The sequence below is a fragment of the Notamacropus eugenii genome, chromosome 5, assembly GCF_028372415.1.
Source record: "Notamacropus eugenii isolate mMacEug1 chromosome 5, mMacEug1.pri_v2, whole genome shotgun sequence".
Lineage (NCBI taxonomy): Eukaryota > Metazoa > Chordata > Mammalia > Diprotodontia > Macropodidae > Notamacropus > Notamacropus eugenii.
Genome location: NC_092876.1, coordinates 50,807,948 through 50,880,036, shown reverse-complemented (window position 1 = coordinate 50,880,036; position 72,089 = coordinate 50,807,948). Strand labels below are relative to the sequence as shown.

The 72,089-nt window shown below is 44.2% G+C and overlaps 1 protein-coding gene across 1 annotated transcript; it reads right to left on the bottom strand.

Annotated features, from left to right (window-relative positions):
- Positions 1-20,320: 20,320 nt before the first annotated feature.
- DISP3 (dispatched RND transporter family member 3) lies at positions 20,321-63,841 on the bottom strand. Its single transcript, XM_072608857.1, has 20 exons — positions 62,779-63,841; positions 61,093-61,312; positions 56,519-56,655; positions 49,150-49,284; positions 48,658-48,818; positions 47,621-47,760; positions 44,689-44,837; positions 44,143-44,304; positions 43,624-43,785; positions 41,918-42,031; positions 39,436-39,572; positions 37,919-38,100; positions 34,993-35,123; positions 34,673-34,845; positions 32,141-32,267; positions 30,674-30,819; positions 29,183-29,342; positions 27,916-28,029; positions 27,089-27,255; positions 20,321-22,026 (listed from the first exon to the last, which is right to left on the bottom strand). The coding sequence occupies exons 1-20, from the start codon at positions 63,839-63,841 to the stop codon at positions 21,664-21,666; spliced, it is 4,143 nt and encodes a 1,380-aa protein (XP_072464958.1). The 3' UTR covers positions 20,321-21,663.
- Between the last annotated feature and the right edge of the window lie 8,248 nt (positions 63,842-72,089).

The window sequence follows — 72,089 nt, the reverse complement described above, 5'->3', positions numbered from 1 at the left end:
GAGTCAACACACCTATTATATTACCTTGGGCCTCAATTTCCTGCTTTGTGAATTGAAAGGGTTGGACTATAAGTAATCCAAGGTCTCTTGCAGTCTCTTCTTTTTTTCTTTCAAGTCCCTTCCAGTCCTAAAGTAGATAACAAATTGAGTCTATGAATGACTGTTGAATGTTACTAGATGCTAGTGTAATGAGAGCATTGATCACTTTAGTGATAATGGGCATGAGGACCCCCGCTTTCCCTATCTAGCCTAACAGAGACCAACGCATATCCATCTTCAACCAACTGCCAGGCACAAGATGCTTTTCAGATCGAACCACAATTCAGTAATACCTAGTCCTACCACTGTCTCTAGTTGCCTGTAGTTCATTATTGTCTTTTCTACAAAAGGCATATCAATTTTGTCCTTCTTCAGGGGGAAGGAAGGAGGGAGACAGTAGGTGCCTAAGGAGTGACTGATAAGTAATGATTTGAGGCTCAGGGATTAGTGATGACTGGTTTTTGTCAAGTAGGACAGGAGGAGAGTCATGGAAATGTTTGTCATCAGTCACCCTGGGTAGGGCTACCTTTAATTGAGTGGGCTCTTGGGTTTTCTACATGATCTCTGAAAGCCACTAGGCTGATTGTTTCTGTTGCAAGATTATTTTACAGTGCCCATCAGCTGGCTGCCTTACCAGAGGTCACCCAGAAAGTGATTTCCAAATCTGCCCAGGCTGCAGATTCTCCCAGCTTCACAGTCATCAGCATTTTCTCACTCTCTGCAGATCAATAGGACCTTCAGATGTGACCTCCAGTTCAATTATGGCTTTAATCATGGAATAAAGAGGCTGTTAGAGCACACCTACCTCTCATTAAAATCCCTGCTCCAAGGGCCTATGGGGCTGCTGCCAGGGGGAAATCATTAGCCCACTAATTGGAAATCAATTTAAAGTGCATTTGCTTAATTATATGAGCATTGTAAATTATCTATAAATTGTTAATTTAGTTGAATGTCACACCAGATTTTAGTTTTATTAATTGAATTTCCCAGGTGTGTGTATTTGGATTGGGGAGGGATCTTTATTTTCTTTTCTCTGTCTTGAATTCTTTCTTTCTTACTCTCTGGCCTTCTCTCCCTTCCATTTCTCTTATCGGACTACCAGTATTCTTCTTGGAAATGATTATTTTTTTAGCCTATATCACATGGGGGGTTGAGAAGTACAATATATTTATTATCTCCTCTCCCATAACTTCACTCCCTGTGCTCCATCCCCACCTCTAGTCTCCTTTATAATTCCATTTTTATCTCCAACCCTGCTTTAAATCTACCTATGATTATATTCCTATGGGACTAACCTTATTTTCAGTCTCCTTCATCTCTGGATCATCCCCCCTCCACCCAGTAATCACCATCCCTGCCCCTAGTCTCTACAAAACTCCATCCTCAAAGAGCAGGCATGAGTCAGTTTTCCTGTATTACCAGCCTCATGGTTCAGCTCTGTCCACAACTTTTCCTTTCTTTATTCTTCTGTCTCTTTTTCTTTCACTAAGCTCAAGATATTGTCTCTTGGCCTGAGAGAATATTCCTCATCTAATAGTAACCTTCATTGCTCTGTTGTAATGTTATTGAACAATGTTATAGTGAGAAGGGAACCCAGCCATGTTTGGGTCTAACTAATGCATATATGGAGACAGCATATGGCTGTGAAGCTTCTAGAAGGGGTATGTCCTGGTTTCCCATGCTTCTAGCTCTGACTCTACCCTTTAATGATCAAACTATCTGCACTTCCACTCTCTGGGTCTCACTGCCCTGTCCACACCAGGCAATAATAACAGTGGTCATTGGCACTCCCTCTTCAGGATCAGTGAGCTCAGAGTGGCTAAGTGTGAGTGTTCTGAACATCTTCAAGGCAGGGATCCAGGTTAATGAGGGCATTTGGCTAGGACAACAGTGATATGACCCATGGGGAATATGGCATTTTTCTAGGTAATGTTGGTCAGTGTGGGGCACTGTCCCCCCATCACTGCCAGGTTTGATCCCTGGGAAACTAGCATCTGGAGGTTCAGGTCACAGTTGTTGCTTCTTGAATGAATGAGAGAATTTTAGGACTTACTATCTATCAAACACTGTTCTAAGCATTGAAGATACAAATTCAAGAGCAAAGAAAGTTCCTGCTCTCAAGAAGCTCACATTCTAATAGACAAGCCAACAAACAAAAGGAAGAGTGGTCAGGGAGGAGCACTTTGGCCTGGAAAATTGTAGGGATAAAGAGTAGAGCCAAAGTGAAGTAGGTTGACACCCATAATGAAAATGACCAGAGGGAAGGCTCTCCAGGGTCAACCTCAAAGCCCTCCAGGCATCAAAACCTGGTGAACTCTGATTCATGGGTCAGGATAGGAAGAGAGGGCTGGAGTAGAAAGGGCATAGCTCTGGAGGCAGAAGACATGGGTTTAAATCCCAACTCTGCCACTACCTGTGTGACTTGAGTCATGTCACAACTTTTCTGGGCTTAGTTTTCTCTAAATTAAATTAGGCAATTGAATTAGATGATCACTAAGGTTCCTTCTATCTCTTAATCCAATAAGTATGTAATTCTGGCCCAGGCATTTGTGATCAAAGACTGTTGGGAAAATAGCCCCAGTTGGGGAGCAGAGAGAAGAGAATGAATCCAAGAGATGTTGTGGAGATATAAATAGCAAGATTTGGTAAGTCACATAGCAGGTACATGGGGACAGGGGCTGCTCCTGAAAATTGAGCTGGAAGAATCTTGTCCCCAGGCAGCTGAGATGACAGAGAACACCTCCCTTTCCTCCCTATCTTTCCCTCACTTCTTTTATGTGGAAAAGTGAGGAGATGAGGGCAATCTTGAATATATACACCATCCATACTTGATCCAATCTAAAGTTCAACAGTGTGTGTTCATCTTTCGTTGTCGAAGAAGACCATGCCATCAGAGAAATAATGACATGACTTGCACTTGACTTTGTTTTGAGTGAGGGAGACCTGTGCAAGTCACCAGCCTCACTTCTCTCCGGAGCCATCTGAATCTAGTGACCAGATTCATCAGGATGACTGGAGATGACCCAGGATGGGGTTAAGTGACTTACCCAAGGTCAAACAGCTAGTGAGTGTCAAAGTGTCTGAGGTGAGATTTGAACTGGGGTCCTCTTGACTCCTTCACTGGTGCTCTATCCACTGCACCACCTAGCTGACCAATGGCAGGTACTCAACAAATATGGCTTACAAGGTGAGAGAATTTCCATTCTTTCCCGATTAATGCTTCTCTTTCCCCTTGGTGGGTGTAAGATCATTCCTCTCTCAGTGAAGTGAAATAAAAATTTGAAGAATTTAAGTGTTCAGTAGATTGGACTGTCCTAAGGTAGAAGGACCTAGGTTCAAATGTTGCCTGACACTCACTAGTGTGACCCTGGGCAAGACACTTAACCTCTTAGAGCCCACATTTCCTTACCTATAGCATTAGGGTTATAGTGGGGCTTACAGTTGGGTTGTGAGGAGCAAATGAGATATTGTATGTAAAGCACTTTATGCTTTTAAAAAATTACAATATTTTCTTTTCCTCCAATTGCATGTTAAAACCATTTAAAACATTTTTTAAAAAAAGTTTTGAGTTCCAAATTGCAAGCCTGCATGCTTAAATGATAGTTAACTATTATTATCTGCAACTGAAAGACACATTTTAGGAGTCTGCAGCCCAGGCTATTTATTTCCTAATTCCAACTGCTATTGCCCTCCCTCCCAAACTGCCTTATATTTAGCTACTTGTATCTATTGGCATTTATTCACTTTATATTTATGCCATGTATACTTATATCTGTCTTTATTATCCCTGACATTAGAATGTAAACTCTTTGTGCTTATATCAAGGGCCTTTACTGTGCCTGGCACTTAATAGGTGCTTAATAAATATTCGTTTGTTGATTGATTGAAAAATATTCCCAGTGAAGAGAGTAGTGATAGTAGAGGGTGGAGCTTACTCTGATGGTTTCTCATTCCCTGTCTTTTTGACTTATAGGTCCTCTTGCCACTGAAGGCCAAGATAAGCAATCAGATAGCTCTAGTTTAATGGCTACCATATATAAAAAGGTGTTGAGATGGGGTATGTGAGAGTACATGCTATACAGCTAGGGGAAGGAGACAACTAATCCAAGCATGCCTACTTTTCCCTGATTGGAGGTCTCCACGCTGTATCCAGGACTAGGGGTGTGTTTAGAGAAAGGGGGCATCTCCCAAGGCTTGGGAGTAGGAACAGCCAAGCTGTTGAAAAATGGTCGTTGATGATGAGCTAAGATTTTAAGGAAGTTTTAATTGGCTTCCCAAGGGTGGCATTTTCTTTTTTTTTTTTTTTTTTGGAGGTTCATAGCTTTATTGCATGGAGGAGTCCCCCGAGCAGTTCAGGGCGTTGTCTTATATAGGGAGGTTCTTCCTGGCTGCCATCCTAACCCGCCCCGAGGGCGAGGCCTACCACCCGATTGGATCCAGCCCACCCGACCAATCCCGTGGGCTCACAACTCCTCTATGGGAGCCTTGTCTCCCTCGGATTGGTGGGCTGCCACTCCCGGGGAGGCCCCTATCCGCCCAGGCGCCTAGGACGGACCCCCGTCAACTCCCCCTTTTTGTTTTATTATAAGGACATCCGCCTTTACCTGCTCTAGGACCCTCTTCCAAAGTTTTATCGTGCAAGAAATAAGGCAGGGAAGCAGCACACACAAGAGTATTACTATCACAACCATTCCAGCAGCAACCCCAATGGTATGCAGAAATGTGGTAAAATCTAATCTGGAAATCCAGTCAGGAAATGTCCCATGTTGTTTCTCCAAGTCCCTCTTATATATCTCAGTTACATTCCTAATCTGTCTTACAATGTCATCTAGGTGCTCTATATAGACCTCTAGATTTCTGTGGTCCTGCAATCGCCGGATCGCATCGTCCAGCTCCTGGCTGGCGTTCAGTCTGAGCGCCGTCATGCACAGGGGCCGTGCCAGCCCGACATGACATGGGAGTCCCTCCAATATGGCGTTTACTCGGAGGAGTGTCGAGATCGCCTGTACAGCATCAGTCAGCGCACTGAGCTCTAGGGCTACCCGCCTGTTAATTTGCTGTTGCAGTGCCCATGCCCGAGCGGACGTTGCCATGAAATCTGACAGGTCGGCAGCCATCATGTGGACCTGCCGCTGCATGGCAGAGATTTCCACCTGCTCTAAAAGGCTAGCCACTAACCCTACCATATCTATGGCGGATATTTCCAAGCCCCTCTTCTCCCTGACCATCACAGCCCTAAGGAAATCAGAGTCGGCAAATGCCTCATCGGACCCAACAGGGAGAAAGGTAACTGGGGGAATGGATAGAAGTATGACAAAGGTGGTATTGGAATGTACATCATTGGGCGTCAAGGTGTTAGAGAGGGTCCCATTGGAGCAGGATACATTGTATTTTTGCCCCCTGTCTGAGTAATGTTCCCTTCCCTACAGATTAGAAACATATCAGTCCTTTTCAGGGTCTGGACTGCAAGGGAGAAACGATTGCAGTGTCCAGAGACCTGACCCTCGTGGCAGGTAAATCCTTTCTTCATGATGAGGTCCCACCATTGGGAGCGGATGGTGTCATTGTCCGTCAGCGGCCCACTATTGTCTGTCATGTGGGTGATGTTTCCAAAGGCCGCTGCCATTTTCCAGAGATGGCTTTGGATGACTAAGCTCCCATTTCTCGCCAGGACGTGGGGCACTGGAGCTGCATAATACGGTCCTGGCGCTCCATCCATGAAGTAGATCTGCTGGGTGTCGTTCCACTGCTGTCCCATTACTGCATGCCCTGTGGAACAAACTTGCATACCAATGAACATATTGGGTGTAGGCACGCAGGGGGGTAGAGGGGAGTAGGGGATCTTTCCACTGGGTAGAAAGCTAGATTGAAGCTGTCAGCAGCAGTGTCTGCAGTTGTGATGAGGGCTGCTTCCTCTCTGGGCAGCAAGGTTAAAGCTGTCAGCAGCAGGCTCAGGTGGTGTATGATCCTTCTCCGGGGTCTCCGGGCTCTCCAACATCGGTTCCCACTTACGGATCCTTCTAATGGGAATCCACGCATGACCTTTTCCTATGGAGACACAAACATACCCTGGACCCCATATTAGTATCTTATACGGACCTTTCCATTTCCCTGAGGCCATATCCTTTACCATGGCCCATGTGTCTTTATATCCAGCCTGGGTATCACTTTCCTTGCGGGGTTGTCTTGGAAAAGTCACAAAATGTCTCATAGCTGGAGTAGTATGTGCGCTTTTTGAGACAGCTGTATCAAGCTCTGATTGTATTAGGCCTCTTGATCTTAGCTCTGATTGTATTAGGCCTCTTGATCTTAGCTCTGATTGTATTAGGCCTCTTGATCTTAGCTCTGATTGTATTAGGCGATCTCTATCTCCCCTTCTTTGTTTAGCGAGGATCGCCTTTAAGGTAAAATTGATAAGAATGCATAGTGGCTGGTTACTTTGGTATAGCAGCTGCCAGGAGCTTACAAATGCTTGATTAACATCTGTAAGGAACCTGAACTTTACTGATTTTTTCTTTATAACAAACACAGGAGCATTCCAGGGTGCTAATTGCTCCTTAACCAATAGTTGTAATGCCTGGAGTTTTTCTGAAGTCAGAGACCATTGCTCCACCCAAATCGGGGTGTCTGACTTCCAATTCAAGGGTGGGGCCTCCAGTACAACAGCAATGGCCCTTACTAAAAATTTGATAGCTTCATCCCGAGGCGGCTCATAATGTCCCCTTTTGGAGCTTGTGGACAATTGGAAGGCTTGGAAGGCGGAAGTTAGTGTTGCCACCAGTTTTGGGTCTGCTCCACCGCCCTCATCCAGACACTTATCAACTATTTCATCTACAGAGGGGTCTGCGGGCAGGGTGGAGAGTATTCCCCTCGACTTAGTGAGTCCCTCCTTGAACAGCTGAACTATGAGTTGCGATGAGGGACCTCCCTTCCCAAACCTTTTCCATACCGCTTCCTGCACCCTAGTCATAAATTCCAATGCTGATTCACTCTGTCTCTGCCTTAGGTGACTTATAAGGGTTTGAGTGCGCGCTGCAAGGGCATCTAGAGCCTTCATGGCTACTTCCTGGACAGCTCGAATTATAGGTTCAGGGAGGGCTAACTGCTGTTGGAGCTCGGCATAGTCTCCAAACCCTGTGAGCTGATTAATGGTGTTCTCTACATCATTGGGGTGATTGGCTTCTGCATAAATCTTCGCTTGTCTGTTCCAGTCATGATCCAAGCCTGTGTGAGCCAACCACGGGGAGACTGTTAGAATTTTCTGCACCCACTGTCTACAATCCTTTATGTGTATTTTTATTCCCACCTGCTTACATATCTTGTACACTTGGCAGGCGAGAACTCCTGCATCCTCCGGTTCCATTCCCTTGGAAATCTGAGAGCCCATGTTTCCTCTAGATAGCCCCAACTATCTAGGTTGCCTGACTCTTCTACCCTTAACTGGGTAGGGTTATACTCACCTCACTCGGCGGGGGCTGCAGTCCCTGTTCGGGCTCCAGCTGTCCCGGGTCTGTCCCCGGGACCTTCGAGTGAGAATCTCCCTTCGGTGGGCACCGCTTCGGATGTCTCCGGACCTACCCCGGGGGACACGGTGGCAGGCAATAATCAGGCAATGCGCAGGAGGTTCATAGCTTTATTGCATGGAGGAGTCCCCGGCATTTTCTTATGTTCTGTGCAGCTTGAGTGTCAAATGGAGTCTCTGGGGATTCTTAAAAGAAAGGGGGAGATGGATTCTTCTCTCTCTTTTACATCTTCAACTTCTGCCCATATCTAATAGTCTTGCTAGTCATGGTTGCTGGACGTTGAGAGAGTTTGGCTCAGGAGTAAAGTGTCATATGACCATAGGAGGTACCTCCGAGGCCATATAACCTCAGTTTACAGATGAAGAAAGGAGGGGAGAGAAGTGAAAAAGCTTGCTTGAGGTCACCCAAGTAGTAAGTAGACTGAGCCTGGGGGTTCCTTGAACTTCATCAATCAGTCAATTGCCAAGCATTTTTTAAGTGCTTATTATGTGCCAAAACTATGGGCCACACTGTGGGAATACTGAGATAAAAAGGAAGCAGTTCCTGTCCTTAAGGAGATCACATTCTATGGAAGGAGAAATATACATGTAAATACATACAAAATAAGTGTAACCTTTCCCTCTGCCCCCCACCCCCACCCCAGATCCAGAGGACAGTATAAAGTGGAGAGGAGGAAATCAGGAAAGACTTCCTGTAGGAGGCAGTGCTTGAACTGAGCTTTGAAAAAAGCTAAGCATTTTAAGAGGTGGAGATGAGGAGAGAGGGCATTCCAGGTTGTATAAAGAGGCAGAAAATGGAATGTTGTATGTAAGGAACATCAAAGAAGACCGTTCTTGCTGAACCAGAGGGTGAGGAAAGAGAAGGGAAAGGAATAAATATTTTCATAGTGATTATCATGTGCCAGGCACTGTGCTAAGTGCTTTACAACAATCCTGGGAAGTGAACACTGTTATTATCCACATTTTCCAGGTGAGGAAACTGAGCAAACAGAAGTCAAGTAACTTGCTAGGAAGCATCTGAGGCTGGATTTGAACTCATCTTCCTGACTTCAGGCCCAATGCTCTATCCACTTTGACACCCAGATGCTGAAGGGAAGTAATGGGGAATAAGTCTAGAGAGGTGGATTGGAGCTTTAGACGGAATAAAAAAGAATTTCTGCTTGATTCCCACAGAGAACAAGCCTGTCCTCTGAAGCCCTGAAGGGGGTAGGGAGAGAAAGGCAAAAGAAGAAGGAGAGCAGAGCCAGCCCTTATCAAAATCCTCTCCATTCGCTACAACCAACGTTTTGAGTGACCCTCAGCTTAGGTCTTCTCTTCCTAGCCAGACTTACTCATGCTGTCCCTCCATCACCCTCAAACTCCACCCCAGGTTTCCTGATTTCATACTGTTCACTATTTCTGTCTTCTCCCTGGCCTTCTAAATTTCCTGAAGTTAGCCAGTTAGTGTGGAAACCCCTTCAGACAGAGAATCAGGACACCTGAGAACTGGTTTTACTAGTTCTACTTGATGGTCTACACTCTAAGGGCTCTTCCAACTCTGACACTCTGTGTTCTAATACTCTCTGAGCCCTCCACCCCCAGCTCTGGTTTTCTATAACTTCTATTTCATATGCCTTAGAGAGCCAAACTCTTTGTGTGTTTCAAGGTGACAGTCAATGTTCATGACTGCTAATGAGAAAGTGATGGAAGAGACCATCCTGTCAATGTGTGCATTTTTATTGTGACTTTTTGCTTCTAATAACAGAGTTCTCTAGAAGTAGGAGGAACTTTCAGGAGTCCAGGAAGTCATTTTCAGTGTTAGCAAAAGAGATTGCAGACTTCATTTTGTGTCCTGGGCTGATTGTACAGTAGAGGAGTTTCCTTTCTTTGGGGGTGATTGCTACAAGTTTTAGCCTTGAGTGGACCAGAGAAAGAGATTTTAGTCAGAGTTTTAGTGATAGAAGGAAATTTACAGGCCATTTAGTCTAAACTGTCTCTCTTTGCAGAAGAGAAAACTGAGGCCCAGAAAGGTTAAGGGATTTCTTCCGAGGTAAGTGGCAGGATTCAGAATTAAACCCAAGTCTTCTGATTCCAAATCCATCCGTCCCATCATCTAACCATAGGTTCTAAGACCTGGAAGGGACTTTAGAGATCATTTCATTCAGCCCTCTTATTTTATTGATGGGAAATTAAAGACCAGAGACTTATCCAAGTTCATAAAGATAGGGAGGAGTGAAGCCATGACTAGAACCCATGTCTCCTGTCTCTTAATCCATTGCATACCTGTGCCCCTCTGTTATAAGATTAGGCCTGATGGTCTCAAGATCACCATGACAGTTTCCACTTATAGAATACATGCATGGAAACCATTGTTACAAGATTAGGTCTGATGGCTTTGAGGCCATCATGATAATCACCCATTAAGGGAGGCTGTAAACCTATAATACAGACTCATAGAAAAATATGGACAATAGCATTTTTTGAAGGTTGGAACAGTTCTCACCCCCAAATAACATTTTGTCTGTCACCACGTTGTTTTTCTCCCTGATATGAAAAGCCTCCAAAATGATATTTTGCCCTGACCCCTGATACACAATCTGGCCAGGGAGGCCTCCCAAAATCATGGTATAAGAACCCCATTCTCAGAAGAACAATTGGGAACGTATTCTCCCCTCCAGCAGGAGCACTGCTTCCCTCCAGAACACTTTCTTCCCTCCAGTGGGAGCACTGATTTCCGCTAGAGTACCTCCCCTCTATGCTGAATGAACCTATTTCTCTGTGCTTCCCAACAAAGAGCTGCCCTTACATGAATTGTACTCCAGGTAGTGTGTATGACTGAGTCCCCTTTTCCTATCTCCCTTTCCCCATCTTCCTGCTTGCTTGCAATAAATCTTTGCATTGAACTGACTCATTGTTTTCCATGTTATTCTCAGGGGTTGTTTTGTCTGACATATCTCTGGCTTTCCTGAAGACAAAAACTGGGCACCCAGACTAGGACTTAACCTTTTCACAGCTGCATCCTGCACTGGTTGGGTATGACACTGTGAACCCAGTTGTGGAAATCAAGGGTCCATAGGGAGACTCTGCATCCTCCCAGGAGAGGCTCCCTTATGCCAGAGAACTGTCTCAACCCCACCCACCCCCCTCCAAGAGGAAAGGAGAACCCAGGGACAGTTCTATTTCTCATTTCCCCCTTCCTCCTAACATGGGACAATCACTACCCTCCATTTTCTAGAGCTATGTCTCAGATGCTACAGATTGAGAGACAGATGGGGGTGATTAACAAGGACCAAGAACTTTTATTTTGGGGGTGAAATGTATTAATTAGGCCAGCTATTCATGTTTGTTCATTCACTTAGTCACTCCATCCATCCATTCATTCATTCTTATCATTTATTTATTTTGTGGGTTGGTTCTCTCCTTCTATCAGAAAGGATTTGAAGCTGTTTACAAGACATGACGCAGCATAAAATAAGACAACTTTAGAAAAAATGGACCCAAAACAAAAACAATTAAAAAGAGCAGGGGAATAGATGTTATCAGGCACTTGAGATGACTTACTTATTGTCACTAGGTACTGAATTTTTGTTTGGGTTTCCTGGCAGCTAAACCAGGGAAGAAAACAAGATGAGTTATATAGTTCTCACGGGCTGATAAAAGAAAGTGCACAAATTCATCTGCAGAGACAAGCTTTTTCCTGGCTCTGATTTCCAGGAGGAATTTATCTGTGGTTCATATATAAGGAACACTGGGGAACATAATGCAGGAGATATCTGCAGAAGACAAAGGAGCATTGCTCAAGAGGATGTGTCTGGTATCACCTCTGGAGGAAAGTGGAGGGTGTAACATTAAATCTTAAGCCTGTGAAGGCACTTCTACAGGGAGCTGAGATAACTTGGTCCAAGCTTTCTGGTACTCTAAGTTAATATGAGGCAAGAACTGAGAAACTGAGAGGGATGGACAATTAATGTGTTCATTAGGCTGACTTTTTCTGAGATCGGCTGTCTTAAGTGAGCTGTGGGTAAGAGTTGGATCCTTAGTCAATTCAGGGTTCAACAACAAGCATTTATGGCTGAATTCTCTGTCCAAGTCCTGAAGTGTCAATAGTCTGTGTTGATGATTAAAAAGCAATCCATATGTCTGCAATGTCAGATGCATGGATGTTTTGCTGGGAAAGTCCAAGAGACTGCATCCTGCCCTTTCGCAGATGGAAAGCCAGCCCCTTTTTGCATGGATGTGGGCCACTGGAGAGGGAGGGAATATTTTCCTCCAAAAGGAGATTTGAATCTACTCCAAGTGCTTGGCCAAATGCTTGGTGGAGATGACAGAATTTTGCTTTATATGACAAAGAAGACAGCATTTCAGGCCTGAGCATGTTGAAGAGTAGGTGTTACCAGTTGAGTTACAATGGCCCATTAGAGGGTTTCATCATGGCCCCTGTGGAATGACAATGATTAAGTAGGGCTCTCAATCTTTGGATGGGCCCACCAGGAGGTGGTATCAGTAAAATAAACCTCGCTTCCTCCTCCCCCAAGGTTGCCAAATGAATTGACCTGTTGGATGGGATCATTAAGACATGTCCAATGTAACTGCTGGAGGATGTCTGCCAAATGCAATGATCTGAGCTTCAGTCCAGTTGATTCTAAGCTGCTTTTCCTGACAATTAGCCAACAGGCTTGCAGACATCTGCTTGGAGGCAGAGATAATAGGATCATGTACCCAGCAGAAAGGAAGATGCTCGCTTTCCTGTTGGCTGTAGTGGGGTTGTGATATGTATCCATTTGACCTAATCACAACATGCTCCTGGAGAGGGAGAAGAGGGATGATGGAGGTTACAGAGGTCATGTCTCTCCCAGGTAGGTGCTTGTGAGGAGAAAATGGGATTTTGATTTATGGCTAACTGGTGGAAGGGATTCTGTGAAAAATCTGCCCCATCCTCTGGCTTGTCATATAGTCGAGGAATAGGAGGAACCTTAGAATATAGAATGTCAGCTGATCCTGAGAACACAGGATGTCAGAGTTGGAAGGACCAGTTGGAAGGGGCCTTAGAATACAGAATATGAATTGGGTATGGGAGAGAATTAGGAAAGGGGAAAGAAAGAGATTTACTTTTTTCTGTCTTTATGCCTCCAACACTTGGCATAGTGCCTATGTAATAGTTTTTTTTTTTAATTAAAGGGGACATCCTTTGACTCATTTTTTAGAGAGATCTATTCACCGAATGGGTATTACCTTACTCTAAGTGAGAACCTGAGAAGACCTTAGCCTGAAAGAGCCAGGGTCTCTCTTTGCATTCTGGGCCATCTCCAGTCATCCTGATAAATATCTGGCCACTGGACCCAGATGGCTCAGGAGGAGAGAGTGAGGCTGATGACCCTGCACAGCCTTTCTTCATTCAAATCAAAGTCAAGTATAAGTCAGGAAATCATCTCCCTAATGTCATGGTCCTGTTAGCAAATGAAAGACAAACACAACAATAACACAACAGTCACAGCAGAAACACAATAATAGGCATTTAATAGATGATTGTTGAATGAATGAGTGAATGAGTGAATGAATGAATTCAAAGTCAAAGCCTTCACAATCTTTCCCCAGCTCACCTTTCTATATTCTATAGAGTATATGTCACTCCCCCTCACACACTCTATTCCAGTCTCAGTTTTCCCTAACTCAGAATTGTATTTCCCATCTCTGCACCTTTGCATAGGCTGTTTCCCATTCCTAGAATGCCCCCCCTCCTTATCTCTGCCTCCCAGACCTCCTGGTCTCCTTCAAGGTTTAGTTCAGGTGCTGCCTCCTGCATGAGGTCTTTGCTGATCTCCTCCAAACACAACCTAAATTTGTACATTCATGTTTTGTATTTGCTTATCTGTGTACCTGCTGGGTTGCTGTAACCTCTCATTCTGGTAGAATATAAGCTCCTTGAAGGCAGGGGCTTTTTCCTTTTTGCCTTTGTATCTCTAATACCAAGTACAAATGTCTAACACATGGTGGTGGCTAATAATTGATACCAAAAATATGGTTGTTGAAATTGAATTTGAGAAAGAGATGGAGAGAAAGGAAGAAAATGAAGTGTGTGTGTGGGGGAAAGGAATGAATATTGTTTTATGGACTGAGGGATTATTGAAGAATGAAGCCAAAGGAAAGCTGAAGAAATGGTGTATGCATGTGTGAGAAGCAAGAAAAGGCCACTGACAACCACATACCCCATATGGCTGGCATCCTGGAATCTGACCACCCACTCTATCTTTTCACTCATTCACCTACATTTCTAGGAGGCTTCTTCCTTCTTTTTCTTCTTGTTCTTCCTCTCTCTCTCTCTCTCTCTCTCTCTCTCTCTCTCTCTCTGTTACACAGAGAGAAAGTCTAAATACAGACCTGACTTCAACGGTTCTCCCAACACAGTTGGGAGCTGGGGTGAGCACTGCTTATCCTTCTTGGAGATACCAGGTCCAAAGAGAGAACTTACCCCAGCATCACACAGTATATAAGTGATAATGGCCTGGAAGTCAACCCAGGAGAACTAACTCCCTTGAATTCAAGACAGCACAGGACAGTAGAAAAAAATTGGCTCTGGAGTAAGAGGAGATGAGTTCACGCTCCTGTTCCTGTCACTTATGGAAGCCTACTGGAACCCAAGGGGCAGGCAGCCTACTCACAGCGTGTGTGACCTTAAACAAATCTATTCACCTTCCTGCGCCTTGGTTTCCTCATCTGTAAAATGAGGGCATTGGACTAGATGGCCCCTAAGGTCCCTATGAGCTCTAGAACTATGAGCCTATAGAGTCTGATGCACCTCAGCTCTGAGGCATCGGGAGAGGAAAAGAAGGAGGAGGGGATAGAGGGTTCTGCTTGTCACTTGTCTGACTTCCTCTCTCTCCCTACTTAGCCCCTTGTCACTCCTTCCTGCTCTGTGGCATCCTGTCAGCCTGATCCCTCCCTCCCCATTGGCAGCCCTGCCTGCTGGTAATGAATGCCATTTCATTAAGGTCGGGTGAAGACTCATTAAGACTGCAAGCTGTGCATTGGTGGTAAATAAGCATTAAGATTTTTGCCCCAGGAGTTAATGTTTTCTCTCCAAAGGGCAGCCCTGCTCCCATTGGGGCACATCTCCTCAGAGTGGAGTTAGAGGATGAAGGAGGAGGCCCAGCCTGGAGCTTGACCCTAACCTCATCAGCTAGCATCAATTGAACAGTCAGCTTGCTTTCCCTGGGAGAGCAATGCAGCCTGTTTGACACAGGATCATACACAGATCCAGATCATAGGATCAGAGAGTCAGAGCTGGAAGGGACCTTGGAGATAATCAAATCCAACCCCCTCATTTTAGAGAAAGGAAAACCAAGGTCCCTGGTCACACAGGAAGGAAAGGACTAAGCTAGACTTTGAATCTTGGTCTTGGCTTTTTACATAGACCCTATAAAAAGCAATCCACATGATCAACTGATGCCTTTAGCCCCAAAACATTTTCCTCCTTCCTCTTCTGTCCCATGCCTAAAATTAGAGCTCTGCTTTTGGGTTCAGACCCAAAGAGGGTGAGTGATTTGTCCAAAGCAGCAGTGTGAGTCCTCAAACCTCTTTGGACCTCAGTTTTCTGATCTGTCAAAAGAGGAAACTGGGCTCTAGGAGCCGATGATCTCATCATTCCAGGTGCTGTAGGGTCTAGGAGGGGATAGGCAAGATAAGCTCTGTGTCTGCACCTGGCAACAGGTTAGGTTCACAGAAAAGGTTGGCATCATTCCTGCTAACTGCTTCACAGCTGAAGTTTTAGTCACTACTGGCTTTGCCTAGAGGGAGACCAGCTATTCTAGGGTAATCACTAAAACAACCCACCTCCTTCCCTACTCTCTGACAAATGAATGGAACCAGAGCAGGTTTCTGGGGGGAAATAAAGCCAAGGACTGGATGAGCTATAGGTTTCTCTTCAACTACATATTAATCAAATAGCATGCAAATGATATGCAGACACAAAGCAAATATACCCACTATTAATACCATGGTCTTGGGCATTTTTAAGACTGGGATTCAGGTATAGTTCCACTTTCCTAAATATCTAATTTGTCACTTCAATTTGATGGATTCCTTCATTCCTCTATACCCTCCATATTTCTGCCCCATCAATCTCCTTCCATCGTCCTAGGGATGATGGTGCAGGAGGTTGAGCTTCATAATTCCTTTGACAGTTGGGTCTCCCTAAGCATAAAGGCCCTTTCCCAGGCACTGAGTCCCAGAACCTGGAGGTTTTAGTAGCTGGTAGCTTAGCAGGCAGGGACTAGCCAGCACCTGACTCAATTTGCAGCCCTTCAGATAAGAGAGTATTAAAAGTAACTATGACACTTTCATTTAGCAGCAGTTTGGAGCCTTTTCCTTAAAGGGCTTATTCTCAGATGTCAACTAGTGTTGAAGAGTGAGAAGAAGGCTAGATTGGGAGTCAGAGGTCTTGGGTTCAGATCTTAGCTGTGGAATTTTGGGTAAATCACCTCAACCCTTTGGATCTTGGTTCCCTTATCAATTAAATGAGGCAGTGACATTCTATAACCCCTAAAATCTCTTCTAGCTCTAAATACTTAGTTCTATCTTCCTTTTACCTCCCCAGCCTCAGTTTCTTTACCTATAAAAATGAGAGGGTAACTCCAGCATGGCAGCACATACCTATAATCCCTGTTACTAGGACACTGAGGGTGGTGGATTGATTGAGTTTGGGAGTTCTGAAGCGTGGTATGGCTAAGTCAATCCTATGTGCACGCTATTTCTGCCACCAAAATGGGGAGGCCATGGGAATGGGAACTACCAGGCTGCCTACTAAGGAGAGAACTAGACCAGATCAAAAAAATGGAGCCAGTAAAGTCCTTGTGTCAATCAGTAAGGGGTGTGGACACTAAACTTTCAGCTTGGGTAAAATAGGAAGACCCAATCTCAAAATACAAAATAAAATAAAATGAGAGAGTTATGATCTCATCTTCTTTTACCTTTCCAGCCTGTTTCCTCATCCATAAAAACAGAATGTTATGATCTTTAAGCTTCCTTCTAGCTCTCTGCTAAGGTGTTTGCTGATATAAACAAACAAATAAGCAAATGAGCAAGCAAATGAAGAAATAAAACCCCAGCTGTCAGGCAGCACTGCTCAGTGCAGTGATGATAGCACTAGAGTTTGGGGTCCCAGTTCAAATCAATCCCTTAATTTGTATTCCCCCCCCCACTAACCACCCCCTGCCCCTAAGAGTTTTGTGCAGCTTTATCTTTCCTTAGTTCTCCCCATTCTTCCTGAGAAATGTATGGCTTGGAAAAGTTGGCCTTTAAGGTTCCTCAGAACTCATTCTAAAATTCAGTGATATTTCCACTCTCTGCTCCCTTTCCTTGGGATTAGGAGTTGGGTGTTTCTGACCCTTCCTTCTGACCCCTCTATCACTGGCTCCTTTCTCAGTCTGAGTTTTATACTTGGGATTATATGACTTAGAGCTGGGAGGAACCCTAGAGGACCATCATCTGCTCCATCCTCTTCATTTGACAGATGTGGAAACTGCAGCCTAGAGAAGTGAAATCACTTGTTCAAGGCCCCAGGGGAAGGAGGAAGAAGGATGAAAAGATCATAGAACTGGATATGGGAGGGGCTTTCAACTCCCTCATTTTACAAAGAAGAAAACTAAAACCAGCCCCAGAATAGGTACTGTCCACAACAAACAGCACACTTTTTTTTAATATTTACTAGCCGTATAACCCTGGGCAAGAAACTGAACCCCGTTTGCCTCAGTTTCCTCATCTATAAGATGGGTTGGAGAAGAAAATGGAAAACCACTCCAATATCCTTGCCAAGAAAACTCCAAATGGGGTCAAGAAGAGTTGGACATGACTGAAATGACCAAACAACAAACTTTTCAACGGGAAGGTCCAGTGGGCATGGAGTTCATTCTTTCACAGGGGCATCCCAAAGAAGCCCAGGTGGCTTCTTGTTGGGGAAGGTTGAGTTTACAGCAGAGAATGGGTGGTAACTCAGCAAAGATGACTGATTGTGAAAGGAAAACATAGGCCCCCAATCTGGACTGTTCTCTTCCTCTGCCCACCACAAAGATGCTGCTGAGGAGCAGGTGCAAGGACTGAGTCAGTCCTGGGGGAAGGAGGGGTGGTGGAATGAGCGGAGCATCACTGACCAATGTATAATCAGGTTTGTCTCTGCCTATAGGGATAAACTGAGTCACTCACATTCTTTTGCTGAGTCCCCTTTGTGATTGAAAGTTTAGATCTGTGAGATGGTGGGTCATGGAATAACTTATGTGAGAATCAAATCTACAGGATGATTACTGAGCTCTAATCATTGGGATATCTAGGTGGCCTTGTAGAGTCTGCCAGCAAAGCAGCCTTCTCTGGGATAGGAATGAAGGACTGAGATTCTGAATCTTTGGTGTGGCAATACTGCATAGTGGTGGACTTAGAATCAGGAATTCTGGGTTCTAATCCTGCCTTGGACACATTAGCTGTGTCACTCTGGGCATGTAACTAATGCCCCCAGCTTCAATTTCTTTCTCTGAAAGTGGGGAATAATTTCATAGTGTTGTTATGATCATCAAATGAATTAATACATATAAGGCACTTGGCAAGCCTTAAAGTATTAGATGTGTTAGACATGGGAAAGCAGGAGTCAGGAAGGTAAGAAAAGAAGATCCATCACAAGGTGACCCCCAAGGATGCCTGCCCTCTCCCATGTGAACATCAGTGCCAATATCAGGCTTCCTCTTGCTCCCACCTCCCCTTCTCCGGAATATTTTGGGGAGACTGACAGTCATCCTAGGAATTTCCCAGATGGCCATCTGTAAAATAGAGATGGTAGTATGATACTGGATGGTGAGCTGGCATCTAAGCCAAGATGACCTAGGCTGAATCTGTCCTCTGACATTTATTGGCTGTGTTACTCTGGAAAGTCATTACCCTCTCAGTTGCCCTAGGTGACTCTCTGAGAGCATAGACTATAGAGAGAGTGCATTGGGAGAGAAAGTTCCTTCACCTGGGTGTCCCTTTCATCAATGACATCACACATCATGTCCCTAACTATCACTAAAATAGGGTTGCTGATTCCCTGCCTTCTGATGTGTCTCTCACATTTCATAAAGAAGCATAGCTGCAAGGGACCTTAGACATCATCTGGTCCAACCACCTCATTTTACAGATGGTCTAGAGAGGAGAGATTACTGACTGAAAGTCATACAAACATCGAGTGGCAGAGGGAGGATTTGAACTCCGCTCCTCTAATGCCGAATTCAGTCCTCTTTCCACAGTCACACTGCCTCCCCGTGACTTGCCCACCCAGGGTCACTGAAGGAGACAATTATCTCTTAATTAAGTCTGCATGAGACCCTGTCCTCCATCCCCCATTAAACTCAGTGACTAGTTCTCATTAAAATGAATAGGGGGAAATGAATAAGCATTTCTTAGTGCTTACTATATGCCAGACACTGTGCTAAGTGCTTTACAATATTATCTCATTTGATCCTCATAACTCTGTTAGGAACTATTTTTGTCCTCATTTTATAATAGAGGAAACTAAGGCAGACAGAAGTTAAGTGACTTGCCCAGGTTCACACAGCTAGTAAATGTCTGAGGCCAGATTTTAATTTAGGTCTGTCTTTCTCCAAGTCCCGTGCTATATGCATTGAGATATCTAGCTGTCTTTAGTAGAGAATCTTTGGTGAGGGGTGTTAAGTCCAATGAGAGAAGGTTTAGGCACATATTTGAAAATAATAATATATTGTGGAATGGCCTAAGGCATTACGACCTGGGGCTACTTAATGGAAGAGGCAGTATCAAGCTGGCATTTACTAAAATGATATTCTAGGGGCATGGGTCTGACCATGTAAGTCCTTTTTTCAGGAATCTATGGGGGCTCCTGCTAACATTGAAATAAAGTTCAGGCTCCTTTGCTTATCACTTGGACCCTTTGAAAATTGACTCTTATCTCCCTTTCCACTCTGATTCCATAATCTTCCCTCAAACAATCTGTGATGTAGCCACACTAGAATATTTGATGTTTTCCTGGGCATAATATTTTATCTCCCACTTCCACACCTTTGTATAGGCTGGAAAGTTCTCCCTCCTCACCTCAGCCTTTGGATTCCACAGCCCCCTTCAAAGCTCAGCTCAAGTGCCACCTTCTACAGGAAGCCTTTCTTGATTGCCACTTACTACTTTGAAACTTGAGAAATTACTTTGTATAGGGATAAGAAAAAGAAATATGTGATTTCATAGGTGTGGAAGATGCCCAGGTAAGGAAACTCCTTCTATTGGATCAATTTATAGTCTTAAGAATGTGGCTGAGAATGACTAAGAGGCTAAGTGACTTGCCCAAGGTCACACAATCAATATGTCAGAGGTAGAATTTGAACCCAGGTCCCTTTTCATGCTCCCTCTGTTGTGTTTGTATTTTGCATGTACTTTTGAGTACATGTTGTTCCTCACCTCACCTCCTCCTCCCCAAAAAAAGGAGCTGTAATGCCTGGCACATAGTAGCTGCTTAATAAGTGTTGTTGAGTTGAACTGAATTGAATTCCTGCCATCCCATGTTGCTGGAAGTGGTGGTGTATAATGGAGACAATATTGGCTTGGGAGCCAGAGAACCTGGCTTTAAGTCTCACCTCTAATGCCTGCTATCTGTGTGACCTTGGGTAAGTCACTTTACCTACCCCCAGGACCTCAGATTCTTCATGAGTAAAATGAGGAAGGTTGAACTAGAATCACGAGATGGTCTTTGAGGTCTCTCTGAGCTCCAGACCTGGCATCCTAAGAGTTAAAATGCAGGGCAGAGAGAACTTTATTTGTAACCAGACAAACTGCATTCAAACGCGATTTTCCAACTGTGTGACCTCAAATAAATCGCTTTGTCTCTCTGGGCATCAGTTTCCTCATCTGCAAAATGAGCCAATTGGAACAAAAGGCGCCTTTGAGCTCAAAATCCGCTGATCTGTGCATTCTGTTTCCATTGATAAGACATTCCTTTAAAAGCACACTTCCCCCTTGTCTCACTCTTTTTCGAAGATCCGGCTCGGGATCCCCTCTTAGTGAGTTTCCTGCCCTCTTCCCTTTGGGCCGGGTGACTGAGCACAGCTTTCACAGTTAATTATCTCCATTTTAAGAAAATGACGGAGTCATTGATGCTTCAAACGTTCGTGCTAATGATACTGGTCTGTAGTTCCATTTTGCTTTAATAAAAACCATCTGATCTGAGTGGGTTGGGTGGGTGGGTCTTCATCTCCCCCCTGTAGTGACTGCTGTTCTCTAGCCCTGTCCCTCAAAACTCTCTCAGCCTTAGGCCCTGGGGAATGGGCACAGGGGAATCTGGGGCCAATGAACCTGGCTGGGTTCCGGACTCTTGGCTCCAGGAAAGAGAACCGATCTGGGGAGGATTGTGGTCAGGACCCTGAAACCATCGGACAGAGTCCTTCGGAGATCCTGGAGAGGATGGAAAGAAGATAGCATGCAATCCAGGAAGGGGCTCTCTGGACCCTTATGGACTCATGTAGTCAGGAACCCTTTAGGAAAAGGGGGCAACCTGTGGTGAGAATGGGGGGGGCAGTGTCTTGGGTAGGGAGAAAAAAGGGAGACTGCCATCTTCCTGTTCCCTTGTCCCTGCTGTGCTCTTTTTAAAAATAAATAGGGAGAAGAGTGTTGGGTGGGAGTGCTATTTCCACTCGAATGGCTCAAGAGCCTGAGGGGACTGGCCCTTTCCAACTTCTGTGAAAGATCAAGAGTATAGCCTGAGATACCCAGCCAGGAGAGGTCACTGCTGGGTAGTGGCCACCATCCATCAACTGGGCTCCCATTTACCACATTGTCCTCAGTTCTGTCCCTAGGCAGTGGAGGGGCCCTGTGCCCTTTCTCTGTTGTGTCTTGGACACTGCTCAGTCTGGAGACTAAGGAAATAAAGAGTTCAGTGCCTTACTATGCAATAAAGTGCTTCTGGAGTCAAAAATCAGACTCCCTTTCCCAAGCTTTCCCTCACTTCCCTGAAGTCCCCTCCCTCCTCTCTGCCCCTCCCCCCACCCTGGTTTTTCCTTCAGGCAAAAAGTTTACAAAAAATATCCCTCTTAAAAAAAATAAAGTCAGAATAAAGGAAAGAAAAGATAGTGGATGTCCCAGGACTAGAGGTTGGTCCCACTGGGTAGGGGGATTTTGTATCCATTTCTTAGAAGCAGAAGACAGATACCCAAGCCCAGGCTACCAGTCAAGAGTACAGCTCCTAGGGCTTTAAGGAAGGAAGTCCTGCTTCGGGTGAAGGAACTAGGTGCCATGATCCCCAGCAGGGCTGTGCTGACGGTAAGAGTGTAGAGAATGGAGACCCCTGTATTGAGTGCGACGATCTTTCCAAATTTAGCAAACGGGGCAATAATGCAGAAGAACAAGGGGACCGTTGCTATGACTGTGGTAACTGCACTTGAGACGATGGCCACACCCACATGGCGGACGGCCTCCAGGGTCCTCCACTGACGCTGGGCACTTGGGTCCTGTCCAAAGGCAAAAGAGGGATGGGGAGGGTTTCAATCAGGAGAGAATTTAGAACCTCTGGGATGTCCTAGATTTCAGATTTGCAGGATCATATGGTTCAGGGACCTTAGATTTATCCAGTCTCATTTTGTAGATGAAGAAATTGAGTCAGAGATGAAATGACCTGCCCAAGGTCATACGGGTGGTAAGTTGCATGGTCAAGATTTAAACTTCAGTTCTAGGTCTCCAAAGTCTTTTCACTGTAGCAGTTTGTATTCCATGATGTAGATGCAGACCCCATCTAAGAAGCAAATCCTATGAATGGTAAACCATGATGCACTCAGTTCCATTGGAACAGCACTTAGTACTAGAATGGGCAGAGGTTGAGAGATGGACAACTAGATCAGCAGCCTTTTCCCACTCCACCCAACTACCTTCACCAGCTCTAGGAGTTGCTGGATAGGGTTCATTTTTGTGGACCCTACTTATCTCTAGTACCACCTCCCCCAATCACAGGGGGCAGATCGCACTCTCCTAGCATTCAGGGCTGCTCAGAACATGGAGGACCAGTCTCCCTCTCTTCATCTCACCTGGGGCTGATGGGACAAGTGTATATAATATACTTGAGTATATGGAGCACGGTTGAGTGTGTGTGTGCGTGTGTGTGTGTGCACGTAAGAAATATACCTGTGTATTTCTAAGATAAGGTGATGTATGAACCCTGCTGCTTGTGTAAGTATGACACAATGAGAGACACAGAAAGATGGGGGGGAGGAGGAGGAGCAGAGAGGCAGAGAGGAAGAGAGATCAAAAACAAAGAGACAGAGAAGGAGACAGGAAACACAGGGAGAAAGTGAGAGAATAACGACTGTCAATAAGTCATTGTTGTTTGTCCTTCCTTCTCAAAAAGGACCATGACATCAGGGAGGTGATGCCAGGATTTGCAAGTGAATTGGATTTAAATGAAGGAGAGCTGTGCAAAGTCACCAGCCTCACTTTCTCCCCCAAAGCCATCTGGGTCCAGTGGTCAAATATAGATCAGGACAACTGGAGATCGTCCACCATTAAGTCAAGGATGTAGAACACTGATGTAGGTCGAACCTCATCTCTAATTTAGTAGATATCTTAGTTGCCTAAGCCTCAGAGTGGTTACATGTCTCACCTCTGGTCATGTCAGCTAGTAATTGTCAAATTCTGCTCTTTTTGATGCTAAGTCCAGACTGCTATCTATTATGATATGTTGCCCCTGGCATCTCGGGGTACATTTCTTTGGGGGGGGGATGGAGGTCAGATCTTTGATTTCATTGAGTTTAAATAAAATTTTAAAAAAGCGAGAGGAGCTTGGGAACAGTTGCTAGGGGTGGTAGTGATGTAGAGAAACCTCTCCACACCAAGGTAAATGAGTACCTGGTCTGCATCTTACAATCTTAGAGAGTCACCTAGGACACAGAAGTCAAACAACCCAGCATCATATAATCCATATGTGTCAGGGGTAGAATATAAGCTCAGGTCTTCCTGATTCTATTGACAAGGTAACCCTACCTCTCCCCAGGGTACATGTGGGAAATAATATACTTGCCCATGAAGTACCCATAGGTACTGTACCATATATGTGAGGGAATAGGGCAGGGGGATAGAATGTCCTAGTTAGGGAATGAGGAAACTTACCATGGTCAATCTTTCAAAAATATGTCTGGGGTGCTTCTAACTTGTTTTTTCAGGACCCTGGGCAGAGCCAACATGAAGCAAGGTGAGGTTGAAGTGAGTGGATGAATGAGACTGACTACATTGTTTGGGGTTGGTCCATGGTGCAGATCATAGGATCTGAGTTTAAATTCTACTTACCACCTGTGTGACCTTGAACAAGTCACTTGATCTCTTTAAGCCTTATTTTCCTCCCTTGTAAAATGAGGGAATTGGACTGGATGAGCTCAGATTCCTTCTAACTTTAGATGTATGACCACATTACTCATGGTTTCATGAGTGAAGGGAATTCTCAGTGCAGAAACTTTCTCCACAAATGCAGTCCAGTAACTGGGTTGTATCTTCTAGCTAGATTTAGCTCAGGGGTTCTTGACCTGAGGGTCCATGAGCTTACACACATACACACACACACACACACACACACACACGTGTGTGTTACCAGCAGGGATCTGAGATAAATATGCATATATCAACATAATTTTCTCCATATATGTGCATGTATGTATGTAATTCAACAGAACTCTCGCTATCTGTGCATAAACGTATGTATATTTCAACATAACTCTTTATACATATATGTCAACATAATTCTATATGCATGCATGTATATTTCAACATAACATTCTATAGGTATGTACATATTTAAATACGTGTACACAATGCACATATGTATGTTTCAGTATTAACTATGTATCATGTATGTATATTTTTATATAATTTTATATATGCATGTATGTATATATCTCAACATAATTTTCTCTATATATGTATGCATATTTCAATATGATTCTCTATATGTATATTTCAATATAACTGGTTTTCTTTGTAATCCCCTGTATTTTATTTTGTGCATTTAAAACCATTCTTCTGAGAAGAGGTCTGGGGCTTTGACAGATTGTTGTCAAAGGGATCCATGACACAGAAAAGGTTAAGAAGCTCTGCCTCAGAGAGGTTCCTATAGCATAGAGAGATTAAGTGACTTACCCAGAGTCACACAGCCCACATGTCATAAGTAAGTCTTCCCAGCTCCAATGCTGGCCCTCTCTCCAGTCTGCCATATTGCTTCTTCTGACTACATTGGAGCAGTATAAATGCCTTACTTGCACATGACCAACCCAAGAGGGGAGGGTGATTTCTACCTTTAACCATTCCTGTCTAAATGGAACTCTGAGTACACAGAATACTAATCCTGAGCCCTCTCTCCACCCTATCCTCATCTCTATTTAGCTCAAAAGCTTTAGACCTCTGCTAGTAACTTCCTACCCTTATCATTGGTGCTGGAGAAAGAGCTTTGGCATCCATAAGAAATAGGTTCAAGTTAACTAACTCTATATGGAACCTTGGGCAAGTCAGTTCTTCCCTACTGTGCCTCAATTTCCTCATCTGTGTAGTGAAAAGGTTGAGAGTTCCTTCTAGCTTCATGGATTAAGATTCTATGATTTGAGTCAGGTGAGGAAGACCTGCCCCACCCCACCCCACCCCGACCCCTCTCCCTTCCCAATTTCCCTGTTAATTTCAAAGATACCACCTTTCTTCCAGGCACGTAGATCAACAACCTCTTTTACTCTCTTTGTCATCCTCTTCTATATTTATCTGGCCTGGATGTGACTATAGTCAAGACAGATTATGAAGGACAAGCCAAGAAAAAGTTGATAAAATTCATGGAAAACTCAACTCCCTCCTCGAACTCACTCCACATATCCAATCTGTTGATATCTTGACAGTTTTATTTTCCAGCCTCTTTCCCCTCCCGCTCAATTTTGCTCCTTTTGCAAAAATAACAAACTTCTTCCAAGTCTACAGAAGTCAAATGAGGCAGATCCTTGAAAACCAGCCTGTGATTCCCCTTTCCCCACCCCAACATCTGTCTCAAATTGCAGTATCTATGCCTTTTTACTTACACAGCACCAATCCTGGAGCCAGCTGTAGTAGTCTCCTATTGGTCTCCTTATCTCAAGCTATTCTCGCTCCCAGTCCAGCCTCCACTTAGCTGACAAAGTGATCTTCCTAAAGCACAGATCTGATCATGTTACCCTTCCTGCTCTCATTCAATAAACTCCACTGACTCCCTATTGCCTTCAGAAAAAAAATATTAAATCCTCTGTTTGGCATTTAAAGTCCTTCACAACCTGGTCCCTTCCTACCTTTCCAGTCTTCTTATACTTTACTCCCATCTGTGGGCTCTATGATCAAGTTGCACTGGCTTCCTTCATGTTCCTCATGCATGACCATCCATCTCCCATCTCCATACCTTTGCACTGGCTGTATCTCATGCCTAGAATGCTCTTCTTCCCCATCTATTCTTCCTAGCTTCCCTGATTCCTTCAAAACTCAGCTTATGCCACTGTGAGTGCCTTCCCTCTGAGATTTTGCCTTTCTTTGTAAGCTTGGGGTTTAGCATGGAGCCAGGCACATAGGAAGTGCTTGATAAATGTAGATCGACTGATTGCTTTTTTACATTGTTATATTATATATTATAAATATTATACATATACATATATTTCCCAGATCTAATTCTGTTTGCTGTCATATAGCCTTTATTAAGTTTCTCCTATGTGCCAGGCACTATGTTAAGCCCTGGGGGGGCCCAGGTGTTAGGAGGTAGGAAGCATGGACAAAGAGAAGGGAATCCTATTATGATTGAAATGGAATAAAGGGCTTTAAAAAACACCCAAATGAAGACAGACTCAGAACACTTGAGTGCTCCAAACATAAAACCCAGACCTCAGAGTAAAAAAAGGGTAAGAGACTTTTCCCAGGGAGACAGTGAGTTTCTTCATGGAAGACGTGACTGCATTTATGTTCTCAGTGTTATGTTCTCCTTGACTCTGACCTCAAGTACCTAGTTCATTGCTAGATACTACAGAGGCCCTTCAAAAATATTCACCAACAAGATAATTTGCCTTTTAGCAATATCCACCCTCAAATCTTAAAGAATTCATGTAGTATAATGGAAATCACACTGGAGTAGTAGTTAAGACAAATTGGATGAAGTCCCATCTGTAACACTTGCTAGCCACATGACTTTGGGTAAGATATTTCTCCTCTCTAGGTCTCAGTTATCTGCAAAATGGGTACAATAATATTGGCACAACTTCCCTTGCAGAATTGTCCTGGGATAATGTTTTATAAATTTTGAAATACAATATAAACATAATTTATCATCACTACTCCTACTATGATTTTGCAAGGAGGGAAGCCATTAGCAGAGCTTTGAGATCTGCTCTCCTAAACCCCATTCACCAGGAAGATTGCTTTAGAAGTAATCCTAGTAATCTGAAGCATTGACTCCAGTCAGTGGGGGCTGGAGGATGGCACGGTGGATCCTGGGATGGAATCTGATGCACAGTAAATAGGGTGGGATAGGCAGGTTCTCACCTCAGCTGGGTGGAGGGGGAGGCTCTCCCCAGCCAGTAGGTACCCTTCCACCAGATGGACACAGTAATCCACAGAGGAGCCAACAAGAATGGACAGAGATATGGCCTCCACAGCACCCATCTCCCAGCCAGACCAGTACATGATGGTGACCACCAAGCACACAATGCCTGCAGAGAGAGTGAGATCATAGGCAGGAAGAACTGGCTAAGGGGTGGTTTTAGCTAAGTTTCTGATCTTGCCCCATGTACTACTGACCGGGATGGGGCCCGGTCTATTCAAGGCCAGGGCTATTAAGCAGGGAAGATAGATAGGCAGGAGGTTTCCAGGTATGGATATGGCTAAAAGTAAGAGGAGGAAAGATGATGGTAATGGGAGTAGAGTATAGGACTCAAAGGAGAGTATAGAGGGTGAGGCAGGTCACAGAAAGTCAAGGGGATTTTGGGAAGAGACAGAAATACAATGGAGTCCAAATTATCCAAAGTTCCCTTATCCCCAACCAACTTACCTATCCAGAAAATATCTATGAACCTATGAAAATACCTCTGAAAACAGAAAAAGGCCTTTGAGCAACCCAATTTGTTGATACAAAGCTCATGAACTTTATATTCATGGGAAAAGCATATCTATACACACTAAGAGCTCAGGAACTCTTATTCTACAAACATTTCTAATAAGCATAAGGGGATTTGGATTTTCTGTTGAAAGGAAGTCTATTAGAAGCAACAAATTAGATGTAATGGAGTCCCTGTGGAAACTCCAGGAGCTTTCCCATCCTTTCCCCCCGACTTTCTCCCCCTACCCTTCCCCTCTCTCCCCCTGCCCCATACCTAGGATGCTTAGCAGTACAGGCAGCAGGAGCAGAATGTGGGTAGTAAACACAGCAACAGCAGCTACACAGATGATCAGTGACAGGACTAGGCCATAGAGGGCACTCTGCACACCTGAAACAATGGAAGAAAAGAGTGATAAAAGTATCTTAATCCAGGTCACAAACTGCAGCTACAATTCCATACTGGTTTAAGACTGAAGAGGTTAAAAGCCTTGTCAAACAACACAGAGCTAGTAAGCACTAAACCCCAGATCCATTTACATCTAGCCCAGCATGTGACCCAGAAAAAATGTTTCATGTTAATAATATTGACATATTTGGGGCTGCTTTTGTGTTTGTCCTTCGTTTTCAAAGAGGACCATGACATCAGGGAGATGATGTCATGACTTGCTGTTGATTTTGATTTGAGTGAGGGAGGGCTGTACAAGGTCACCAGACTCACTTTCTCCTCTAGAGCCATCTGGGTCCAGTGACCAGATAGATATTCATCAGGATGACTGGAGATGGCCTACGATGCACTGGGAGACCATGGCCCTTTTAGGCTAAGGTTTTTTCAGGTTCTCACTTAGAATGAGGTAACGCCCATTCAGTGAGTAGGTCTCTTTAAGAAGTGAGTCAAGGGATGGCCCCTTTAATTAGAAAAAAAAAAGAAAAATAAACTCAAGCTGACAGGGGAAGCCCTACAGGGTTGCTGTTCCAAAGAGAAACAGTTACCATTGACATTCACTCTAAGCCAGGAGGGCCCAAAACACAGCCATTAAGTGGAGATTGGGCAGCAACCTACTGTGGTCCAATCTATGAGCTTCAGAGTGAATTGAGTTTGTTTTGTGAAAGAAGAAAGAGTTTCTTCCTTCCTTCCTTCTTTCTTCCCTTCCTCTTTCCTTCCTTCCTTCCTTCCTTCCTTCCTTCCTTCCTTCCTTCCTTCCTTCCTTCCTTCCTTCCTTCCTTCCTTCCTTCCTTCCTTCTGGGGCTGCTTTTAACAATTTGGGCAAAGTCATAAGTGCCACCACCACACTCAGAGAAGTCATCAAGTCACCTTGGCCAGGGATGCCCAGATGATCAGCAGCAGAACTGGGATTAGAACTCGGAGCCTACCCTAACCCTTCCCATATCTAAGTGGTTGATCTTTAGATGAGGTCCCTCCCTCCCCTCCTCTCAGGCATAGCCCTTCCCCCTGTGTGTGTGTGTGATGAGGTTGATGGGACAATTAAGGAAAGCAGATTGGAAAAGGGAGGGTTTGAATATTAGGAGTTAGTGGGGCTTACCTATGATTTCCATGAAGACTTGTTTCCAATGTTCACAGGTTTGGAAGCCTCGGCGGAGGGCTGAGCCCTCTGGGGACAGCTGCAGCTGCTGCTGTAGGAAAGTCTCCCACTTGAGGTAGTCAGAATATGTCTGGAAAGATGACTTGCCTTTGTAGGTAGTCTGCAGGAGACCAATAGTCCTATGAGTCCAAGGCTCCCTTGGGTGGGCACGATTGGGGGGAGTAGGCATGCCTTTTATTCCCCACCTCTCTCATCACCCTAAGGGGTATAAATGCTATGCTTTTCCTTTACATCATAATGATTTAAGGGATAGACACAGTAAAATACAAAACATAGGTGTAGATTCATAGAATGTTAGAGATGGAAGGATCTTAGAACAGAGAATGTTAGAGCTGGGAGGGCCCTTAGAACACAGGATGTCTGAGCTGGGAGGGGCCTTAGAACACAGAATGTCAGAGCTGGGAGGGGCCTTAGAACACAGAATGACAAAACTTAGAATGACAGAGAGAACATAAAACATAGGAGCATCAGTTTTCGAGTTTGAAGGAGGCATGGAGTCCATTTAGGTCAATCCCTGGATTTCACTGAGGAAGAAAACTGAGGCCCAGATTCCTGAGATAACTTTAGCTTCTCCCTCAGCAAATCAATTGTTCCTGGTATTCCCAACCCATGACTTTGTATTATTATTTATTAATTAACTATCTTGCTATCTCCTATCTCATTCTATTTCCAATGACCATTCCTTTGACTGTCCAAAGGAACCATCTACCCCTCTAATCCAGATGTTTCTTGGAGTATCCCTAACCCTAGGCAGACCAATGGAAAATTTCAAACTAATCTCAAACCCCATGTACCTAGCAGGCATCAAAGTGGAAGTGACCTTAGAACATTCAATGTTAAAATGAAGAATGGTAGCCATAGGACCTAGGTCTCAACTTTGCCACCAACTTGGACATGACCTTGGGCAAGTCCTTTCTCGTTTCTCATAGTAGAGAAAGAGTTCTGTGACTTTGTTTCCTGCTTTGTAAAAATAAACAGTTGAATTATAGATTCCTTTCAGTCCCAGTTTATGACCAAGGTTCCTCCAGTTTTGACATTCTGTGCTCTAAGGGCCCTCCCTGACATTTTCAGTTCTAAGATTCTTTTTAGCTTAATCTGTTCTCTAAGGTCTCTTCCCAGATGCTTAATCTTAGGACACAACCCCCACCAAGACCATGCCCATCAATCTGCTCTCCTATTCCTTTTCAGCAACCAAGTTCAAGGTGCCCAAAGAAATCCCATCAGTGGGCTGTAGGAATACCTAACATTGGTCCCTGCTTTGTTGGAGAGACCAGCCCTAGCAAGTCCTGCTCACTTTCCAAAAGGATTCAAGGATTGGTCCTGTGTTGGGGCAGAGAAAGAGGACAGGTTGCTGAGATTACAGGCTACTCTGCAATACCCAGGGAGTTGACATGTGGACTATCAAGGTCTCTCTGCTTCCCACTCCCTCACCGACTCGAAGGCCATGGAGATCCACTGCACTTTGCCCTCTCGGACGCCCACAGCCCCATGGGACAGCTGCCCAGGGAGTAGGTTGGGCTCAGGCAGATTCTTGCACTCAGGGTGTAACATCTGTAGAAAGGTGGAGATGCTATAACCTAGAGAGAGAAGAGGGGAGACAGACACAGGATGGGGCTGTAGGAGTCAGGAGATGAGGCTGTGCTTTGATGGGGATGGGGGGGCGGGCTGGGAAGGAAGGTTTCTGATGCTTCCTCCCCACTCCTCGTCTTTAGGATGGAGCTGGAAAAAATGTTCTTGTCTTTCCCAGCTCCCAGTGTTTGGCTGCAGGAAGTGGCCAGCACTCTGTCTCTCCTCTCCTTCTCCCTTCTCACTGAATGAACCATACCAACCTCAGGAAGCATCAAGACCATTCATTGCACTAGGTTGATGCAGCCCTGGCATGGCTTCTGCCCCTAAAAGTCTGGGGAAGGCCTCTCTTTCCCTACCCCATGTGTCCTAGGGCACCTCTTCCAAACATGGAAGGGGTATATCTCCAAAACCTCTTATAATCCTTCCTGTTATTGTCAGCCTCTTGAGAAAATGTCTTCTGTAGGATGCCTTACTATTCCATGGAGCAAGACAGTCTCTTCTTTCTTAGAATTACAGCATACTAGAGTGGGAAGGGGCCATAGGACACAGAATACCAGAGCTGGGAGAGATGTTAGAGCATGGAATGTCAGAGCTAGGAGGGGTCTTAGAACAGAAAAAGTCAAAACTGGGAGAAGCCTTTAGAACATGGAATGTCAAAGGTGGGAGAGGACCTTAGAATATGGAATGTCAGAGCTGAGAGAGACTTTAGAACAGAGAATGCCAGAGCTGGGAGAGACCTTAGAACACAATGCCAAAGCTGGGAGGGGCCTTAGAACACAGTGTCAGAGCTAGGAGGGGCCTTAGAAGAGAGAAAGTCAGAACTGAGAAAGGCCTTTAGAACATGGAATGCCAGAGCTAAGAGGGACTTTAGAACACAGAACATCAGAGTTGGGAGAGCCCTTAGCACACAGAATGGCAGAGTTGGGAAGGACATGAAAATTCAGAGCCTGAGGTTGACCTCAGAAATAGTGCATCCCAAGTCCATCATTTTATAGATGAGGGTCATAAGATCCCAGATCTAGAACTGAAGCAACCCTAGAGGTCACCTAGTCCAAACACTTCATTTTACAAATCAATAAACTGAGGCCCAGAGAGGTCAACTGAAGTCCTGAAAAGTGAAGGTTTGGACCCTAGTCCCCTGGAGGAAGTTGAGGCCCAGAGAGGGCTAGCAATCTGCTCAGAGTCACCAGTAAATCAGTGGCAGAGCCAGGACTCATTTGAGGCCTCTTCCTACCCACCCCCTTCCTGACTGAATAGACTTTGCTAACAATGGGCCCTCTCATGCTCCTCCATCCTCATCCTTCAGGCCCAGGCCTGGTCTTCACTTACCGGAGGGGAGGCACTGGGCCCCACCTGGCTTCACCAGCTCCGAGTTGTCCGCAATGGCTTTGCACAGGCGGCAGAGATGCCCAATCTCTTTGAAGAGGTCAAAGCTGTCATCATAGATAACGCTGCCCTTTCACAAGGAGACAGAAGCCAGCCAGGACCAATCACATGGGGCCAGACTGGGGGGAGGTCCCCACCAGGTCCCCACCCCCTCCAGGAAGCCTTCCTTGACTGTCCCTGCCCTTCTGGAAACATCACCTTCTCTGGTCACCTAAGAGGCTCACAGGATTACAGGATTTAGAGCTGATAGAGGCCCAAGAGTGAGTCCAACCCTTTCATTTTACAGATGAGGACACTGAAGTCTGGAGAAGTGTGGCAACTTAGTCAAAAGTCAAAGACTGTAAGTGCAGAGCCAGGATTTCAATCCAGGTCCTTTGTCCTTGAATCCTGCTCTCTTTCCACTATGCCATATTGACCTTAATATGAGCTGGCCCTTTTACCCAGACTTTGTCATGATTTCATGTGTCTTATCTCCCTAATAAGACTATGAATTGAGGACAGGGCTATATCTTTCCTCTCTCTCCCCTTTCTACCACCACCCACCCTGATCCATTGCCCAGGATTCTAGCTGAACAATAGATCCTCTACAAAATCTTATAGGTCAAATGATTCTGAGCATTCTTTGCCAAGTCTTTCATGGGAATCCCTGAAAGTCAGTCAGTCAACAGAATTTTTAAAGTACCTACTATGTGCCAGGCACTATGCTACATGCTGGAGATGCAAAAAAGGGCAAAAACATGATCCTTGCCCTGGGGATCTTACAGCCTAATGAGGGCAGCAATTAGGCACATATAAGATATATTGGGGGTAAATGGAAGGGAACAGGGAGTGTTGTATTGCAAAGAGGGAACTGCTTTTCTGTGCACTCTGGGTGAGAGGCCACTTGTATAAAATGGCAGCACCCTCCTCTCCCATGCCTCAGTTCTTCCTCCTGAAGCCTTGCTCCAACCCTGGGGTTTACCCATTGGCAGTACCCTCCTCCCCTGCTTCATCTCCCTCTGACACGAGCCGCCATTTCAGGAGGGCATCCAGGCCAGACTTGTCTTGTCTTCTCCAGGCATCCTCCTAAGCTTCCTCTACCACATCCCTCTGGCCCCTTTGTGCTCCCTTTTATGCATCATCTTCCCCTACCCACCCTCTACTAGAGTGCTTCTTCAGGGCAGGGGCTGTCTTTCTTTCTGCTTGGTTTTATATTCCTGGCATGTAGTCAATGTTTTTAATAAATGCTTGGTGGCTGCCTGAGCTGCCCCTACCTTCCCAGTGTCTCAGGGTGAGGGACAGGTGACCAGGTATGGAACAAAGACCATACATCTTACCTCTGTGCCAATTCACAAAGTGGTTTTCTCACAACAACCCCAGGAAGAAAATCATGCTTACCTTTATTCTGGCTGCCCACCTTGTGCCTGCAAAGCTCTTCCTCTCCCCTCCCCTCCTTTCTCCCCTGTCCTCCTCTCTCCTCTCCCCTCCCCTTTCCTTTCCTTCTAGAATACCCTGTTTCCTTAAGAGCTCAGCATACACCTTCTATGGGAAGCCCTTCCAGATCCTTCCCAGAGGTCAATACTCTGCCTCATGACTTTATATTTACTCTGCAAGCAATTTTTTGTATTTCCTTATATATTACCTGCTGTTTTCCTTGGGAGGTTACCTTCTGCCTCCTCTCTGTGTATCTACTTTTTTACTGTTACCTTCTCCATTAAAATAGAGGGTTAGCCCCTTGAGGGCAGCAGTGTGTTTTTGTTTCTTTGTATTCTCAGCGTTACAAAAGTGTCTGATATATAGTAACTGCTTATTCAGTGCTGGTTGATTAAGGGATGGTTCAAAGCTTTTCCTGATACTCCTAGTTGTTGCTACTTCCCCCACCTGAAAATACTTCGTATGTATATTGTGGGTTTATTTCTCTGCTATCTTTAGGGGCTATCTTCATTTCTTATCTTTGCATGACCCCAAACAGAAGCTAAATAAAGATTTGTTGTTTGATGGATTGCTTTTCCCAGATAGATTATAAGCCCCTTGAGGACAGGGGCTCTTTCATGTTGTCTTTTTATCTCCAAGATCTAGCACAGTGTCTGGTATGTATGTTGAATATATTGGTTAATTTCTTATTGTACAGGTGAGGCGGCGAGAGGTGGTGTGATGTCCTCAAGGCCGCACAACTAAGAAGTATCAAAACTTCTGAGATTCTGTGATATAAGAAAAGACAGAGCACTGGATGCTAGTCAGAGGACCTGAGTTCAGAGGCTGGCTCTGGGACCTTGGCCAAGATGCTAAGCCTTGATGTGGCTCAATTCCTTCATCTCTAAAATGGGAGTGTTAAAATGAATGATCTCTGAGGTTATCTCCAGGTCTAAAAGTCCTATTATCTCCAATTCAGAGCCGTTTTACTGTGCTATGCTATTTCTAAGTTTTTGGATCCACCTATTTCCAGTTCCCCTTGATCAAAATATATGGTCCCATCCAGGTGGAGGGGCTGTGTACCATGTCTCCAATGACGTGGTTGTCAGAGTGCCGGGTACGGTTGACGCCAAGGATGCCAAAGACCACGAAGACCATTGCACCTGTATCCACTAGTGGGCGCACAGCAGGCTTCCCACAGCCAGTGTTCACACAGGGGTTGAAGCCTGAGGTTGCAGACAGCCGAGTCTTAGGGGCTAACAGACAGGAAGATGGAGAGGAAAATAATTAGTATGATGAGGCACAGGCTGCTTTCTTGGGTATTCTCAGTCTTTCCCTCAGTACAGTACCCCCTCAAAAAAACCCACCACCATTCCACCCCAGTGGAGCAGTCTACAGCTCACCTTTCTCACTGGGCACATAGAGGAAGCCTTTGTTGGGTCCATCCGGGCTGGAGCTGAGAAGACAGCCAGGGGGTGCCACACATACACGCCCATGAAAGGGGGGCTTATGGGACTGGGCAAAGTATAACTTCCTGCAAGGGCAAGAGAATCAAGAGTACTGATAAGAGGAGGTAAGCTGGTCATGTGGAAGAGGTGGTGGCCAGCAGCACTATAGTGGGACAGTATAGGAGGGATCACCCAGAGACCTTAGAAATAAGGGAAAGGATGGTCTCAGAGAGGTGTGAATCCTAGGGGGGGGGGGCCATGTGGCCTAAGGTAAGAATACTCACTAGTTTTGGAGTCAGAGAACCTGGCTTTGCATCCTGGGAGTCCTGAATCCAGTAATTTGTGTGACCTTGGGGGCAGATCACTTAATCTGTCTGGCCCTCAGCCATAAAATGAGGGGGGTGATCTGGGTGACCTCTATCGCCCTTCTAACTCTTACGCTCTAAGAAGGTGATTCAGTGATAGAGTTTAAATGTAGTCTGAAGCTCAGGTATGTGCCTGGAGGAGGGGAAAGAGGAGACTGATACAGTCCTGGGCTGGAGTTAGACTTATTACTATTTCTGATCTCACATTCATATAATTGATATACTTCGATAAGTCTTAAGTTTAGAAAATCTTTTCTTCACAACAATCCCTTAAGGTAGATAATATAATCACTACTGTCCCCATTCTATAGATGAAGAAACTGAACCCCAGAGTTGAAGTGACTCCCCCATGTTCACATAAGTGTCAGAGCCGGAGTTCAAACTGAGATCTTTTGATTTCCAAGTCCTGAATTCTTGCCATTACAACACAATGCCTCTCTGGCTCCTCTTCTATCTCTTCCTACCCCAAGTCCCTTGACCTCCTCACCCAATATGCATCAAGCAGAATAGGGTACTCTGTTGCCATAGCATCCAGCCCCCTACTTCCAGGCAGGCTGGTTCTCTGCCCACAGTGGCATCTAATATTCACTGGAGTGGAACCATTTCCACTGAGTGAGTGTCTATCGTATAGTTAAACCTCAGGAGGGTGGAGCAAAGGAGGGGAAAGGATCAGGAAGGGGAGACAATGCTGACAATGACAACAATGATGGTGCCATCCCCACCACCCCAACTGCTGCTAAGAGTTGGACTGAAAATTCTTGCAGTCTACAGGGGATGAGCTCACATCCTAGGACTATTCTATTACAAAAAGCCAGATTTTATCCTCCTGTGCCAAAGTCCAAAGAAAATTAAACACCAAAGGCTAATAACAGGGACTGTAGGCCACTACTGTTTGAACTCCCAGGGTCATAGATTTCGAGCTGGAATGGATCTCAGTTTACCTCCCCTCATCTTTTCATTGTTGTTCTTCACTTGTATTTGATTCTTTATGATCCCATTTGGGGTTTTCTTGGTGTGGTTTGCCATTTCTTCTGTAATTCATTTTACAGATGAGGAAACTGAGGTTAACAGGGTGAAGCAATTTACCCAGAGTCACACAGCTGATAAGAGTCTGAGGCAATATTTGAACTCAGGAAGGGAAGTGACTCCAGGCCTGGAGCTCTATCGACTGTGCCATCTATTTGCCCTCATCTTACAGATAAGGAAACTGAGGTCTAGTGATTTGCCTTAAGCATCAGGGGTAGAATTTGAACCCATGATCTCTGAAATTAAGAGGAGAAGAATGAGATAACACTAATACTTTTCTTTGTTTGTTGTTGTTGATAATTGCGATTTCATTGGTATTATCTATCCATGCAGGTTAGCTTCTGCACTGTATCTAATTGTCTTAGAGACCTATCTGGGGCACTCAGATCACAGTCATGTAGTCAATAACTATCAATGGTGGGATTTGAACCCACTGTCTCCAAGACCAGCTTGGATCCCATATTCCCAGGAATCTTATAACAGCAGATGGATTTGAGCAAAGCTGATTGACATGAGGAACAAGGAAGCCTTCCTATGTGTGAACAGAGAGATGTGAATGAGGATGGTAATAAAGTTTTGGTGTCTATCAATAAGGATGGCAAGGATTGACAGCTATACAGTACTCTACGGTTTACCAAGCACTTTGCCTACATTATCTCATTTAAGCCCTCCAAAAACCCTTATGGTAGGTTCTATTATGATCTTCATTTTATAGATGAGGAAACTGAGGACCAAGAAGGTAAACTGAGGCTCTGAGGCTCAAGTAGTGTGGTATAGTGGAGAAAATGCTGGATTAGAATCAGAGAGCCTGGTCCCAAATTCCAGTTCTGCTGCTAACTACCTATATGATTTTAAATGCCTCTCTGCCTCAGTTTCCTTATTTGTAAAATGAGAGAGTTGGAACAGATGACTTCCAATGTCCCTTCTTTAAATCTATGACCATGTGATCCTAAGTGACTTGTCCAGGGTCACTTCCTAGCTGGGAATTGAAACTAGGTTATGGAGTCATAGATTTAGAGGTAAAAGGGACCTTAGAGGCCATTATGTTCAATTCCCTCATTTTACAGATGAGAAAACTGAGGCACAGACAGGTTGTAGGGTCAATCATATTGCTAATAAATGTCTGAGCTGGGAATTGAGGCCAGGTTTTAAGACCATAGATTTAGAGCTGAAAGGAACCTTAAAGGCTATCATGTTCAATTCTCTCATTTTACAGATGAGGAAACTGAGGCTCAGATTTGTGCAGGGACACATAGCTAGTACATGCCAGTGCTGGGAATCGAAGCCATGTATTTCTGACTCCATGCCACCACAATTCCAAGTTTAGCTCAAAAGTGCCATCAGGGTACTTGATCCCAGGACCAGACCTTTGACATTAACTGGCTTGACTCAGTGTCCCTTCACCCTTCCCAGTCTTCCCATGGGTCCTCCCCGTGCAGAATGGGAGAGATCCTGGCCCATCTGTCACATCAGGGTTTGCGCCATGTTACCTGGTTCGCTGCTGTTCCTTGGCCGCCACATAAAAGCTGAAGTCAAACTTCCAGCCTCTCTTAGCATCACAGGCCAGAGACGTCATCATCCATTTCCGGAGGCTCGTCTGCTGGAGCAGCCCTACTGTAGACATACAAGCGGTCAGCTTCTTGGTGAAGTTACCGTAAGGCACTCTATACACCTAAGCAGTGAATTAACAAAAACAAGACACATAACTCCAGGGGCCATCCCAGCTCCAGCCCCTTCTCCCTCTCTGCCTCTCAGTCCATCTTGCCCACTCCACTGCCCACTGGAGAATCTTTCCTATCAGTTTCTGAGGTCCTTCCCAGATTGCTACTTATCTATTTTATATTTATTTCAATGCACACATGTTATTTTCCCCCAATAGAATGTAAGCTTCCTGAAGGTAGGGAACATTTATTTTTTCTCTCTGTATTTCTGGGGCCAAGCACAATGCTGCCTGAATTGAATTGATCCTCAAAGACCTCAGAATCCCTCTCTGTGTGAGCCTCCAGTAGAGGTCCCAGCCCTTGGCAAGTTTGAGTGGGGGTATTGCTTTGAGGAGAGAGAAAATGTGCAGAGAAGACAGGGCTGGTATCCCATAATCTGGGCAGGCAATGAGGGAGGTGACAAAGAGAACAGCAGCAGCAATTGATGTTTACAGTATTTTAATGTTTTTAAAGAGATTTGCCTGCATTGTCTTGTCTCACCCTGGGAGATAGGTACTTTCAGGTAGTCTTCTACCCATTTTACAGATGAGGAAGTAAGGGCTCAGAGAAGTACAATGAGTGGGCCATGTTCACATAGCTAGTAGATACCAGAAGTAGAATTCAGACCCTTTCTTCCTGATTCCAAGTCTACTACTTATTCAATCCATTCTGAAATGTTGCCTCTCAAGAGCAACCAGATTGAGGAATCAGGAGAGAGAAGACCTGAGTTTTGAGTCTATGCTCAATCAGGACCTGAGGCTTTTCTGGGTCTCAGTTTCCTCATTTGTAATATGGGCATAATAATCACTGCCTTGTCTTTCTCAGAAGTGCCATGAGATTCCAGTGGGATTATGTTGTTTGAAAGGACAAAGGAAAAAAAACATAGTTTGTAATTTTGAGGGGGGGGGCAATTGGAGTTGCAAAGCTAGGAAGTATCTGAGGCCAAATTTGAAATCAGGACTCCAGACTCCAGGGCCAGTGCTCTATCCACTGTACCACATAATAGCCCCCATAATTTGTAATTATTACAAAATCCTAAGAGGGTGAAGTTTGACTCTACTTCCCCAAGGGGATGGATCACAGATCGAGAACTAAAAGGAATCTCAGACACCACTGAGTATAACCCTCTTGCTTGGCAGATGAGGTCACATCAGTACCAAGCAGCAGAGTTAGGGTTTGAACTCAAGTTCCTTAATTCCATATACCCCAGCTCTTGCTACTACATCAGAAAAGGACAGTACAGTGGATACATGTGCTCTGAGGATTAATGGGGATCCCCCAAAACCCTGAGACAGAGAAAGACTCACCTGGAAGGAGGGCACCTCCCCATCCCCAGGGGACACAGTCTGCCATGGCGCAGGGAGGCTGGCATTGAGAGAGAACCTGTAGATGGCTGGTCTGCCCTTGCTCTTGGCCTTGGAGATATAAACAGTACCCTGTGGTTCTAAAGGACACAAAAGAGTAAGGTTACAAGAGCAAGCTATTTGTTGACATTTTCCCTTCTCTCCCCAATCCCTGTATTTTCACAGTTTCATTTACCCAGTGCCTGAGATGGTCTCTTAAACTTACTCATAGGACTTTAAATTTAGAGGTAAAAGGAACTTGAGATATCATCTGCTCTAACTCCCTCATTAAAAAAAATAAATTGTTAGAAAATTTTTATTGATATCTCTTGGTTTTATATCACCTATATTTTAAAAACGAAATTCATGTTGCTGTCTTTTGTTCTTACATCACCCATATTCTCTAGTGTATCTCTCCCTCAAAGATGCATCCACCTCTTTGTCCTCATCTAGGAAGATGCTTCCTTCCTGTTTCCCCCTTCTCTGAAACTCCATGTGAGGAAGTGCCCAAGCCACCCATGCTCATTCCCCTCCTGGCTCTGCATTTGACCCTTCAGATTTCTCCACCCTGGTTCCCAGAGGACATTTGCCCTTCTCCTACCCTTTTCTGCTCCCTTTTATGCCTAGTCTTCCCCTACTGGAATGAAAATTCCTTGAGGGTAGGAGCTATCTTTCTTTTTGCTTGAATTTGTATTTGCCTGGAACACAGTACAGGCTTAATAAATTTTCTCTCTCCTTTTTCTATCTCCCTCTCCTTTCTCTCCTTTCATTCATTCCTTCCTTCTCCCTCTCCTTTCTTCTCTATCCTTCTCCTCTCTCTCCTCTTGGTAACAGGTTATTCCTGTGCTGAAAAATCTTCATGGGTTCTGTTTTCTCTTCCACTGAGTCATAAATAGAGCTAAAAGGCTCATAAAGGCCATATAATCCAATGTTCTCATTTTACAAATAAGGAAACTCATAAGGAAAATAAAGAAACAAATAAGGGCTCAGACCAATGAGGTGACTTCCTAAAGTTATAAAAGTAGTAAGAGGGAGAGCTAGGATTCGAATGCAGGTCCTGACTCCAAGTATAGTCCTTGCTTTGTTGTGCCAGGAGCATTGGTCTGACAATCAATCTGGTGCCACCCTACTTTTCCAGACTTATGTCATGCCTTCCCATTAGTCAATCAACATTAAGCATCTTATATATTTTTACCATCTTATATTTAAGAATACATTCCAGGCACTGTGCTAGGCACTGGGGTATAATGATAATGAGAGTTAGATCTTCCCTGTCCATAAATGGGCCTCAGATGAGCCCATTAAGGGAAGCTTGATTAGGGGAGGCTTGTTTTGTAGGAGGACTCCCCGAACCCTGCACCTTTTGTTAATCACTAATGAGGCACTGGGTCACAAGGTCATGTCCTCAGACTCTGAAAAGTGTATATATACATTCTGAGATGAGGTTTTGCTTTGGTGGTTTGCAAGAAGGTCTGTGTGACAGGTAAGACTCTGAGTAGCCATTAAGGAGCCCCCCTCTCCTCCTCCTTTGAAAACCCAGATGTTGGTGCTTCTCTCTCTGGTAACTATGTACGTATGTAATGGTCCAATAGTTGGATCTGTCTGTTGATCTGTGATGTATGTATTGCTTAGAGTCAGACAGAAGCCCTGTTTGTTGGTCTTTAAAGAAGATTGTTGACCCCTCTAAAGCTGCTTTCCTTTTAGAAAAGCAGGTCTAAGAACCTATGCTAGTAGGTCATCCTGGCCATGCTGGGGTGCTTGCTGCTACATAGGGTCATCAAGACCCTATCCTCAAGGAACTTATATACATTCTATTGGGGGAGAATTCTTTGTCTTTCAGACATGAACCATGCTTTTCCCATCAGCATGAATTTGTTTTTATTGTTTTCCATGTCTGAAATGTCCTTTCTTCCCTCTTTACCTACTGAATGCTTAACCATCTTTTAAAAACTCAATTCAAATACCTCCTCCTCCAAGAAGCCAACTCTGATCCTCCCAGATGGTAATAACTGCTAGCCTCACTGAACCTCTAATAAAGTTTAGTTTCCCCATTTCTGTTGTATTAACTATAGGATATAGGAGTTATCTATATTTGTGCCTTATTCCCTTACCAGTCAGTAAGTTTCAGGAAGGTAGAGAATCTGTTCTAAATTTTGAATCTTTCCTAGCACTTAGCATAATTCTTCATATACAGAGTGAGCATGAAATAAATACTTATTGAATGATGAAAAAATGATGAATAGAAGGGGGAGGAAGGGAGAGGAGGAAGAAGAGAGGAAGGGAAAGAAGGGGCGGAAGAGAGGAAAGAGGGGGAAAGAAGGAAGGGAGAGAGGGTGGGAGGAGGAAGAAGAGAGGGAGAAATAAAGGGAAGGAGAGATGAAGAAGAGGGGAGGGAGGGAGGCAGACCCCCTCCAATCCTCCTTCCCAGAGATTCTCCCATACTGACCCTGTTGGGTTGTTTCACTCCGGCTACCCCAGGCAGATCCAGAACCCCTTTTCTTCTTCTCCAGAGATGTTCGGATGTTATTCTGAAGACTGTGGGGTTTTTCCTGAAACAGACCTGTCCCCCAAGCTAAGTTAGGGAGGGAAAAGTCTCACCTCACCTGGATAGAAGGAACAGAGGGGAGCAGAATGTGGCTATATCAAGGGAACCCCAAGTTTTGCAGGGTGGGGAACCACATGTGGCCCTCTAGGTCCTCAAGTATGGCCCTTTGACTGAATCCAAACTTCAAAGAACAAATTCTTTTATTAAGGGGACTTGGGAGGGCCCTTCTGGCTCTCCTCCAGGAGTTGTCTGGATACTGATTAAGAAAAAGCCTGAGAACAGCTCGGCAGGGAGGCAGAAACAGCACTTGGTGTTTAGCATCTAGAAGTCTAAACCCTGCTAACCATAACAGATACACATACTACACTCAGTAGTTTGCAAAGTTGGCACACACACCATGTCATTTGAGCTTCCTAACAACCCTGTGAAGTAAAGACTACAAGTATTCGTTACCTGTTTTACAGATGACAAAACTGAGACCAAAGTACCCAGCTCCAAGTCACACAGCTGATAATGATCAGAAGCAGGAATCAAACCTCTGTCTTCCTGCCTCCAAGCCCAGGGTATTATCTACTCGACCACACCATCTCTTTGGTAGCCCTGGGCCTATTCTTGCCACACCACAACATTTTGTTTGCTATTTTGTCTAGCTTTGACCTGTGAGCTTATGCCCCTTCTGATGTCTGTTAGGAGAACCCAAGCCATCGCTGAAACAAAGACTAATCTTGCATACATCCAAAGGCATCGGGGCTTTGGCATCAATTAGGAAAGTGGTTCCTTCAGTCAGGTGATTCCAAAGCCCTTGGGCTAATGCTCTTCTAATGTGTGAAAACCAGTTTCATCAGGAGCCATGCCATCATTAAAATGAGGGTCATTATAGTGACAGCTGGATTTCCTCCTGTGGGCTCTAAGCACTTGTCTTCTCGGCACCTCTGGGGAATTGTGTGAACTTGGGGAAGTGCCCTCATCTTTCTGGGCTCCAATGTCCTTCCCCCATAAAGTGAGGGGGTTGGACTAGACCCTTTCTAGTGCTAATATGTTGGGATTCTATGACCAGCTATATCAGAGACTCTCATCCTTATTTCATTGATGGACAAGTGAAGATACAGGGAGGAGCAGGAATCTTTGTCATCTGGTCCATCCCCCCCACCTCCAATTTACCATTAAGGAAACTAGGGTCTAGACCTGCCCAAGATCACACAGATAGTGAGTGGCAGAGTCAGGACTGAATCCAGGTTGTTTGTGACTTACTCAAGATCAATGAGAGTTCAAACCCAAGTACCTGGTCCTCTTGGCCCATAATTTTTTATAATAATAATGACCTTCATCGATAACAATATTTACATAGATTCACCATTTGTAAGTAACTTTTTAGTTTGCAAAACATTTTTGTCATTATCAGTCCTCTGAGGTGGGCAGCACCCCCATTTTGCAGAAGAGAAAACTGAGGCTCAGAGAAGAGTAACTGTTTTCTGGGTAGCAACATCAGAGCTAGGACCCTGGCATGAATTTTGAGTTCTAAATGTGGCAAGGACTAAACACTTAGAAGGTAACCCCAGCTGACCCTGTTCCTCTGCCCTATGATGCCCTAGGCCTAGAATTCTCACCTGAACAGGTGACACATGATATGCCTTCAGCACTCAGGTTGTACTTGAGGTCCAGTAGCACCTGGATATTGGTGTCCGGTCGGAAAAGAAGTGGTGCTCGGCTGGCCGGGCGAAGCCGGCTAGCAAAATACAGGGATAGGATGAGGACAGTGACAAAGAGCCCTGCAATGAGAGGCTGATTTAGGAGGCAGGGCTGAGCCCCACACCCTCTTCTACCACCCCAAAAGGACTGGGATGGCATCCTGTAGGCAGCCTTATATATAGCTCCTGGCTGCAGCTCTGGGACAAACATTTGGGTTCATTAGGTGGAGTTTCCTGAGAAGCTTTGAGGGACTGGGATGTGTACGTGGGTAGGGCAGAGAATGGAAATTTTGAAAAAAACATCAATTACCCTACAGGCTAGGGGACCAAAGTCCAAACCCTTGATGGAGTCCCCTACTGACCCACCTGTGAACTAGACTAAAGCCTCAAAGGGTGATGGAGGGAGTTCAGAAGGAGTAGGGCAGGGACCCCACTTACCCACAATGACCCAGCGGCTCTTCACAGCTGACCACAGTACCCAGTGGTGGAGAAGGTCTTGCAGCTGAGTAATGAGCTGGCCCCGGTTGCTCTTCTCTAGGGGAAGCTGCAGGTTCTCAGGGAGCACAGACACTAGGGGGACATCCCCCATCTCCAGGGTGACTAATGAAACAATGGGGACAGTTTTCTCTGAGTTAGAGCCTAGGGAAAAGGTAGGGGGGTATCCTGGGGTACAGGGCAGAATGTCTGGGGATTCCTTCCCCATCTTAAGAGAGCAACCCAGGTAGAAATCATACTCCTGGTTTCTAAGCGTGTACCCTTTTGCCCATGGGTTGGGATCCCTAGGGAAGGAGGCATAGGAAGTGGAGTGTCTTTCAGTCTCCTAATATAGCTGATGGAGATTTCAAATAATCTTACATTCATATGGGGCCCCAGGAGGTCATCTCGTCCAGCCTCCTGCTACCAGGTACATCAGCCCAGAAACTAAGATATCTGCTGAAAGTGGGGGCAGGAGAGGCAGCGAGGGACTGGGGAGGGGTATCTCACCTGGCTCCTCCTCCACATTCAACAGGGGGATATCATCATCCAGATAGGGCACAGGACCCTGAGCTGGGCCAACTCCTGCTGGCTCTGGACTGATGAACAGGCCATTGGAGAGATGGAGAGAGCTCTTCCGGACACATTTCTGATGGCAGCTACAAAAAGAAGGTCTCTGATGTAGCATGTAGTGGTGGCCATGTTCCCTATGGGCTCTCAGGAAGGGTTGGATCTGAATCCAGCTCAACTATCACACTGGGGTTGTTCTCAACCTTCCCAGCACAGATTCTCCCTAAAACCAACTAAGAACTCTTGGTGGAGCTGGGAATTGGTCCAGCCATTCTGGATAACAATTTAGAACCATACCCAAAATGTTACCAAATCATCTATATAATTTTATGGTAGCTGTATCACTACTACACCTGTACTCTATAGAAGTCAAAGAATGAAGAAAAGGATATATATGTACAAAAATATTTATAGGAGCTTTTTTAATGGTGGCAAAGAACTGGAAACTGAGGAGGAACCTATTAATTAGGGAATGGCTGAACAAATTATAATGGAATAGAATACTATTGTGCTGTAAGAAATCAAATTTTGAATGAATGAAAATTTCAGAGGAAACTGAAAAGACCTCTTTGAACTGATAAACAGTGAAGTGAGCAGAACCAGAACAATTTATACAATGACAACCTGTAGAGAAAAACAGCTTGGAAGACTTACTCTGATAAAGACAATGAGAAACCATGAGATGAAACACATTGCCTACCTCCTGGCAGAGAGGCCATGGCTTTCAGATGTAGAATGAGACATAAATTTATGGATGTGGTCAATGTAGGTATTTATTTTGCTGAATTTTGTTATGAAAAGTTTGTATTATTTGATTAAGGGGTTGATTAAGGGAGGGAGGAATAATAAATTTAATAAAATAAATTTAATAAAAATTAAATAAATTTAATAAAATAAAATAAATTTTAAAAAATAAAAATAATTATTTTAAAATGATATTAATCAAATAAATAAAAAGCCTTCCTTTTCATGGCAATCTGAGAGAGTCCTTGCCAACACTGCCCCTGGAGAGGAGGGGCCTGAACCTCTGTTCAGGATGGGGGTGATGAATGGGAATTGTAGCCATTATTTCTGGGAAAGGTATTGGCAACCAACAGTCCCTCACCTGAAGACAATTTCTCAGTTGCCATGGTCCCTACTGGCTTTGAAACTGAGAAATATTCCTGAGATTGTGGTTGGGTTCTGGGGAATTGGAGAGGGCAGGAGCTAGAGTTGGGCTCTGTGAATGGAAAGGCCCATAGAGATGGCCTCGATCATGGGTCACCAGGAGTGAGGAATGTATTGTTCAGAGTGAGACCTGTAGGACTGAGGACTTTTAAACTATGGCCATGTTCTGTTTCTGATGTCAAATGCTCAATTAGAAACATTAAACAATTGGTTTAAGATGGGGGAGGGGAAAATACTTAAGTGAGAATTTAGTACAGGTGTGAGAAGTAAGAGACACAGGATGGAAATTCTAGCGATGTGGCTAAGGAAGTCATTCCTGCACATAAATTAGACTTTTGGTACATAGAATCACAGCATGTTAGCCCAAATTCTTCACTATGGCTATTCAAGGTCTGCCCCCACCATCTGTTTCACTCAACTCCTCTAACCTATTCCAGTACAGTACTGCAGAAAGGGACAATTTTATTTCTTCATTGCAATCTCTGTTTCCAAAAAGATTCTATTCTAAACATTCATTAAATAAATGTTGGATAAAGTAAGACTGTAAACTCTTCTACTAGACTAAATTCCCAGAAGGCACGCACTATGGTTAGTCATTTTTTTGGGTGTGTGTGTGTGTGTGTGTGTGTGTGTGTGTGTGTATAATGTATATGTATATGTGTGTATGCAATAATGCACAGTTATAAGTTGTAAATTGCACAGTTGCAGTTGTAAGCTAGATTATAAGTTCCATGAGGGCAGGGACTGTTTTGTTTTTGTCTTTGTATCCCCAGCACTTGGCACAGTCCCTAACACACAGGGTATGCTCAACAAATATTTGTTGATGTCTAAGATCAGACAGGGTATATGTCCCCCCAGGGCAGATGAACATAAAGGTAGGCACGTACTTGGGGCTTTGTAAAGGTTCCATTCAAATGCCCAGACATAGCCAGAGTCGGAGCAAGTCTATCAGAAGGCGAGAAGACTTCTGATTGTTTGGAGAGAGGGATGTACTTACACCTTCAACACCATTAAGATTTATTAGGGGTTAGTCTGCGTGAGGCTCTATGCTAGGTGCTGAGAATACAAAACTAAAATCAAACAATCTCTGCCCTCAAAAAGCTTACATTCTTCTGGGCATGATACAACATCTTATGGATATTTATAAATAAATACAAAATATAAATATATAAAACAAAGTAATACAAGGTTATTCATTTCAAGAGGCAGAGGCAACTAATACCTGGACAGCCCTGGAAACGTCACATGTAGGAAGTGGCACCTGAGCTGGGCTTTGAAAAATCTAGGGATTCTACAAGGTGGAAAGGGCACTCTAATCATGAGAGGCTGCCTATACAAAGGCATGGAGGCAGGGAACAACTAGTAGTCCAGTTTGACTGGAAGGGAACATGTGAAAACATCTAGGGGGCATTATAGTGCACACAGAGAGTGCAAAGTCTAGAGTCAGGAAGACTTGAGTTCAAATATAGCCCCAGACGCTTCTAGTTGTGTGAACTCTGTTTGCCTCATTTTCCTCACCTATAAAATGGGAATAATAATAGCACCTATCTCCCAAAGATGACAAGACCAAATGATATAATAATTGTGAAGCACTTAGCATAGCACCTGACACATAGTAGGCACTCTATAATAGTTATCATTCTTATTATCATCATTACTGTTGTTAAATTTTCATCGTTGCTATTGACCAGGATCCTGGACTCACCTCGTCTGGCAAGAGCTCTCCAGTGGGGCAACGTAGAGGTTCCAGATTCCCAGAGCAGCAGGCATGGTGAATAGCACTGCCAGCCAACAGCAGGACACAATGAGGGACATGAACAAGCCAAAGTCATGAACAGCTGGGATCTGCAATGAGAGTGGGAGCAGTTAGACTTTGGTCCGAGAGAGGCTACCTTGTCACCCAAACCTGCTCCTAGGTAGAGGATGGGTAGCCAATTCCTGTTTCAAACTGCTCTAAACCCCAGGAAGTTTTTCCTGACGTTAAGTATAATCTGCTTCTCCACAGCTTCCATCCCTTCCTCCTCTTTCTGCCCTCTAGAGCCAAGCAAAATGAAATTGATCCCCCATCCTCATAAGAGCCTTTCAGATACTTGAAGAGAGTCACCTCTTCTCTCGTCTAGGACAAACATAAATAATTCCTTCAAATGATCCTCATCGGGTTGGTGCTGGTGACCTACTCTAGATCCTCTTGAACTTGTCCATGTGCCTTATAAAATGTGGCTCCCCAAACTGAGTTCAATGTTCCAGACATATTCTGACCAGAGCTAAGTACAGTGGGACTATGACCTCCCTAGTCCTGGATGCTCTGCCTTTCTGGATGCAGCCTAAGATCATGTTAGTTAAAGGTGACCTTGACTATATTCTGATATCAGTCATGCACATGGAGCTGAACATTCATGCCAGTGTATCCCATACACCCCCAGCCCTAGAAGAAATGTGAGAAAAGGATCTAGGGAGACAAGAGTAGGGAAGGGAGATAAGGTCAATTTGATAGAAACTAGAGGCAAGGTGGGGAATAGAATCTTCAAAGACTAAACAGTGGGAATATTGGCTCCTATAGTTAGTAGAGAGGTCTAGATGGGTATGGAGAAGCAGAAGGTCTAGACAAGGATCAATGGATAAGCCATCCGACAAATGAAATGAAGTCAAGGATCTAAGTAGGTCCTAAGAGTACCAGAGAGGGTCTATGCATGCTCAGGTTAGAGCAGGAGTCTCTCTGAGCAGGGAGCACAGGCCGCCCACCTGGGAGAAGATGTTGGCTGCATAGGCAGCGGCGGTGGTCAGGGAAGTGAAGAAAGTGGCTTTGCCCGCCGTCTGGATGGTGTGGATCATGCGCAGCTGTGGATCCTCCAGGTGGGTGGCCTGGCGGTAGGTGTTAATGAAGACAAAGACATCATCCACACCTAGAGGAGGCAACCCAGGCAAGGCAGGGATTAGAGGCACTTTGGAAAAAGGAACATCTCATTTGCCTTGGTCGACAGGAAGCCTGGGAACATCAGATCATCCTTACACCCTGACCAGTCTTGGGCTCTTAGGACATTGGATACATTAACCATATTATTGGGATCCTATCACTGTGCCCATAGTCACCTAACTCATCCAGCACATTCCTAACTGCCTTTCTCTGATGAAGATGCAAGGACAGGACACCACCAGACACTCCATTTCCTACCCATAAGTCCATGAGAGGTATGAGGGGTGTGAAATCACCCACAATAGCCTGAGTCAACTCACCGATGCCCACGATGACAAAGGCAGCCACTCCATTGAGGATGCCCAGGTATTGGATTCCAAAAACAACGTGGTAGAGGAACAAGGCAACCAGGCAGCTCAAGCCAATGCTGGCAATCCCAAAGAAAGACAGGAACACTGCATGACAAGGCAGAGAGAAACAGGTGGAATGAGGCTTCTGGGGAAAAGACAAGAGAACTAGCTGCTGGGGTAGTCCTCAATACATTATGTTTTCACAGGCATCAAAGATAAGGACTGGAATAGATAAAACACATCATTTGGAAAATGGAGCTGTCTCCAGCGTGTCACCCTTCAGGATCAGAATCTTCCACCCTTTGCCAGCCTTTATTAACTCTGTAGCTTGGCTCAATCACTTCATGTCTCTGAGCCCCAGTTTCCTTCTCTGTAAAACAAGAGAGTTGAACTAGATGGCCTTTGAAGGCTCTTCAATTCCCAAAGATCTTACATGATAATCTGCAGAGATCTGATCCCAAGTACATAAGGTTTAGAAAACTTCCAGGCATGTGAGAAATAGAGACAACCATTGATTATTCCCCTAGTAGAGTGGTAGCCCAAATAATCCCACATCCATTTTAGTTGGACTATAGCAGTCAATATATTTTTAGTATTACCATCTTTTCTCATAATTCTTGGTGGGGTTCAGATAGAAATAGCCCCAGAACAAGTCTCAATCTTGCTATCATTCTTCTAAAAATATGTTCTATGGACTATTGCACAGGTGTAGAAAAGATTGCTTTCTGTAATTCAGTTTGGAGATGTAAGCTCATCTCCACTCATGATTTTCAGATAGTGCAATGATTCTTAAATTATCTCTCTTTGATCTCTTTTTTCAAATCAGTTATTTTTCTTATATTTCACATTTCTTCTTTTTTTCCAGTTTTTTTTACTTTTAAAAAAAGTTTCTTGATGTTTCATGGAGTCATTAGCTTCTATTTGGCCAATTCTAATTTTCAAAGAGTTATTTACTTCAGTAAAATTTTGTACCTTTTTTTTCCAAGCTGTTAATTATTTTTTCATATTGTAGCAGCTGGAATTTAACAAAGGGCAGACTGAGACAATTCTCTGAGCAAGATATCCTTTATTAGCAGGGGCATACAACCTTGTAACAAAGGGATTTTATGATTAGCCTCCATTTGTGCCAAAGACCCAGAGTGAGGACCAGCAGCATCTTTTATACCAAAGTGTATCTTTGCTCTGACTGGCCAGACAGTACATCATTTAGACTCCTCCACCCCTCTACTCCTGACAAACATAAAACAATCCTGATTGGTTGACATTTTAATGAGGAGGTAGGTTAATGGTTCTCAGCTCCTCCTTATTATTTGGGTGCAGAGCTAATCCTTGAGCTCAATCTGCAGCTAAGAAAAGGAAACTGGCTAACAGATGTGACTGATCACGTCCTCTGACACATAAGGAATGCCAGTTGCTCCATGAGAGACAGCTGCCTCCAGCAATCTTGGTTAGAAAACTATAAACCATCTTAACCAGATTTTAGTATGCACAAAAGCTTTTGGACTCCTAGCTTCTAGCAGATTCACTCTTGATTTCAGCAACCAGAAAAGATAGCAATGAAGACATGATAAAGGATTAACTGTTTTATTCTTCTCAAAGAGGTTGCTGATAATGGGAGCACCAACTCCTGCAGCATCCCCTAAGTCTCAGTGGGGGCCAGTCAAGACACATAGCATTCCAGCTTGTGCATTTCCCCTAAGCCTCAATGTGGGGGCTGCTAGAGGTATGCACAGCTTTCTAGCTTATGTGTTCCCCACTTACTGACCAGTGCTCACTTGATTTAAAGAGGAACAGATAAAGAAGGTAATTTGCCAGCAATAGCCTCACAAGTTTATATTAACTTTAGCAATATCATGATGACTCAGCACAGCCAACATGCAGTAGGCTGTTTACAACTTAACTCAATTGTTTATATTATCTTAAGATTATAATATGATACCCAAGTGTGATGACATTGTTTACAATCTACAAGACTGGGAACTAATAGATTGATCATGGCCACAAATCCTGGGAATTGGTATTTTAAAAAGAAATCCACCTTACATACACTTGGTCTCCCTATTCTTAAACCATGTCACCCCAAACTTTGATTAGGAGTGGCAAAGACACAAGAGTTATTTCCCTGAGTGGGGGCTTCTGCTCAAGCTGGATTCTGTTTATGGAATAAGCAAAAACAATGGTCCTTGCCCAGGCAGATGCCTTGAGGGCTGGAAATAATTATGTTTCTCAGTCAGTTTAGGCTGGGAGAGATCTCTTTTGAGCTAGGATAAAAGATGGGGGTTTGCCAGAAAAGGGTATATCACAGATTAATATTAAATATAAAATGATATTGCATGACATTAATTTTCCTCAATATCTTTCTTCCCTAGTTCTCACCTTTTCCCCCATTTTTTCCTTAACTGCTCTCACTTGGTTTTTAAAATCATTTTGCTTCCTTTTTTATATTCTTGCTTTACCTCTCCTAGAATTTTTATTGGACTTGTGTCCAAGTTGCACTTATCTTTGAGGCATTGCTGGTAGATATTTTTGAGTCATTCTCTTCTGTGTTTGTGTCTTGAGCTTCCCTGTCTCCATAATAGCTCTTTATGGTCAGGTTCTTTCTTGTTTGTTCATTCTCCCAGCTTACTTCTTAACTTGACTGTATGGTAGGTTGTGAACCCTTCTGTGGTGAGGGAAGTGTTTGTCCTGAGCTTCTGTCCTCCTGTGTCCTATTGCTGCTTCATGGCTTGTATTGGAGGTCTTTGAACTTTCAATACTCCCAAAATGAGGAAGGGGAGGTTCAAGAGCAGGTCTGTTCACTGCTCTCCTGATCTGAGCTCTACAAATCCTGACCCCATCAGCTTGTTTCTGGTTGGGAGTTTCAGCAAACTGCTATTTGACTCAGTCACTATTGGCCCTCTGGGAGGCTCTCCAGGCTCAAGGCTCCTGAATTTCTTGTTTCCTTTTGGACTAGGATGCTGTGCTCTCTGGGATCAGAGCCACACAGCTATCACATGCTTCCCAAAACTTATTTCTTGATCATTACGCTGCTGGGAACAGTATTCATGACCACTCTTCTCGACCTTGGATTTGTGACCTGGAACTGGGTGGTGGGTAACAGAACTATTATTGGCACCAGTTCCTACACCCAATGATTGCTCAGAAATCCCCTGGGCTCTTTTTCTGGTGTCCTGTTGGCCCTCTCTCAGTCCCTGGGTGAGGGAATGCTCTCCACCATAGTGCACTCTGCCAAACCCCATCTCCAGTGTCTGTAGACAGTGTCTGTCTCCCTAAGCTGAACTAGCCTGAAAAATATAATTCACTGCTATAAGAAATGACAAACAGTCAGACTTCAGAAAATCCTGGAAAGACTTATATGAACTGATGCTGAGTGAAATGAGCAGAACCAGGAGAACATTATACACAGTAACAGCCATAGTGTGTGAAGTCTATTTCTGATAGACTTAGCCCTTCACAGCAATTCAAGGACCTAAAACCTTCCCAAAGGACTCATGAGGCAAAATGCTATCCACATCCAGAGAAAGAACTATGGAATTGGAATGCAAAATGAAGTAGGTTATTTTCTCTTGTGTTATGTTTTGGTTTGATTTGGTTCCTCTCATAGTTTCTTCCATTCATTTTAATTCTTCTATGCAACGTGACTAATATGAAAATGTATTTAATAAGAATGTATGTGTAAAGCCCATATCAGATTTCATCCTGTTTAGGGGAGCAAGGACAGAGGGAGGGGAAGAGAATTAAAAACTTATGGAAGTGATTGTTGAAAGCAGAAAACAAATAAATTAATTAAACTTAAAACAAATAATTCACTGTGACTTCTTGGCTTTCTGTCAGTTGAGTTCTCTAGATCTTTGTTGAGGAGGGAGACAACTAGGTCCTAATCCTTCCTCTCACACTGTCATCTTGGCTTTGCTCTGTCAGCCCATCTCTATAGGCTTCCTGAACACATCCTTAATATCAGGCAGGATCATCAACATGACATGCACTCATCCTGTTCCCCAAAGGTTCCGATTTCTTCTGCCAGGCTTCTACATTTTTTTAAAAACTTTTCACTATAAGTACCTTGGATATTATGAGAATTTGGTATGGCACATCTATTAAAAGTGCTGCTTAAGTTTTAATGGATCGATGTTCTATCTGGGTGATTGGGGGCAACATATCAGTCTGTGATAATGGCACAGTTCCAGTTCTGTTTATTGGCTGAGTTCTGTTTAGTGGCTGAATTAAAGCTATTTTGAGGCTTATATTTATAGTACAAGGCTTTGTCATCTGTTTGTCTGTGAAAGATATTGAGCTTTTGTTTTATAATTCTAGGCACCTATTCATGCCTTGCAAGGTTTTTGGTAGGTGCTAAATTTTTACAGCCTTCGTGATGCGTTGCAGTTTCTATTGTTTCCTTGCATCAATTGCATCAATCTACATTGATCAGGATGCCCGATCAGTATGCTTCTGAGGGACATTCCTGTAATTTCTATCGGCAATGGACTGTTCCTGAATTGCTATCATAAGCTGCTCTATTTCCACAAACAAATCCGTGTGACTCAGTCATTTGCTACACACTTCTTTGGTGACATATTGTTGACTGAGTTCATGCAGATGTCACCCATGGATGGCCTGTTGAATCCACTCTTGGATCTTAGCCATTTTGCAGTCTCCATCTGCAGGTGAGCTGCTTTTGGTTACATCTGACAAATCCAATGGTGTGTACCTTTTATCAGTCTTCACAATTGCTTGGTGAAGAGATAGCTGCCTGCTCCACAAGTGTTTCAGTAGGCTTGTTTGTTTGATTTTTTAAAAATCTATTTATCATGTGCTCTGAGTGACTATCAATCCTTTCTCCTCTTTAGCAAGGAAGTGCTTATTTTTTAATAGCTGCCTTAGGTTGATGAGCCCTGTGTTTTGTTAGTACTGTAGGGGTTTTTGTTAGAATACTTTTATCATTAGCTTTATTATCATCATCATCCATATTATAACTTGGTCCAGACCCATCACTTCACTGGTATAGAGAACTTCTGATGAGTAATATGGATGAACTGTTCTTTTACCCTTAGAGAGTGGCCTGGGGCTGAGAGATTAAGTGACTTGTTAATATGTGTCAAACATTGGACTGAACCCAGGTCCTGTTGACTACAAGGTCAAATCTCTATATACTATGCCATGGTGCCACTCATCTATATTAATTATATCTATAATCTATAATAATTATGACATTTTGACATATTACATATTACATTATGACATATCATCATAATGTAATAATAAAAATTCCTATTTTTAGAACACTATGATTGAGTTGGCATCTAGGTGGCACAATGGATAGAACACTGGACCTAAAGTCAGGAAGACCTGAGTTCAAATCAGGTTTAAACACTTACTAATTGTGTGACCTTGGGCAAGTCACTTAACTTCTGTTTGCCTGAATTTCCTTAACTGTAAAATGGAAATAATAGTAGTACCTACCTCCCAGGGTTGTTATGGTGATCAAATGAGATAGTAATTGTAAAGTGCTTAGCATGGTACCTGGCACACAGTAAGCTCTAAACAAACGGTATCTATCAATATTGGCATCATCATCACTGTCGTCATCAAAGTTTTGAAGACAATGCTCTACAAACCTTAACTGCTATATAATATCGCAAAGCACTTTCTTCTCAAGTAGGTAGTACCAATATTTTATCCATTTTTTTGGAAGAGGATACTAGAGCTAAATAATGTACTCAGGTTGTAGAGTTGGTAAATGTCAGTCCCTGGATTCAAATCCAGATCTCCCTACGACTTTCCTGTATAGTGTGAAGCTTCTCAATGGAGGTATCCACTAAGTTTGCAGATAATTATGTCTGATTTGGGCTGCAGTTAAATTGTAGTATACCAGGTCCCTAGACAGGTGGGGAGCTGGAGAAAGTTCCAGGGTAGATAACTATCTACAGACAATCCACACAATGAATAACCCCAAAGTAGATAAAGGACAGTTCCTGGAAAGTGATATGGGGAATGGAATAGACAAATATTATATCATATCACAGATGGCTCAGTGGATAGAGTGTTGGGCCTGGAGTCAGAAAGACCTGAGTTCAAATCCTGCCTCAGATATTTACTAGCTATTTGACCTTGGGCAAATCATTTAACTTGTTTGCCTTAATCCACGGGAGAAGGAACTGGCAAACTACTCCAGCATCTTTGCCAAGAAAACCCCATGGACAGTATTGGTGTGCAAAGAGGCTCACAAAGAGTTGGCCATGACTGAACAACAGTATATCAGATCAACAAGGGCCAGTGGTGGGGACGGAGAGATGGAAATAGGACCAAAGGCCTGGAGATCAGAAATTTAGAACTGGAAAGTACCTTAGACACCAACGAGTTACAGAATCTGCCAGAGCTGGAACGTTTCATTTTTTAGGACATGGAATATCAGGGCCTGAAGGGGACTTAGAGCATAGAATATCAAAGCTGAAAAAGAACTTAGAATGCAGAATGGCAGAGCTAGAAGGAACCATGTAGTCATAGACCGTAAGAGTTGGAAAGATCCTTACTTTAAAAAAAAAACATAAGATGGATGAATTTTAGAGCTGGAAAGAACCGCCTTATTTTACAGAGGCTCTGCAAACACGAGGGACTTGGGCAGGAGGGAGATGCAAGGGGGAAATTTCTAAAATAACTCACATTTCTAAAGTACTTTAAGATTTGTGAAGCACTTTCTTGCACCTCTGTGAAGTAGGTAATACCAGCATGATCATCTGTATTTTACAAATGAGGAATTTGAGATTCAGAGAGATAGTGGTCACAGCTGGGAAAGGGCCGGTGAATCTGGAATTGGAACTTCAGTCTGCTCCAAGTCAAATACCCTTTTTACTATTACATCTTGGTTCTCTTAATGTTTGAAAAAACCATAGGGAACAAACACATTCTTCCCTGTTGGAGTCCCCATTGGAGATGTAATCTATATATAATTTTTTTATTTATTATTTTATTTCATTATTTATTTATCATTCATAATAATAATGACTTAAATACACTATCTAGTTTGATGCTCAAGCTTCTGCAGTAGACGTTATTATTATTTTTATTTGACAGATGAGGAAACAGAGGCTATAATAAGTAACTTGCTAGTATATGTCAAAGGTGAGACTGGAACTCAGAATTTCCTGACTTTAAACTCAATATTCTATCTACCATGTCATACTGCTGGCTCAATTATTTGACCCATTTCAGTTGTGCTGATGAAAAAAGGTTTCATCCAGAGGCAAGTGAACTTTGTAAACCAAATGGGATGTTTTGTCACCTGGGACCAGATGGTAGAAGGTAAGGCCTGTCTGGGAAAGTGGGTGGATGTGAATCCTACCTGAGCAGGAGGTGAGGATGTAGACCAGGGCAGCAATGCAGCTGCTGCTGATGAAGGCCAGGAGCATGTCATTGTTGAATGTCCTTCGTACCTCATAGTCAAAGAGATCTGTGCCTCCATATAGGACTTGGACTTTACTGGAGGGAGAAAAGAAGATGTTGAGGAAGCAGAACCTGGAATTGAGCATCATTACATGGAAGAGCTTGCTCAGTTATCTTACATCACAGAGAATCAGAGAACCACTTCCATTTTTCTCACTAGCCATAACCACCCCATACCTCCCTCTTCCCTCTCTTCCAGCCCCTCGTTCCTCTTCCTTCCCAGTTCTGGAATTATAATCAAATGAATACTGCCATTGTTCCCGGAAAAGGTGTGCCAATCTTCTCCCTAACAGCTCCATTCACCATCTCTAGAACTTTCAGTCTAAAGTGCCCCTCCTTGGCCCCCTGCCCCATGCATGTTATCTCTACTTTTAGAATGCAGTCTCCTCAAGATCAGACACTGTTTCCACTTTTTTACTGATATATTTAGAGCTGAGGACAATGCTTGGCACACAGTAAATGCTTAATGAATGCCCTCCCTCCCTTCCTTTCTTCTTTCCTTCCTTCTTTTCTTCCTCTTTCCCTCCCTCCTTTCTTCCTAATTTTCTTTCTTCCTTCCTCCTTCCCTCATTCCTTCCTTCCACCTTTCCCTCCCTCCTTCCAGTCTTCTCTCCTTCCTTCCTCCTTTCCTTCTTTCCCTCCCTCTTTCCCTCCTACCTTCTCCCTCCTCCTTTCTTTCCTTTCTTCCTTCCTTTCATTTGTGGGGTGAGCCCTTGCAGCATATTTAGACTGGGCATTCATCTCTCCCTTACATACTTCATGATTTACCCATGACAAACTTTTCCTTCCAAACTGAATCCCCCATGGGACATTTACTTCTGACTTTTACACTACAAGCTAGCTTAAACCACCTTAACAACAAAAATGCAGTGCATTTCAAAAGACTAGCAAACTTGGTGGATTTGTCTAGGCTGATCCCATATCTGGAATGGACTCTCCTTCCACATCTTTTTGCCTGTTAACAACTTTCCCTTCCTCCAGGGCTTACTCAGGGACTGCCTCTTCCCTGGTCATCCTCACTGGAAGTCATCTCTCCTGCCTTTACTCTCTCAGGTCTCTTTATCTGAGCTCACCTTTACCCTCATCACATACTACCTCGTATCATACTTAGTTGCGTATGTCTGGTTTCCCCACACTACAGTGTAAGCTCATTGAAGCAGGGGTCTTGGCATGTTTATTTTTATATCTCCATAGTGCCTAGTGCAAACCCTTGTATATAATAGGTGCTTAACTGGTATTTGGTGAATGAATGAAATTTTGAATCACTCAGGTCACTGCTTTCCTACATTAGCACAAAATATGAAGAATTGACTATAATTTTCCACCAGTCAGGAGAGTGAGGTAGATGAACATTTCAGATATAGAGGTGGGCACACCCCAGAAAACCATAGACAGGTGTTCCCCCCAATACCAATGGGCCTAGTGCTCCATGTCAGGGTAATGGCCTGTGGGGGTACTTATACCCTTTGGACCTTTGGGAGAGGGAGCAGAGGACCTTGGCCGCTTTGTCTCATGATAATGCTTCTTTATGTATGTACCATCCTGGTGATGGGGGTCAGCGGGTCATTCACTCATTCCACCAACCAACAAGGACGTATTAACTGTTTACAATGTGCAAGTTCCTATTCAAGGGTATATAAGGAAAAATAAAACAAAACGATCCTTGTCCTCCAGGGGTTATGTACTTCTGGGATTCTGGGTTTAGAGCTGCAAGTACCTTAAAGATCAGTTAGTCCAACCCTGTCATTTTACAGATGAGGAAACTGAGGCCCAGAGAGGGAAAAAGCACAGCTGGACTTTGAACCTTGGATCGATCACTCTAAAGCAAACAGTCTTTCTACTATTATTCCTGCCTCCCAATAACAGGACAGATGCAGAATTATTGAACATAGTTTAAGTGAAAATGGTAGAGGTGAGGAAGAGGAGGAGGTCAACGAGGTAAGGGAATGGGCTAGCAGGTGGGATTCAAACTCAAGTCTTGTGACCCCCAAATCCATTGGGCCACATGGGCCATCCCTTCCAGCTTATTGCTTCTAATAGCCCTGAAGAGGGAGGGAGGATATGAGGTGGCATGAGGTCATCTCATTTTTCTCAAGAGGCATTTCTGAGCAATCCTAGAAACTCTAGGAAAAAAGTGAAGGGGAAAGAGAGAAGGAGGAGGGAGAAGACCCAGTAAATCATCCTCCCTGGCCCCCATTGCCTCTGGATGGACATTAATGGAGTTCTTGTATCTGTAAACAATCCAGCAACCTCCACGGTCAATTCTACCTGGAATCTTAATCATTGTTGGTTCTAAGAGGGAATGACAGGGGCCTGGCCTGGGCCCATCTGGGGCCTTCACTATGTGATTTACCAGTCCCAGAGGAGGTCTGCCTGGATAATTAAAGCACACAACAGTAATCCACCATGCTTATCCATTCATTCATTCCATCATGCCAGCTTTAGCCTAGGCTGAGGGTTCCTTTCCTGAAACTTCCATCCCTGGGACCATCTTGGGGTTACTCAGAGACAGAAGGAAGCCCTACTCCCGGGAAGGCAACGGAGCTTATGCCAGGGAGCCTAAAGAAAGCAGATATTTGTGGTGGGGGTGAGAGTGGGGTCAAAGGATCTTTGTTGTCTCCTTTTTCTGTCAGTCAATAAACATTTTTAAAGTTCATATTATATACCAGGTACTGTGCTAAGCATTGGTAATACCATCACCCCACCCAATATACTCCCTCCCTCTTTAGGTCTGTTAGAGTTGATAAAATAGAAGGGATCACCCATGTGGTCCAATGGAAAGACCAATGGATTTGGGGACGCAAGAATTGATTCAAGTGTCACCTGCTACCCAGATGACCTCACACATTTTGATCTCTCTGGCCCTCTGTCCCCCCATCTATAAAGTAAAAGAGGGTTGAACTGGATGACCTCTGAGATCCAGCTCCAGACCTCTAGTCCTATGATCTAACCCATTCTTCATTGACCATCTCTTCTTCATCCCCACCATCTTCACTTATTCTTGATTCTTTTGCATCTGCCCTGTTTTTGGGGAGGTAGGAGGGACAGGGAAAAAGACAATCCTTGCTCTCAAAAAACTTGTGATCTCATGGGGGAACACAACACAAAAAGGGAAGGTGAAGGGGGATTGGGAGCCTGACTGAGAAATCCAAAAAAGGATGGCTGAATGGGACATGAAGAGATGACTGGCCTGCTGCATTCTTCTTAAAGGGAGGCTCTGGATGCTGCTTTCTGCTGTGCACCATTTAATCAAAGGGGTCCTTTCCCACTATACTCTGAGGCTTTAAAACCTTCCTGCATGAGTCTTAGTTTCTCCATCTATCAAATGGATATAAGAATACTCTTGCTGCCTACCTCACATGGCTCCTCTGAGGAAGAGGTTTTGCAAGCCAAAAAGTATTGTAGAAATGTAAGCTATTGGTACTTTTTCCTATTTCTTTCTTCGTTGTTTTTTCATTTTAATTGATGTAGCTTGTTTTTAATACCATCTTCTTTCCAAATATCCTCCCTCCCCTGCCCAGTTAGCCATATCTTGCAACAAGAATAAAAAAGATGAAGTGGAGAGAAGTTCAAAAAACTGGCCAATGCATGGATCAAATTGGCTAGCGTATGCCTTGTTCCACACCCAGAGTCTCCCACTTCTGCAAAGAAGGGAGGGAGGTACATTTTGTCATCTTTGGGGATGGAACTATAAGATTGAGAGCTGGAGGGTTTCTTAGAGGTCATCTGGTCAAACTTTTTTTCAGAAAATGACTTGCCCAAGGTCATGCCAACAGTAAAGGGAAGTATCAGGGTTTAATCCCAATCTTTTTACTCCAAACCCAATGACCCATCTCCTGTGCCCCCCTTGTGCTTGGGGAAGTGCTCCTTGGCCAGTGCTGAGCTGCCCATCCCCTGCTTGGGGGCATTGTAGTTTTCCTGTGGCTTACCTTCCAGTGAAAATGTGACTTTCCTGCTTACTGAACTAATCACCCTGAGTGTTTGCCTTGGACCCTAGAGTGTATTTTTCTTCCATCTTCCTCTGGACTTCGAGATGAGCCAGCTGAAGACTAGGGAATTCTAGCCTGGAGAAAACACTTGGGAGCTGGGGAATGGTTTATGATGGTTATCTTCATGTATTTGAAAAGGGATTGGAATTGCTCTGTTTGGTCCTAAGGTAAAATTAAGGTGGGATCAGTGGATGGGAGTTACAGAGATGGAAAGGACCTCCTAACTAGCAGAGCTGGAACAGATTGTCTCAGGAGGTAGTACTCAAGCCCACTCCCACTAGACTTTTCTGTGATGATATAGAGGGCATTCATGTTCAGGTGAGGGTTCATGACCTCTGAGGTTGTTCCAGCTCACCAATTTTGTGAGATCAACCTCACCCATGGCACATGATACCAATGACCAGAATCTCTCCTCTGGTGTCCCAGCAGCCCCACATCCTTTCCCCCTCCCCCACCCCCAGATCCCTAGGCTGCCATTTCTCACCTGGTAGACTGCTTGGCCAACATAGCCACATAGGTGACCACAAAGCTCTGAAATTTGGTCCTCTGCTCCTCCCAGCGATCTTCCACAGAATAGTAATTGGGAAGAGGGGCTCCAAACAGGATCTCACTTCGGAGGAGGGAACTCTTTAGGTTCTCAGCCGACAGACCCTCATCCACGTACCAGTAGAATTCTGGGTGAGTCATGGCCAGCTCCAGGGAACCTGCAGGGACAGGGAGACATGTGAAACTAGGACTTGCCCCCGCCCTCCTCCTCCTCCTTTGGACTTGACTCAGGATTGTAGTACGGTGCTAAGAACATTCACTTTGGAGTCAGAAGACCTGCCTCTGGTGCACACTGTGTGACCTTTAGTGCCTCACTTAATCTCTCTGGGCCTCAGTTTCCTCATCTGTAAAATTTGAGGGTTGAACTAGATGACCTCTGAGGAGCCTCCTGGCTCTGCATCTATGATCCTATGACCTTCTCTCTGCCCTGGCTGCACCAGGGACCAAACTGACATTGGTCCTGTGGTTCCCTTCATCTTCTCTGTGGGGCATTCATTCTAGAGCTGAAGGGACTTAAGGTACTTTAGAGATTGTCCAGCCCAGCCCCTTCATTGTGTAGGGGAGAAAATTCAGATTCAGGTGGGAGGTGACTTGTCCAAGGTTACACAATTACTAGCCACCCTTTTTCTCATCTCAGACATTGATTTAGTCTAGTGGTCCCTTCAAGTCCCCAACTCTCCTCACCACCCCCTCTCTCTGTATCTTTCTCTGTGTCTCTCTTGTCTTTCTTCTTTTCTTCTTCCCCTTCTCCTTCTTCTGTCTTTCCTCCTCTCTCTCTTCCTCCTCTTCTTCCTCCTCCCTCTCTCTCTCCCCCTTCTCTCCCCATAGAGGTGTGGTTTGAGGTTGCTCAGCCCTTTAAGATGTTACCTCCAAAGACCAGGGAGGTTCCAAAACAGCCTGAGCTTCCCTCCATGTATTCACAGCACTTAGAATGAGAAGACTCCCTAGAGATTTCTCATCTAGCTTTCCTCCCTTTTTTAAAGTCAAAGACTGCACTGGATTTGGAGGAAAAGTGACTGGGCTGAAATCTTGGCTCTTGGGACTTACTGCCCTGTGACTTTGGACAAATCGCTTCATCTAACTTGGACATATACTGATTGTGTGACTCTGGGCGAGTCACTTAACTGCTTAGCATCTCAGGGCACTTTCTAAGCTTCTAAATTGCAGAAAAGGTGTTGACCTGCATGGGTAGAGTAAGTGTCTCACCCTGAGGGAGATCCCTACACAGATGAACTCTCGGTCCATTAACATCAACCTCACAAAATGTTTCTTCGGTTAAGAGCCAGTATTTATTCCCCTGAGGCTTCAGACTCCAATACCCAAACCCCACCTCTAGTCTTCCTCTTAGTTTTTCCTCCATCTCTACTCTTTTCCCCAGTTGGCTCCAGAGGAGAAAGTGAGGCTGGTGACTTTGCACAGCCCTCCCTACTTAAATTCAATTCACTTGAAGTTTCCTGATGTTATGGTCCTCTTCCCAAGTGAAGGACAAACAAGAACTCCTTCCCCTTCAGCTCCTTTCCCTATCCCTTTAGCTTCCATGTACCATCTCTGGCACTTCCTACAGCTCCCTCCCAAGCTCTGACTCAATCCCTTCCTGATTTCCACACCTTAAAAGATTCCTCACCCCGAATGTCAGCTAAGTCTTGGCCCATCCCATCATAGTAAATCTTGCCCCCCCTCTCTGTGGGGAAAAAGTAGGTCATTAGAGAGCTGGGTGGAGAACAGTAAGAGTAGGAGCCCAGAGGCAGATCCTTGAGGACTTCATGAGGCTTCCAGCAGAACTCCCGGAAGCCCGGATGGTCCATGATCTTCCTTTCGATCTCATGGATGGTGACCAGCCGCTCCGTGGTAAAGATGTTCCTCTCTGTATCACCCCGGGCCAGGAAGATGAGCTCAATGCGCCAGTGAGCATGGGTTTGGGTATTGGCACTCACATATGCCCGAGAGTAATCCCAGTGAGAGGTGCCCCTCCGGAGTCTCCCGCTCTGATTGGGCAAGGGTGGAGAATCAGGATGCTGACTTTGCTCAGGCCCAAATCTCATGGAGCCTGGAGTGTCACACTGGTGGCATTCACTCTGATTGGCAGCAGCTTCCTGCTGGGGGCGTGTGTTCCAACTGGCCACCAGGCTCTCCTGCCATACTTGGCGTCCAGTGGGATGGGACATAGGGATAGCCCTCCGGAGGCGGGCAGAAGGCCGGGAGCTGTTTCCAAGGTGTAGTTGCTGCAGCTGCTCTGAGATGAGTCGCTGAAGGGTCTCAGAAGTGAAGTCAGCCAAGTCACGCCGATTGCGTCCCCAGGAACCAAACTGAGACTTGAGGGCCAGGGCCAGGGCATCAAAGCGTTGGGATGCTTCATGGTTGCGAATCTCAAAGGCATTGTACGAGATATCAATGTCCAGGGCTGGGTAATGCAGAAACATGAGGGCTGCTAGCGCTGTTGGGATAGCACAACCAAGGAATAGGACAAGCCCTGCACAGTACGGGTTGGTGAAAACCCATCCTAAGGTGTTCCAGAATCCAGAGGCAGGAGCCAAAGTGTGTGGCATCCTGGAGCTCCAGCAACATTGCCTCCTCATCCCAGGGCCTGGCTCTTGCTTCTGGGATCCCACAGGGGTCTCTCCTTCTGCTCCCTCTTCTTCCTCATCTAGCCAAGCCTCCTGCAGCAGGGGGTCATCCTCCATGTCCATGGTCTGTGCAAAAAAGACAAGAGGTCAGTAGGGCTCAAGAATTGGGACCAGAAGCTGATCACCTAAGTAGACATCAAAGCCTCTGCCATCTTCCCTGGACACTGGACACTGCCCTTTCACACACTCCCAAAATACAATAAGAATACATTTACTAGCTGTGCGAACCTGGGCAAACTGAAATCTCTCTGAGCTCCACTTTCCTCATCTGTAAAATGAGGAGGTTGGACCTGGCCATCTCTAAGATCCCTTCCACCTCTAAATCCATGACTCCAGGATTCTTAAATCCCAATTCCTTAAATATCTTTCTTTGCCCAAAGTGCTTTGCCAACTCTGAATGACTATGAGATAGTAAACGGAGTCAAAAGTGGATCTGAAGTCAAAGTATCTGAATTTGAATCTCAAGTCTGTTATCCGTAAGTCTGGGATGTCAGAGTTGGGAGAGACCTTAGGGGAGATCTAGTCCACCCCATGACCAAACAAGAATCCCCACTGTAGCCTACCTCATGAGAGGTTATCCAGGCTCTGACTGAAGAACTTCAGGGAGAGGGAATGAGGGCTCTTCTATATATGAACCACTTGTTTTACTTCAACATGTTATTCAATTGTGCCTGACTCTTTGATCCCATCTGGGGTTTTCTTGGCAGAGATACTGGAGTGGTTTGCCATTTCCTTCTCCAGGACATTTTACAGATGAGGAAACTGAGGGAAACAGGGCTAAATGACTAGTCCAGGGTCACACAGGTAAGATTTGAACTCACAAAGATGAGTCTTTGTGGCACTCTATGGAGCCCCCAGTTGCCCCATCATTCTACTTCTACACTGGTCTAATTATTAGGAAGTTTTTTCTAAACTGTCCTCTTTGCAACTTCTCCTAGCTCCTGGTTCTGCCCTCCAGGGTCAAGCAAAGACCTTCTACATAATAGCCCTGAGGACAGTCAGCATGATCTCCCCAAGTCTTTCTTCTCAAGGCTAAATATCCCCAGTTTCTTTGCACAATCCTCCCATGGCATTAATGCAAGGCCTTCACTGAGATCGTGAGTGACCTCCTCTGGGTGCTTTTCAACACTGAACACAGAACTCTGAATACAGTTTGACGAGGGCAGACTACAATAGGATGAGAGGAGTGTTGGGACCAGCTCAGAGGTTCTCTGTGGAGCCCTGTACACCTTAGAAATCAGCAAATGCTACAAACCCGAGTTTGGTTTAGTGTTGTGGTCATTGTTCAGAATTAGGAAAGTAATGGAAAAAGCAATGATAATGAAGATGAACCATAAAAGTGTGTCATATGCACGTTGTTTTTTGACTGTGGACTGTTAAACATTTCTAGCACGCTGTGGGTCTATTGTCTCCTTATTCCTAGAAGCTAGCCCTCTCAATTCGGTCCATGCTCACATATCTGTTGGTCTCCATATCTCACTTTTGACTCATAGTGAGCTTGTGTTCAACAAGATCCCAAGATCTTTCTCAATCAAACTGTTATACCTCAGCTGTCTTATACTTGTGAGGCTCAATCCTTGAACCCAAGGGTGAGACATTTTTTAAAAATCCCTATTACATTTTATCTTATTAGATTCAATCAAATGTTCTTGCCTATCAAGATGGCCTTGGACCCTGACCATCATCTGGTGTATGAGCTCTTTATCCCTCCTGGGATTGCTGTCTATGCCTTTACTGTAGAACAAGGGGATTACACTTGGATGGATCTCTGATGCCTCTTCTAATTCCGGGTTCTGTGATCTTCTTTGATCCCCCAGCAGCCCTAGGAGTTACTTTTAAGAGTCAGGCAGGAAGGTAGAAAAGAGGGCATGACTGGGCAGGCCCCCCAGGGGTGAGAAAGGAGAGAACAGAAATCAGAAACAGTGGATTCCCCCTAATTTTCCAGGGCTAATTCGGAGCCCACCCAGGAATCACTGGACATCCAGGGCCTTGCTCTCCTCCACCCAACCTGGCCTCCTTTTGCAGGAAAATGAGCCATTATTGAGTTAGAGTGTGAGGCATCGAGATGAGGAAGCTAATTACACCAGACCTGACTAATTAATGCTGACTTTCCGATTAAAATTCTCCAGCGTGCTTCATTTCAATTAGATGTTCCCTTTCTAGGGAGAGGAGGCAGCTGATGAGGAGCGTGCCGGGAGAGTAAGAGAAAAGAAGAAAGGGCTTAAGAAGGAGAGAGAAAGATTAAGAACTTAAGAGGGGAGACAGAAAAAGCAAGAATGTGAGGACTGAAGTGGAGGAGAAGAGAAAGCTTGAAAGGAGGATAGAGAAAAGAAAGAGCATGAATAGGGAGAGTGGAAGAGTCTGAGAGGACACACAGCACATGAAAGGTTAAAGAGAATTTTGGAGAAGATGGGGAAAGAGAGATTTCAAGACATTTTAGAAGGGGAAGAGAGAGACAGAAAGAAGAGAGAGAGGAGAGACACAGAGACTGAGGGATGGAGAAAGAGAGAGAGAGAGGAGAGAGATGGAGTGAGGCAGAGAGAGGAGAGAGAGACAGAAACAGAAATGGGAGAGAGAGACACACACTCATAGGACAGAGACAGAGATGGGAGAGACAGAGACAGAGGAGAGAGACAGAAAGAAAGAGGAGAGGAGAGGAGAGAGAGAGGGAGAGAGAGAGAGAGAGAATTGAGGTGGCAGAGTGATAAGACTGAGAGGGGATGTAAGGAGAAAAGAAGAGGGGAAGGGGGAGAAGAGAGACAGAGAATGTGAAAACCCAGCAAATAGGCAGAAGACATGAAAAAAAGAAAAGGTTGGAAGGAGAAGGGAAAAGATTTCTGTAATTTGCAATATTCCTATGGACAAAATCATTAATCTTCATATTTTAATACCTTTAGGAGAGGTTTTCAAGGGGGAGGCTAACTGTTGGGAAAGTCCATTTTTATTCTAAGAAGCTGCCTCTTTCAAAGCAGCCCTTGTTCTCCTTGCTAGTGGAGTGCTATCTCTCTAAGTGGAGGGTGGAGGTGTGTTGGCTACAGGGCAGATGGTACCTAGACCACAGTGGTTAGATATAAGGTGGGGAGCGGGGTCTGGGAGGGAGAAGGAAACCACTTCCCTAACCAGGATCCTCCACAGGATCCTGCAGGGCTTTGTAGCCCTTCAGTCTGTCTTGCTTTACTGGAGGACAAAGGAGATTCCCCACCCCAGTTCTCTGCTCACCCATCTAGCTGGGATCATTGTACCCCGCAAGGGGCACCATGTACCTTAGCATTAGTGTGTGCAATAAACTCTTAGCTGTATAAAGTTTATGGTTAAACCAATCAATCAGCAAGCTTTTATTAAGCACCTACTGTGTCCCTCCCTTCACTAGGTACTGAATATACAAAGACAAAAGTTATTCAATCATTGCCCTCCTCAAGGACCTTACAATCTATTGGGAGAAAGTATACATATTCATAAATAAAAAGTTGATGACTAGAAAATTTGGAAGGACCACAAGCATCTCTTAGCCTCAGTTTCCTCATCTGTCAAATGGGGATAATAATATCATCTCTCCCACAGGGTCACTGTGAGAATCAAGCGAGATAACATAAAGTGTTTTGCAAAACTTAAAGTGTTTTATGTAAATGCTATTATTATTGTTATTTCAATTAGACATTCTTCTAGAGAAGGGAGAGGGCTGCTGAAAAGGAGAGGTGGGAAAAGGAGATGAGTTTAGGGGATTTTGATCGCAAGGCCTTTTAGAAGTCATCCAGTCCAATTATCTTTTTTTAAACAGTTGAGATAACTGAGGTTCAGATAGTGAAGTGATTGACTCACGGGATTCAAACTCACGTCATTTAACTCAAAACTAATATTCTTGCCTCTAAGTTAAGGTCTCAAAGATAAGAAGAATGAGGGGAAAAGCCCAATTCTTCTGAGTCCTAGTTCTGGGCCTAGGCAGAACTTGGTTAAATGAGTCAAATTGCAGTAGGAGAATGCTGTGCAAAGGCCATTGTGACACTGGCAGGTTATTAGGAGCCTGGAGTAGATATGGTAGCAGGATGAAGGCAAGGGGATGGATTGCATGCTTTCTATAGATCCTTGTCTCTTCCCTGCCCCCATCACACCCCTTCTCTCTCCAAGGCCTTCTGAACACTGGCTCCAACATTCTGCTCTCCAGACCCTCATTCAAATAGCAGCATGCTATCTATGTTCCTTGGGTCTGCCATGTCCTCACTGAGCAACCAAGGGAAGACCCCACATCCCTGATGAAGGTCCTTTTCTTAGCAATTCCCTCTTTCCTAGAATTTTGGGTTCAGAAGGAAGTCAGTAGAAAACTACTTTTGAAACCCACCTCAGATTTTGCTAGCTGTGTGACCAATGACAAATTGACTCTAGATGCCTCAGTTTCCTGGTCTATAAAATGATAATAACCTTGATAGTATGGGTCTTGGTACTGTTGGCTTCCATGCTGAGCTACTGCAATGATCCAATGAGAATTGTATGTTTTGAAAATCTTAAAATACTACATAAGTGCCATCCATTATCATTATTTTAATGCCCTGCACATAGTAGGCACTTACTGTTACATTTGTTGAATAATAATTAGCATGTATGTAATGCTTTAAGAAAGCACTTTAAAAAGGTATCTCATTTATTCTTCATGATATCCCTGGAAAGTGCTAGCTATTATTTCCCCATTTTACAGATGAGGAAACTGAGGTATTAAGTGATTTGCCCAAGGTCATACACATAGTAGGTCTCTAGGTCAGAGTTTGAACTCAGGTCCTTCAGACTCCAAGTCCCATGATCTAGTCACTATGCTATCTAGCTACAGCTTTCTGTAGTGCTATTTAAAGTTTGTGAAGCACGCAGCACACACTCTACTTCACATTCAAGCCTCATAATAACCCTTTGAGGTAGTTACTAGACTAGGAGAGTTATTATTTTTCTTTTGCAGATGAAGAAACTGAGGTTTAGAGAAGTTACTCGCCCAAGATCACACAAGTAGTAGGTAACAGAGGCAAGATTTGAACCCGAGGCTTCTCAATTCCAAACCTAGAACTCCAGACATTACAGTGTCTCATGAAATAATAGAAAGCAAATTATAACTCCTATTTATTCATACCTGAGTATTTCCAAAACATTATTTTTATAACAACTTTATGATCATGCAAATGCTATTATTGACATTTTACAGATGGGGAAACTGAGGCTGAGAGAAGGTAAGCAACTTCCTCCTGCTAGAGTTGAGATTTGAATCTGTACGTTTTTTGACATTAAGTGCAGGATTCTGTTTCCTATTTAATCCCACCCACGTTCAGTCCTCTGTGGGAGGCCAGTGGGAATCCCGAGGCTTGAGTGGGGCTGTTAGGGAGCCCAGCTAAATGAAAGAACACATAGGAAGAAGAACCCCACCTCCCAAAGGCAGAGCCCTGAGCCCAAACAGCCCTGTTAGTGTTTGGGCTTCCTGGACCAGCAGGCAAGACATACCACAGAGAAGCTGGTTTGTTTTTCTTCCTCTTAAAATGACAAGAATTGATTAGTGTAATGCAGCAACAGAAGGACCCAAATAGGACTAAGTGATGCCTGCTGCTTCGTGTTTGAACGCTAAGACTGAAGGCAATTCGGGATTACTTGAAAGGAGGGGTGGGTTTGGGAAGCAGACGAGATTCCTCTAGGGGACAGAGAAAGAACAGCCTTCCCTTAGACTTTGCTCTTATCAGCCAATCTTTCCCTCCCCTCAGCCCCTCTGAGGTACCTAGCATTGACCTGGGTTCAAATTTAGTCCCAGCACTTAGCGGCTGTGTGACTCTAGGCAAAGCAGTCTTGGTATCTCGGTTTCTTCACCTGTAAAATTAGTATAATCACCTTGGCCCCACCTAGCAAAGACTTGTTTTGAGGAAAGAGATTCACAAGCCTTTGAGCATGAGAAACAGAGTTGTTGTTATAGCCTAATGAAAAGAACCCTAGATTTTGCATCAGGAGATCTCCCACTCTTGGGAGAGTGAACTCCAGGTTTATGCGGAAGGCATTTTGTTGTTACTTTTCTTGCTGTACCATTTCAATAAAGGCTTTGGCTCTGAGCTAATTGTGTTCTCTGGCTGATTGTTGAAAGGTGAACACATTGGTGGAGCTTTATGAGCTGTAGCTTTAAGAGGATCAGGACTACAGAATGTGGGGAAGGTCTTTCCTGGGGGACCTACCCTGTAAGGACTAGGTACACACTAGGCAACATTTGGGTTTGTTGCAAGGTAGCTTGCTGTGTGTTTCCTCATCTGCAAAATGAGAGAGATGAGTGACAAATGTACGTAATGGAACACTATATGTGAGGAACTCAGAGAAATATGGGGTAATTTGTATGAACAGATGATGGGCAAAAAAAATGAACAGAACTAGAAAAAGAATATACACAATGATTACATCAATAAATTGAAGCAGGTAGATAGTGCAGTAGAGTGATGGACCCCAAATCAAGCAGATCTAAGTTCAGATGTGGCCTCAGAAACTTACTAGCTGTGTGACCTTGAGCAAGTCACTTAACCTCTGTCTGCCTTAGTTTCTCCCTCTTCAAAATGGGGGTAATAATAGCACTTTCCTCCCAGGGCTGTTGTGAGTATTCAGTGAGACTAATGCTATTATCATTAATATAAATAGATCATTAAAATGATTCCAAACTCTGAGTAACTGAAAACCCAACAATGATCTCAGAGGAGAGGAAAATGTATACTTTGTCAGATACTGACGCTCAAATAGGCAGGATGTTATAGTAGATGGAATACAGAACATGTACTCAGAATGACCTGGGTTCAAATCCCACCTTAGACTTTTACTAGCTGTATGACACTTAGCAACTTCTCTGTGCCTCAGTTTCCTCACCTGTAAAATGAGGAGATTAAACTCAGTGGCCTCTCAGGTCCCTTCCAATTCTAAATGTATGATTCTGTAATCTAGCCAAATGCTTAACTTTCTTGGTTATAAGAGAGTGAGTAATTTCCAAAAATGACTTGTGTAGAAACAAAAATACATCACTAAAACTTATTTTTAAAGTGATTTTTAAAAAGTGAGTAGGCTGGAGTAACTCTTTCCAACAAAAGATCCCAGCTGCTTCTTTGATCTCTGTCTCTTTCGAATATTTTCCCCTGAGTCCTGGAGTAGTTCGGTGGGAGGTGGTGGGGGATAGGAGTTGATCTCTGGAGGTCTCTCCAGACTCAGTCATTCTTTTCTTACAGAAAATGAGCAGATGAATTCCAGTTTGCGAAGCAAAGGAATTCTTTGTTCAGACAACCAGCTAGGTGGGAAGTCCCTCAGCCCCTAGAAGGTCTAGGCGCTGTGTGGATGGCCATTCTCTTGTACACAGACCTTCAGGACAACTCTCCAATCTCATCTCTTCCAGCTCCCCAGCTGGTTCTGTTTACAAGTTTCTACCTTCCTAGAAGGAAAAAATTACTGAATCTCTCCTCATCTACCCCCACCTTCCTTGGCCAGACTATTAAAATGTAATCAACAAAATCACATTAGGCATGCAGATTCTACTTAAAATACATATCTACACACACACACACACACACACACACACACACACACACACACACGTAAGTAATTTAACAGTAATTAAGAGCTAATCACCAGCATCTAAGAAGCAAAAGCTGCTGTCTCCTTTGGCTTTCATTCGGGGGAATGTATTTCATAGTCATAGAATCTCTGAGTTGAATGGAATTTTGGAAGCCATTTAATTCAACACATATATGACCAGAAATCCCTTTTACAACACCCTTGACAGGTGTTCATCACTTCTTGAAGACTTCTAATGATGGGGAACTCACCACCTTACTTCATGTGATCCTCTTTCCCATTGGCTTCAGAATCTCAGTGTATGTTAATTTGGGCTGAAAATAACTGCCTTTGTACTGAAAGAGCTCCTTCCAGGCCAGGAACTTCAGGAGACAGAGGATGTTGTTTCTATTTCAAATTTCTTGGAAGTATTTCTGTACTTATAAAAAAATTTTCTCTGTGATGCTAGTGGAATAAGACCCCAAGAGGGGTTAGGTTGGGAGGTGGCATGGAGGCAGACAGAGGGACACTGGATTTGAAGTGAGAGGACCTGGGTTTGAATTCCAGTCCTGTTACCTCTGTGATCCTGAACAAATCATTCTCTGTTATTGTCTGACTTAGGATAGGGACATGTAATATAGTCTGATGGGCTGAGGACTTCTAAATTCACCCTCCTGGGCAGCTTGTCATAGATTTATGTCATAGATTTAAAGACGGAAAGGACTTTAGAGACCATCTGATCCTACCCCCTCGTGATACCCAAGGCAACTAAAAC

Excerpts from the sequence above, each read along its gene's own strand:
- DISP3 (XM_072608857.1), bottom strand. The coding sequence starts at position 63,841 with ATGGACATGGAGGATGACCCCCTGCTGCAGGAGGCTTGGCTAGATGAG. Across the intron at positions 47,761-48,657 it reads CAGCCAACATCTTCTCCCAG|ATCCCAGCTGTTCATGACTT; the intron begins GTGGGCGGCCTG and ends CTCTCATTGCAG. Across the intron at positions 32,268-34,672 it reads ACCACGTCATTGGAGACATG|GGCAGCGTTATCTATGATGA; the intron begins GTACACAGCCCC and ends TCCTTGTGAAAG.